Raw genomic sequence first — 72,089 nt, forward strand, 5'->3', positions numbered from 1 at the left:
TCACTAAGCATCCTAAGCTTCCTTTCATCAATTACTCACCCTAGGTTCTCACTAATCCACGAATTAGGTAACTATTCTAAGGGATGCCAAGTCTAGCCAAATCCTTTCTCTCCAAACTAAATAACGCTCAAATTAGAACAAACTATAACCAGTAACTTGAACTCGATACTTCAATACTAATAGTCTCATCCTCTACCTGGAGCAAGTGAAATCACATCACTGTGTCTACCCAGGGAGCTCAAATTATCTCATTTAATAGCCATTATCATTATTCAATTATATCATCAACTCATCTCATCAAGAACAGCCCTCAACGTCAACCGACACCAGCATGAGGGACCTCTCAGTTGTGCAAACACAAGCAATCTAGACAAGTAAAACACAATTAAGGTACAAGTAGAGCAAGTAGCATTTACTCAAGTAACATAGCATATATGTACAATTTAGCAATCTAAAACAAATAGGCAAACCCAAACAAGACAAACATATGCAAATGATCTATGCCTGCCCTATGACCGATGATATCATCTGTCGGTTACAAAGCCAACCCGACATGTCCTGGTAGCTAACCATTGGACAGTCCTTACGAGCGTGCATCCCCAAGCTCAAAATCATAATCAATCAAAATAAAATATCCATGGGGGAGAGCTCATCCGGAAAGGTTTAAGTGTCCGGCCACATCTTACAACGCAGGGTCAACAGAATCTCAGATCTCAACCTGGAGCAAGTGGAGCCAACCCACTGCATCTACCCAAGGAAATCCGAAACTCAGATAGTTTTACAAATCTTAAATCAACCTTGATTGGGAGAAAGTGGGGGCTAACCACTGCATCTACCCCAGGAGTTTCAAACCAAACCCGGAATAAGTGGAATCACTCCACTGCATCTACCCAGGCAGGTATATCTCACCACGTCCCGGAGCAAGTGGAATCAATGCCACTACATCTACCCAAACAGGTATATCTCACCACGTCCCAGAGCAAGTGGATCAATACCACTGCATCTGTCCAGGCAGGTATATGACAATTAGGATCATATTTAATATCAATCACTTAATCGTTATCATTCTCAATGACAATCTCATAATCATCATCATCCTCTTTATCAGTCTCATAATCATCATCACTCTCATTAACAATCTCATCATCATCATCACTCTCGCTAACAATCTCATAATCATCATCATTCTCATTAACAATCTCATCATCGTCATTACTCTCGCTAACAATCTCATAATCATCATTTTCACGATTCATCATTAATTCTCCCCTTACTTCATCCCCAAGTTATCACCTTTCTTAGCTTCTTCTCATTACTAGGCATACTATTCTAATTCAGGACTAAAAGAATGAAACTAGGGACTTAGAGGTTTAAAATTCAGTTTTAAAAAAACAAAACTCATATTTGCCAAAAAATAGGCCGACTCGTACACATGGGTCACGCGTACGCGTGGGCGTGAAAAATCCTTATTCGCGTAGGTTGTGACGCATACGCGTCATCCATGTTAACGCGCAGAAATCAGAGAGGGAAGTGACGCGTGCGCGTCAGTCCTGCGTACGCGTGGAGACGTTTTGTGCTCCGTGCACAAAACCTACATGGTACCATCACAACTCTCTGGTTTCTGTACCATGCAGCAGCAGCAATACAGTGACGCGTGCGCGTCGACTAAGCGCACGCGTGGGAAGGAAAAAATCATGGGTGACACGTGCGCGTCAGCCACGCGTGCGCATGAGCGTACGTTTTATAAAAAATTTGACTAAGTTTGAAAAGCTGCAGAATTTCATTTTTAAACCCCAAACTTTCGACGTGCATAACTTTTTCGTTTCAAATCATTTTTCATCCGTTCTTTGAACGGTGTAAACTTCACAGACCCAATTGTATTTCTAAAACGTTTGACACAAATCGGGGGTCTGAAAATCAAGTTATGCTTCGTCAAAATTGGCCAAAATTACTATTTTTACAAGAACTAACAAACCTCAATTTTCAAAACATACTCTTTTCAAACCTCTTCTAATTCAACCAAAACTTTACCAATTCAACCTTAATTAGTATTAGCATAATTTTAGAAAAAAGCTCTAACTTCTCTCTATAATTCTTAGAATTTCTCATAAAGTTCTCTCTAGTTTTAGTTTCTAATATTATTAAATTTTTGTTTTATTTACATTTTCTTATTCCACTATCTTAGCTTAATAGAATTCTTTTGTTAGTTTCTTGTTTATATCATTTAGTTTATGAATTCTTGCTGAATTTATTTTTTCATGCATGAATTTAATGTTCTATATTTTATTGTTGCTTACTTAAGTTAATATTATTGAATTCTTGTAGTGGGTAGTTGTAACTTTTATTAATTTTTACAATTTATGATGCTTCATATTTATGTACACCAAGTTTTGATGAAATAATTTAGAAACTTAAGTGATTAATAATAATATCCAAGTTGATTAATAATTTAGAGATGTTAATTAATCTTGTTTCTACAATCACTAATCTTTGAATAAATTCAATTAGCAAGTTGGCTAGGACATGTGGATTAAGACTAATTAAGTCTAATTGACTTTTCTCAATTCATAGAGGTTAACGAATTAAATTTGCTCTTTGTAATTATCATATTGTAGTTAGTAACAAGAATAGTGATCCTTAACCCTCAACCCTTACTATGATCTTTTTAGAACTTGAATTTACTCTCTTTTCTAAATTAACTGTCTTAATTACTCTTAGTTTAATTTCTTTTGCCTTTTAGATATTGCATTTCTCCTTAATTTCTTGCTATTTCAATTTACGTTAATTGTGGTCAAACCTCTAATTTTTTCATAGCCAATGATCATGCACTACATTATGATTCCATGGGAGAGCCACCCATAATTAATTTTACTCTTAAAAATTTTTACTCATCATAAAATATTTGTAAAATGACTAGAATCACCTTACTTTATTGTATATGTATCATTTTTTTCTCTAAAAGTTTATGTACTAGTCATTTTACAAACATTTTATGATAAGTAAAAATTTTTAAGAGTAAAATTATAAAAAAATAAATTTATTTAGAATAAAATTAATGTGATTAAGTGTAATTTACTTAGATGTGATTGAAAAATAATTGAATAACTATATACCATAAAAAATTAATATTATTAAAGGATAAAATTAAAATTTATTTCTATGTATCGTTTTTGTCCCCAACGTGTTCGTCCTATTTAAATCCCTAACGTTTCAAAATCGTCTCAATTTTGTCCCGCCGTCAATTCTGTTAACAGATTCCTAACGGTGGGACAACATTGTGTCAATTTTGAAACGTTAGGAACTTAAATAGAACGATTCAAACATTAGGGATAACTTTAAAACTTAGCCTAAATGTTGGGGATAAAAAGGATACTTTTTCTAAAAACAAATATCATACATGAGTGCCTTAAGGGCTCAGTTTGTACACCATAGAGAATACAAGTCATAGCAAATAGATCAGACCTCGATACATACCGTCCAAAAGCTAGTACATATTAAGCTAATATACATAGTCAGGGACGGATGTATGTATATGAGTGTGGGGGCAATTGCCCCCACTATGATTTGAAATTTTTTTTAATAGTATATGATAATAATATTTATTTATCCCCACTAAATTATTAAATTTGACCCCACAATAATTTTTTACTCAATTTTTTGTACTTTATAGTCAATTTAAAAATTTCATATTAGATGTCATTAGAATGATCAATTCTCAATTTAAATGAAATTTGTGTTTTTTCTTATAAATCAACTCGAAAGAGTGTTATTTATCTTTTTTTTTTATATTAGTTTCAATTTTTTTCTATAACAACTACATTAATTGAAAGAACTTTTTCAACTATGAATCTCAATAAGAATTGACTTCTAATTGTATAAGTAAATTTCTAAATAAGTATTTACTTATATATATGTAAAAGAAATACTACACATCCAAGTCTTTTTATGAACTAAGTCTAACCAAGTTAAACAATAAAACTTAAAATAATATTAGTCATAACTGATTTTTGTTGTCTTAGACAAATTTGATTGGACTTGGTTAACAAAAAAATATGAATATGTAGCATTATCCTATATAAAAAGACAAATATTTATAAGGGTAAAGTATATTTTTTGTCCCCGAAATTTGGCAAAAGTTTTAAAAATACCCCTAAGTTTTATTTTGTTTCAATTTTGTCTCAAAAGTTTTCGATTTGCATCAAATATACCCTTGGAGGCTAAATTTTCAAAAAATTTAAGACCAATATAACAATAATGCATGAAAATTATACTTGATTTGCTTGTGTTGAGGGGTTGTTCTTATGAAATTGTTGTTAAATCGATCTTAAATTTTTTGAAAAATTAGCCGTCAAGGGTATATTTGATGCAAATCGAAAATTTTTGGGACAAAATTGAAACAAAATAAAATTTAGGGATATTTTAAAATTTTTGTCAAATTTTAAGGACAAAAAATATACTTTACCCTATTTATCAATTATTATTTTAGTGTTTTAATTTGTAAAATTAGATATTATAAAAACTAATCATGTTATATTTACATAAAAAATAACTACCTGTATATATATATATATTAAAATAAAAAATACATTAAAAATAAATTAAACAATACATATATTTATATACCAATATATAATGATTATTAAATAATTTGATAACTAATTTTTATGTACACATAATATTTTTATTATAAAAATTATTATTATTATTATTATTATTATTATTATTATTATTATATTTGCCCCCACTATCAAAATTTTCTAGATCCGTCACTGTACATAGTAAATATTCTTACTATATAGTGATATATTGGCAATGGCTGCAAAAAAATCTCCTTTGTAAGTTTCTTACACTTTTCAACTTGTATTAGGTGGCTATTCTAATTCAATTTGACGATGTGCAAAGACTCTCCTAGCACCTGTATTCAACCTAGCAAATTTGAATTTTATTCAAGTTGCTTTTCTAAATGTATTTTTCTTGCTTTCTAGATTTTTGGTGTGTAATACATGAAGGCGGTTACCAACATCAACTTGTGCGAGTTGATTTATTAATTACTCGCATCTATATTGTTTTAACACATTTGGAGAATAATGTTTGGAGTATGAGCATAAACATAATTACAGAATGGACACAAGAATTAAATCGCTGCAAAAATCAATAAAACTAGTTAATACTTAAAAAACATCAACATTTTCACCAACAGTTGCCATTATACAAAACTTTTAAGATGCTAGAACTCCAATTTAGTCATGCAGCAAGAACGGATTCACTCATATAGTTGTGAGGCCAAAGGCCCATTAAAATTTGAAAATATTTAAGCACTACATAAAAATTGTGTATAATTGCCCTTATTGTATTATTAAATGTGACCTCACTACTCTCCCTCTTATTTTATTAGAAAATTATATGGTACAGATCTAAATCTGTACAGATTTAAAGATTTGCTTACTTAAACCACACTTTCTAAAGCCACACTTTTCACTTAAAACTGTAACTCTTTACAAAGAAAAGCGTCACCTAATGGAAAAAAAGTAAATTAGAAGATTTAAGAGAAGAAATAATTAAGTTATCAAAATTAATAGATCAAAAATTAATGATTTTAACTAATGTTAACTGTAATGACACCGAATTCTTAAAATCAATACAAAATGATTTTTCTCAAAATCTTTATTTTACTATAAGCTTTATTGAAGGACTTCAAAAACCTGAAAAAACTTATTTTTCACACGGAATTTCTAAGAAATGTTATCATGGAAATGATTCCCCACATCTTTATCATACGTTTAACCCACAATTAAATTCTATAGTAGATATGCTTGAAGAAATACTAGTATCCATAAAATTTCAGAGAAATAAGGAAAAAGAAAATCCAAAAGAAGAAAAATTTCAAAATATAATCAACATAACAGATTTAAAAGTAAAACCACCATTAAAATTATGAATATCGAAGAAAAATTAGAAGAAGTTACAATGCTTTTTAAACAATTAAAAATGGCTCAAGAAAATAATATTATGGAACAGGGATTTCAGATAGAAGAAGAAATAGTAAATTCTGAAAATATAGAAAATGAAGAACACATCCTAAATTATTCAAGTGACGAAGAACCAGCAATTCCAATACAAGTAAAAAATGAAGCTGGAACATCTAGGGATAATCAATCTCAATTTAAATGGGAAACAGGTTTTGATAATTATGCTTTTAAAAAAGGGTTTATAAATAAAGATTCAAAATATACAAAAATACCATCAAAATACGTTCCTAAAATCCAGGAAATGGAAGGAGAAAGAATGCTCGATTTAGACTGTAAAACGAATGAAAAAGAAATTTTCGAAAACTGGTTGAATTCCTTCTTATTAGAAGCCTTTACTAATCCAAAACTTAATGAATTATCTGGAAGAGACATTTGGAATTACATAGGGTTTCATACTAAAGGAGCTATAAGAGATTATATGACATCAATAGAAAACCAAATAATAGAAGAATTAGCAACAAAAATAACAGCTTATGATAAGATATTATATATAATGATGATTCTATATAAAGAATTTTTTGGAAAAAATATTATAGATCATAAACAAGAAGTCTATAATAAAGAATATCAAGAAGCAAAAAACCATTTAGCTAACATTCACATATATGATCTATGTAATGTGGAGTCTTATATATGTGAATATAGAATACATTATTACAAATTAAAAGAAGAAGATAAAAATCATTATCTTAGTATGTATATAACAAAACTTCCATATCCTGCTAACGAATTTATTATGGGAAGATTTATAAGAGAAGTAAATAGAGGAACAATTGAAAATAATTTTGGTGGAGCAACCTCTGCAATAAGAGAGGAAATAAAAGAACGTTGTATGCAAGAAGCAACTCAAAAAAGATTTGCAAATATAATTAGAATTTGCTGTCAGGATAATGAAGAGATACCTCAAAAATATGGTCTTAATAAAAATTTTCAAAGAAAAAGAAAATATCAATTTAGAAAAAGAAAATACTATCCAAACTGGAGAAAAAAGAGGTATTTTAGAAAAAGAAATAACAATAAAAATAAGAGACAAAAAAGTGATTATTGCCCAAATAAAAAAGAAAATTGTAAGTGTTGGTATTGCCAAGAAGAAGGACACTATGCAAATGAATGTCCGAAAAAGAAAGATAAAAAGGATCTTACTAAACAAATAGAAATTGCTAAGTCTTGTTTCATGGAACCTTTAGAAGAATCTGATGATAACTTAGACTATATTTTTGAATATGTCTCGGAAACAGACTCAGAGACTGAGTAATAATGCTACATTTATTACTATAAAAATAACAGAAAAATTTATAAATGCTTTCATAGATTCTGGAGCAACACAATGCTTTGCTAGCTCAAATATAAAACTTGATTGGAAAAAATTAAAGAAACCATTAAGAGTTAGAATAGCTGACAAATCAATACATAAAATTGACCAAAAAGCAGAGATGGTTGAAATTTTTATTCAAAATTATAGGTTCATTGTTCCATCTATATACATGTTAGATTCTGGAATGGATTTTATCATAGGAAATAACTTTTTAAAGCTATATCATCCATTCATTCAAGAACTAACATATATAGTTTTAAAAGCTCCACACGATTCTTCAATAAATCAAAAATCAAAACGTATAAAAATACCGACTACTACTATAGATAAGATTTTAAAATTTAAAATATTTTCTATATTAGAGACATGTTATTTAAATTTATACTTTCAAATAAATATCCCAAAAAATAATCTTGAAATAAAGATAGAAGAACTTTTGGATGAAATTTGTGCTGAAAATCCTTTAGATATTAAAAATACAAATAACGAATTAGTAAGCATTAAATTAAAAGATCCAACAAAAGAGATAAATGTTCCAAATAAAATCCCTTATTCCGCAAGAGATAGAGAAGAGTTTTCATTAGAATGTAGAGATCTTTTGGAAAAAGGAATTATAAGATTAAGTAAAAGTCCTCATGCTGCTCCAGCCTTTTATGTCGAAAACAATAATGAAATTAAAAGGGGAAAACGAAGAATGGTTATTAACTATAAGAAGATGAATGAAGCAACTATTGGTGATGCTCATAAACTTCCAAGAAAAGATTCTATTTTAGAAAAAATCAAAGGAGCAACTTGGTTTTCATCTCTTGATGCAAAATCAGGATATTGGCAACTTCGTTTAGACGAAGAAACAAAGAAACTAACTACTTTTACTTGTCCAACAAAAGAATCAACAAGTGTGTTGCTCTATGAATGGAATGTATTGCCATTCGGATTAAAACAAGCTCCAGGTATTTATCAAAGATTTATGGAAGAAAATCTAAAAGAGTTAAATGAATTTGTTTTAGTGTACATTGATGATATACTAATTTTTACAAAACAGGATAGAGAAGATCATCTTCAAAAATTATTAATAGTTTTAGAAAGATGTAAAGAAAAAGGATTAGTTCTTAGCAAAAAGAAAGCAAGAATAGCAAAACAAGAAATAGAGTTTCTTGGATTAATTCTATCCACTCAAGGAAAGCTAAAACTTCAGCCAAATGTCCTAGAAAAGGTAAATTTATTTCCTAATAAAATAGAAGATAGAAAACAATTACAAAGATTTTTAGGGTGTATAAATTATATTTCTGATCAAGGATTCTTAAAGAATATAACAGAATACACTAAAAGCTTATTTCCAAAAATAAGTACTAAAAAAGAATGGAAATGGGATGAAAAAGATAGTATGCAAATTCAAAAGATTAAAGAATTATGTGAAAAACTTCCAGAACTTTATATTCCAGAAGAAAATGACTACTTAATAGTAGAAACAGATGCTTCAGACATAACCTGGTCAGGATGTCTAAAAGCTAAGAAAGCTATAAAAAGTTTGGAGCAAGGAAAAGAATCACTAGATTCTAAAAATTCCCCAAAGGAACTACTTTGCAGGTATATTTCAGGAACTTTTACTCCAACAGAACAGAGATATACCACTCATGAAAAGGAAACTCTAGCAGCAATTAAATCTCTTAAGAAATGGAAAATTGATTTACTACCCAGAGAATTTACATTAAGGACAGATTCAAGCTACCTAACAGGTTTCATACGATATAATTTAAAAGTTGATTATAATCATGGACGATTGGTAAGATGGCAATTATTTTTGTTACAATATCCAATAAAAATTGAATATATTAAGGGTGACAAAAATGTTATTGCAGATACATTAACAAGAGAATGGAGTTCGTCTTCAACGCATTAGATCAAGAAATTCAGAAATACGAACAAGAACTCGAAAAATGCAAGCATTGTCAGCAAATAAGGACACAGATCCAATCCCTCAAGAAGGCCATCGAGGCAATGAGATCAACATAACAACCAAAACCATCAGAGCTCAGCCAGCTAAGCGTGGTGGACAAATCAGGTGAAGAAAAATTTCCAGAAAATAAAACAATTGCTGAAATTATCAAAAAATCCACCCAAGATAAAAAATATTATGTAATTTATAATGGCCCCATGAAAGGAGTATATGATGCCTGGGAAAAAGCAGCACCATTTACACATCAATCAAGGATAATTCATAAAGGAGGGTTTTTAACACTGGAAGAAGCAAAGGAATCTTTCAGGGAATATGAAGCTCTTCATCCAGAGCAAACCCTAAAAAGAGCAGATAAAGCTCCAATTCAAACCCAGAGAACAGGGATAATAAGAAACATTCCTACAAGGGCTGAAATCAAAGAAAAGAAAAGGGTCTGTAGATCAAATCTCAGAGAAACCCTTAACATAGTTCTGAACTGGACTGAAGAAAGAAGAGCAATTTTGGGATATTATCCTATTGCCAAAGAACAGCTAACAAAGCTGGTTATATTTCCAGATGCATCCCCATCGGACACCTATCAGTTTTTCCAGTATGATTAATTGATACAATTTTAATTTTTAATGATCTAAAAATTATTAGTGAGTTTCCTGCAGGATTCGTTGATGCAGTGAAGAGATTTAAAAATATGATTGATAACGTAAATCCAAGGGATATATCCCTAAAATTTACGAACAGTCAACCTATTTTTAATGAAGAAGAAGAATGCTTGGTTCCAGCACACCAAGTAATATTCATGTCCGTCTTCCCAGGAAATTTTCAACCAATTGATCAAGTTCAAGATCTAACAATCTACAGTCATGAAGGAAGGCTAGCCAGCACACTAGCAAGGGTCTTCGAAAGAACTCAAAAGATAACAAGGGAATCTCACACAAGAATTAATTATAAAAGCAGAAATACTTTGCTTGTGTCTAGTAAAAGGAATGAAATTGAAGAAAGAGAGATGAGACTCTTAGTGGAATTTGAATCAGCATTCTACAACTTATCTGGACTCTTAGAAAAGCTCCCTGAAGGGATAAAGAGGAATCTCTGCTATTTGATAAAAGACAGAGAAGACCACAAGTGCCAGCTATGCGTCTCAGAACTATCTGAAGAAAGCAATAATAAAACGGAATCAACCCACATGATAAAGGAAGAAGACAACGCATCTGAAGGTCACATAATGAAAGAGGAAGACAGCACATCTGAAGCATCTCTCAACATTATTGCATAGTGACGTAAGCGCTTAGGTCATAGAGCACCAACAATGTAGCTGGTGCAAGATAATAAACAATGACGTAAGCAATGACGTCATAAGAAGGGTAAGGATGGGAATTGTCCATCAGACCCAACCATTATAAATAGGTTGCTTAGGCAATTGTAGAAAGCATCAGAAAATAGAAAGCAGGAGGCAAAGAGTACTCAAATGCTAGGAGAGCAAGGAGGAAGCTGCCGAGGCGATTCTATGGTCTGAAGAAGAATTCCCATTAGGGAAAAATAGTTCTAAACTCCCCTCTGGAGTTAGTATTTACAATCTCCCCTCTGGAGATAAAAACACCTTATGTAAAATATATTAAATAAAGGAAGTTTTTCTCCAGAAAGGTACATATTCATTCTAGTCTTTCAATTATGAATTATTTAGAAAGTTTAGAATTAACAGAAGAATCTGATTATTATAGATTAACTGCTTTATTAGATAATGAAAAACAGGCTGTTTTAAAAACAGAATTAAATCTCAAATCAAATGAAAATTTTAATAAACAAAACCTTTTAAAAGAAGTTTTTAATAGAAAAAATATAATATACTATGGAAAAATTCAACTTGAAGCCCCTATAAAGATAAAATCCGCCAATGGAGAACTTGAAATAGCTTTGATAAATGATGAAGAAATAAGTAAACAGATTGAGAAAATTAAGGATCAACAAAAAAGATCTAAAATTGGATGGATTCATATTAGTACTATACAAGTCTTAATCAAATCTACATATATGAAAGGAATTAATTCACCAATAAGCCTAGCAATCTGTGACAAAAGAATTACTGATGACCCAATAGATCAAATAATTGGAATTGTTCATGGAAACTTGGCAAACGTAAATGTTAAATTTAATGCCCATCTGGGATATGCTATACCTTTATCAACTGAAAATCTTGGAAGATCTATAAGTCTGGCTTATAAATTTCACAGAAAGAATCTAATGGAACAAGATGATGAACCATTTTCAATTACATATGCAATAAATTATGCTTTAACAAATAGCCATCATAGTATAATATTTAAAAACAGAGAAAGAATTTATGTCGATGAATTATTTCAGAAAATTGTAAAAACAGAAATACCAAAATATAAAGCTATTGAAAACCCAGTTCTATTATTAAAAGAACCGTCAGGAAAATTAGTTTCATCGAATTTTCAAATAAGAGAATCTAAAATTAATAGCCCTTTAAATCTATCTAAGTTGAAGATTAAAGAAGAAAATTCTGAAATAAAAGAATTAACAAAAAAGGTCGAAAAATTAAATGAAACCCTAAACACTAAATTATGACAATAAATAAAGAAGAAATATATGTAACTTATCAAGACAAGAAACAATAGCTCTTTGAAAGAGAAAATCGTTTGAATTATTTACAGTTTTCTGAAATAAATCAAAGAGCATTTGAAACTCTAAAAATAATCTATGACAAGTTAAAAAGAGAAGTTGAAGAGCTAGAAAAATTAATAGAATCTCTAGAAAATAGTAATGAATCAATAATAGAGTTTGCAGAAATTTTAAAATAAATAATGAAGCATAAGAAGATTGAAAAACCAGAAAATAAAATAAAAAGAAAAAGAGCAGAAAAATTAAAAAGTAAAATAAAAGAGTATAAAAGGGAATTAAATGACTTTCAGATCGAAATTGATGACCTTATAATAAAAAGGATAGAAATAAGAATAAATATAAACAAGTTGGAATTAAACTTAAAAAATTTATAAATGCCTGAAAAACCATATTATGACTTAAAAGAATTAAAGCTGTTGAAAGAAAAAATGGAAAATGAAGTTGAAAAATTAAGAAGGTATTTAGAAACAACAGAAAGTGTAGAAATAAAAGAAGTTTTTGAGGATTTAAGAAATTATATTAAAGAAAAAGACAAACAGATAAAAGATTTTATATATAATAATCCATGCAAAAAAGAATATTATAAACTAAAACAAGATTGAAAACTATAAAAATGAAATTACATTATACAAGGACTAGTAAAAAAATGGTATCATATTTTAAAAATGATTGCAAAATTGGTATCAGAGCCAAGTTAACGATTAAGGGTAACACTTTTTCTTTAAGCAACACTTTTAGTGGCACGCTTTTGAGCCACAAAAAGACAAAAATCTGTACACCCACATCTGTACACTATAAGGCCCCTATTTTATTTCATGTTGCATATTTAGTCATCACAGTATAATTTTCTAAACCCGTCGCTTGTGCACCTGCATAATAATAATAATAATAATAATAATAATAATAATAATAATAATAATAATAATTTATTCAGCACATCAAACAGTAGCTTATTTATATCCAAGCTAAGCAGGTAGAAAAATTCATGACAATCTTTTCGAGTAGTATTTTATAAAGTAGCATCCAACTCAGAGACAAGCAACACCCAAGCCGTTTTATATTGCCCAATTTGGAACGCATAAGCTGAATTCTCATATTTACCGGCCCACCTGTTTGGAATACACACAAGGGAATTTGGTTTAACTTAATAATAATATTACTAATAATAAATAAATAAATAAAATTTTGATTTAACAATACTTGATTATTTAACTAAGAGTAAAGTACCAAATTTATCTACAAAAGATAATTTTCTCAACCAAATTACTTATAAAAAAAGGTGAATTTTATGTTGCCTATGACTTGGTGTCTAACTTTTGCCTAACTTATTTTTTATAGTAAATTTTGAATATTTAATAATTATTTACTTTTACACTTTTAAAATTAAATATTGATTTTTAACCCTTTTTGATAAATTAGGTAAACACTTTTAGGCACCATAACAATCACCATAAAAAAATAGTTAAATTACTTCAGTGGTCTTTATAGTATTTCCAAATTTATAATTAAGTCCCTATATTTTAAAAATTTTCAATTGGATCCTTACACTAGTTTTAATTTTGTAATTATATCATTCTTAATAGTAGACGTTACAAAAACATGTTTATCTATCCTATGTTAGTAGCGAATATATCTTGGCATATTCCATTAAGTTAAATGTTTTTAGGACGATAAGGATAATTACAAATTTAAAAGTAGTGTAGAGACTTAATTAAAAACTTTTAAGGGGTAGTGACTTAATTACAACCAATACCCCACCCTTCCACAAAAAAGACTTAATTTGTTCATGGGCAAGTTTAGATTTCTGTCTTTCATGGTAAATTTATTAGCATCATAAATTCATAATCATTCGTACTTTAGTTCTTAATCAATCAATCAATCGAAATTCAAGTAGAAACCATACCTGCACGCCTCACTTTCTGGAATCTGCAACTCCAAATTCTTTTCAAATGGTTGGAAAACCAAGTCCAACTTTCCATCATCTACTTTGTCTAGCGACGGAGGATCCCACTGATCATGAAAAAAGAACAATGATTCCTTTTATTTTTCATCTTTTAAATTGAAAACAAGTTTATAGACACGATCCTTCATAATTAGAGAAAAGAGAAAAGAAAAGAGAAAAAAGCACATTTAAAAACAAATCCCTTGTAATGATAGACTTAATAGCAAGTCTTGTAATTTACACAGCATTCAAGACTTGTTCTGTAAATCATACCATGTCCATGGTTTTCTCGGACATGATTTCCATTTCTTAACTTGATTTTGATGCACATGTAAATGTGTATTTGCCATCCAAACATGGGCAGTAGTTCCTAGTAAAGTAAAGGATTTCACCAGGATCAATAAAATGCAAAACAATTTCCATTTTTAATGTTATGCAGCATCCAATGGTAAAACTCCTTTTACTTTAGAGGATCCAAATTCGTGTTTTTGAAGCAATTTTTTGTTTGTCACAAGAAATGTTCTTTGATGTGGGTTGAATATAGTTAAGGTAGCTAGTTTAGGATAAGACTATTTAAGATTAGAAGAATTTAATAAAATGTGGAAAAGAAGTCATTAATCTTGGGGCATGCATATTTAGAACAAAAGAGAAAAAGAGAAAGAATACCTTTGGAGCATTATCCTTATCAACTGTGAGAGCTCTAATACCCTTCTCATCAAAAGACACAAAATTTTGCCTCAGATTTTAGTACAGATGACATCAAAATGTAAAACTGAGCAGCCTCTTTTGTGTCTAAAATTTGTTCTGAAATTCAATAAGCATACTACAATTACCTCATACATATCCTCGGATATTGTACTTCGTAGTATATTCATTGTTAATCTAAATTCCTTTTTTAGACATTCAGACAGTGTTTCATTCCTTCCGTCGCGAACCTGCACATATATTCAAGATGCTGCTTGACTGCATATCGAGCAACACGAAAATCTCCAAGTAGCATGTAGAACTTATTTTATTGATTCATTCACATAACGTCCAAAGGCTAGGGATTATTTCTGTTTTTTGTCCTCATTAATCTCATTTAAATTCCAAAAGGAAGTAATTCGGAAAACTAGCATAAAAAACATTGTAGCTTTTAAATACAAAGAAAAACTTAAAATATTCTTCTGCTTCATTAAGCATGAATTTTATATGCCCAAAAAATAATGAAATGAATGGAGTTCTAGAATCCAGTCTCAGATCATGGGAAATATATATAACGAAGTCCTTACCGATCTTAGTACTATTTTCAATGCGGTCGGTGATGTTCTTTTCATTCCTTTCAAAACTGTAGCTATCCATCCATTTCCTTCTTTGTTTGCTTCGGCTTCCTTTAGATAAAAAGCATACAGTCATACGTAGCTGAAAGAGAACATGAACACGAAATAAGAAAATAATGTGTAAGGAACTTGTAAGAAACTTACCAAAGATTTTATAATTTCTTCAATGGAATTTTTAGAGAAGCATTCATCAATTACTGACTGCCTGAAAATCTCCAAATACTGTCATTAATACAGTGCAATTTTCGGTTAATCAGAAAAGAAATTTGGATATCAATGATGAAATAGTGATTACTTGTTTAAGATACTGTCTTCATCAGGTTTGACTTCTGAAGAAAATTCTTCAATCACTGATCTTACAGCATTCTCATCACCGGAATTTAGGCTAATCAGTCGCTTCTCAAGTTCCACAATTTTCTGGTCCATATAAAATGTTATTATTATTTATCAAATTAACCCTCGAAGTCCATTTTATATCTACTGATTAGAAAATAGTATCTGACAATGTTCATCTTTGAATACCAAATCAGGCCTCAATTAAGCTGTAGCAAACGATAAATTAAAAACAAAATACTTAAGTTGTAGGAATGCAGATCCTTATAAAGCACTTTTTCGGGAAACATACGCCTGTATTTCACCCTACCCCACTTTGTTCTCTCTCATTTATATCCTTGGATCAATGTCCTCTGATCAGGTAAGGGAAAGTGGAAATAAAATAATTCAAGTTTCTGAAGTTTTGGCATAGTGTTGGAATGTGTTCAACTACAACACAAACTATTGGTTTACCAATTCCAAAGAAAATAGAATTATCAATGTCATTTACAAAAGTAAGCCAGAATTCCGAAGAGTTACAGGCACAACTATTATTGCAGTGTCTATACTAAAGAACCAATTTCTGTGCACATATTATTAACTTAAAGAGATAGGGACTGACTCCATGTGATTTTCCTACATTAACTAGCTTGTGCCCTTGGGCTTTCCAACAATTAATTGTGAATATATTTACAGTAGCATTTTCATGCAATAAAAATTATGCCGATTCCAGCTACAGGAAAAAGATAGTTAAAGTACTACAATTGATCATGAAAGATTATCACACTCATAAATCTGATTATAAAATAATTAAAACTAACTTGTAACCATGAAAGATTGCCTCCCTTAGACAAATCTAACCAATTGTTAACTGCTCAGTAATATGCCGTTAGTGAATGATCCCACATATACGGTTAACGATTGGTTAAATTGTCTAAAGGAAGCAAAATATAACCGATTGTTAATTCACCTTTTATAGTGAGTTTCGGTACTTTATTCGGAGATTATCGAACCTCAGAGGAGACAAAATGAGTTGCCAATCCTGCTGCAACTAATTCCTTCCCATTCAACCGTGCTCCAGTGAGTGCCAAGAATTCACCTGCAAATTTTATTGTGCATTATCATCTCTACAATTTTGTTTGTGACCTACTAACATGTTTCACTCTTCTTTTCTTTAATATCATTTAACAGGAAAAAAAAAGAAAAAAGAAATGGCTGTTGTAATATAAGATTAAAAATATGGAGGAACAAGTGTTCTTGGGGTGTTCTGTTTTACACTTACTTTATATATTTTTCCCAAAGTAATTCCCAATCTAATCCTAGATAGAAAACACAAGGCATAAAATAGTCGCTTAAGATTTAAGAGGGACAATTTCATCCCTTACCACTTGCCGGAAAACAAGTTCATCTCTCGGAATTAACAAATATAGACATATTAGTCCTTCCATATATGGAATGAGGGGTGAATTTCGCCATTTTAAAATCCCATTGGTTAAATACAAGGAAGAGAAGGAATTCTTATGTAAATGTGGTTACCTAAATGACCCGGTAAGCAAGAATGGCTGTAAGAGAATCCACAATCAGTATGAAATCCAAAACTTGCTTCAGGAGTGGCAAAAACCTGTCAAAGCATTTGTTTTTCACACACCACAAAATCAACCAATAACACTTTCTAAACAAATTTAATATGAAATTATGCAGAAACTAATCTCTAATAAGATTGTTTAAGTAGTTTTGTACACATGATAATATACATTTTTCGTTCGTTTCTGAAAGAATTAATCAAAACCAAGCAAGTGCTAAATACCCACAGTTTTTTCAGTAACAACTGAGAACTTCATAGGGACCATCAAAGCTGCACCTCCACCCATTGAAATTCCATGAACAAGAGCAACCTGTTATAGGAATAACAACATTGTAGACATGGTAATATCACTTTCTGAAGCATATTGGTAAAGAAGAAACTGCAATTAATTAAGATCCTAAACAGAACCTGGGTTTTCTTGTAGGTCTCAATGTGATGGCAAAGCCAATAATATCTATAGACCACTTCAAGGCATGAATCCTCTGTCCAAAATGAGAATTTATGATCATGGAAAACACTCCCTTTTGTTATAATTAAGCACATTGATTATCATTTTGTTCTAAAAAAAAAAAGATCTTTTTTCGAGTTATCTTTTTTTAAAAGATCTTATAGAAAAGTAAAAGTAATTTTATGTTTGGGTATCTCGTGCAAAAAATTCTTTTTATCTATCAATTATGTTTGGGTATAACAATATAAAAGTAATTTTTTGTTTATTTATTATATGAAAAACATCTTTTTTTTAAGAGAAAAAGATCTTTAAACAAAAGATGTAAATTACAGCTTTTCAAAAAAAATTTTTTTTTTATTTATTTATTTTTGAAACAAAGGAAGCTCAACACAATAAAGTGGAGCATACAAAACCAGAAAATAAAAGAAGTCTGCCTACACAAGAGATATCAATTCCCTTGGCATCCCCAGTAATGCCATTAACACCCACATGGATCACTGGAAGTCCATTCTTGGTAGCTCAAAACCATCCTGCGTTGTATTTCCTCAACACCTGCATCTTTATTCTTGAAAATTCTATCGTTCCGTTCCCACCAGATGTTCCAGATCACTACAAAAAACCCAGTCAGCCACTTCCTCTGCTCTTGTTTTCTACTGTGCATTCCAGTCCAACTTTCAAACAGCCCTTTCATGGTACCAGGAACAGCCCAAGCTGTACGAAAATACCTCAACCAAGTGCACCACACCTGCCATGTAACCTCACATAGAAGAAATAAATGCTGCATAGATTCTATCTCCTTTTTACACAGAACACAAACATTATCACTATTAGGAATAACACCCAATCTGCTCAACCGCTCCTTGGTGTTAACTCTACCAACTAGCACAAACCATCCAAATAGCTCCACTCTCGGAGGTACCACGCTTATCCAAATTGCACTGGTGAAACTATAGCTTGTGATCTCATCCATCAGAGATTCTGATTGAATGACCTGCAAAAAGGAACTAGTAGAAAATACACCCTTCTTATCAAACTTCCACACAATATTATCCTCCTGATCCGTTGATGGCTTAATTGGCCTTAATGTAACAACCCTGATTTTCGAGTACATGAGATCTTTTCTGAAAGTACGGATTTCTCCGGAAGATCAGTAAAGGGATCACCTCTGCTATATCATCAAGTATCTCAATCCTCATTATTATTATGTCATCCTTAAGCTAGAACCTCCTTTGAGACAAGCTCGATAAAGCAATCGCGAAGAACCTAGTTTTTGAACCGTATCGGTTGGCAGTTTTGATTCTGATTTTCGTAAATAGTCTCTGTTTGACGAACCGAACTCGATTCATGAGAGGAGAGAGATAATAGTATAATATTATCATTATATTAGTATTAGAAAATTCTTGAATGACATCATAAGGTTACCTGGTCTATTTTTGTTAAAAACAGAAAATCGGTTTAACCGGATTTACGGTTTACTGGTGCAGCTTAGCACCAGCACTCTCTGATGAATTTAGCAATGCTAAGGCCTCATTATACATGTTCTATTCTCATAATAAATATGCTACTAGTGTCATTTATGCTAGTAGCTCAGAAAATAATTTTTAGAGATGTTTTTACGAGTGTTCCGGTACACCTAGTTTTAGTAGTTGTACACAAGAGATATTTTAATATTATTTTAATCCACCTCCAAGCCAACCAATCACAACTCACCTTACACCCCCAAGACCTCCAAGGCTGTCTCATTTCATCATTTTGGCCGAAAATAACAAGAGAGAAAAGAGAGAAACTTTCATGAACACTTAATCTTCAAAGCTTGATTTCTTCTGAACTAAAACTCAAATCAAAATTCCGATTTCACCAAAATGATCCTCTCTTCTTCCTCTACATAACCATGTAACTTATCAAGGATGGAAATAAGGTGAGATGGCTGTCTCCCTCCCATTTCAATTCGGTTTTCAAGGAAAACCATGCAAAACATGTGTTTTCTTGGTTCTTCTTTAGGAATCATGCTTAACTTGACTTGAGGGCCAAGAAACATGAATTTCCAGCAAGTCTAAGGTGAGATATCTCTTCCTAACATACTGAGTGAGATTTGGTCAGTTGAGAGTTTTTGGATTTAAAGTTGTTCTTGATGTGATTTCAGAGGAAAAAGTGCTTAAGGACCACCTGAAAGTTTAACCGAATTAGGAGCAGCAAAACCAGGTAGGGATTGACGAATTTAATCTTGATTGATTGTGTTTGAGTTGTGTGATTATGATATGGTTTGGCTGTGCTTGAAATTGATTGTTTGTATGAGTAATTCTTGTTGAAATTTTGGTGAAAATTTGATAAAATTTGATGAAATTCAAGCTATGAATGTGTGTTCTTGTGGCTGCTGGAAAACGAAACCCTAGAACTTAAATTGAGGTTCAATTTGTGTTAAAATCATGTAGAAAAGATGGGGTTTTAGTGGCTGGAAATTTATTTTGAATTATGGTAAAAATCGGTTGCTGAAAAGACTGAAAAACGGGTAAAAACAAAGAAAGAATCTGAAGAATTTACGAAGAACACGAAGAACACTAGAAGAACAATGAAGAACACCTTTTTGATCCATAAAAGGGCAAGGAAGTAAATATTTTGGTGTTTGCAGGGTTATTTTGTAATTTCCAAAAGTTAGGGTGGTAAAAGTAGAAATATTAAAAGTTACGGGTGGTAAAAAATAAATTTTAAAGGTTAAAGGTTAAAGTAAAGTTAATTTTCAAAAATTTAATAATAAAATAATAAATAAAAATAATAAAATAATACGGAAAAGGCAGTTTTCTGTAAAAGCTTTAGAAAGACAACTTTAAGCGCAGAATCTCATAATTACCTTCATAAAACACTTAGGGAGTGGTAAGAACATATTAGTGAGGCAAAGATAAAAGAAAGATAAAAAGTTAAAGAAAAGATAAAAACTAAAGAGAAGTCTGTAAGCTTTTAATAACAGAAAAACAGACAGAAATTAGTGAATGAACTAGGGCAACATAGTTAGTCCTTGAGTTGCGACTAGGGTTAGGTATTATATGAAAAGTTAAACTGTTTCAGTATAAACTTAATGAACCTATACTTGGGACAGGCGAACTATTCATACCGAAATTTGCATAAACTTTAAATACAAACGTTAAGTAGAGAAATCAGAGCAGAATAGAGAAACACAGAAAACAGAGAAACCAGAGTAAAGTAAAGAGATAAAGAGAAAAAGAGTAATATAGATACAGATGAAAAGAGTAATCAGAGAAGAAAAAAGAGATACAGAGAACAGAGTAATTAAAACAGAGTAAAGAGATACAGAGAAAAGAGAAACCAGAACAGAGTAAAGAGATATAAAGAGAAGAGCAATATAATAAAGAGCTATATATATATATATATATATATTAGTTGCTTAATGCAACCCAGAGCTATATTTATATATATATATATATATATATATATATATATATATATATATATATATATATATATATATATATATATATTTGTTGCTTGATGCAACCCAGAGCTATATTTATATATATATATTAGTTGCTTAATGCAACACAGAGCCTCTGTAGGGAAACTAAGTTACCTACAGCCATTTTCCGCTTCCCCAGAGCAGAGCAGAGTATATATATATTTTCCTGCAATAAGCAGAGGCTGTCTCAAATGAGCGGCTATTATTATATGCGCATTTATTTAGGAACGGAAAATCGTATCCGAAAAATCGGGATTACTCGTGACCGGGTGAATGTCGGGATTGCGGGTAGCTAACCGACACATGAGCTCATGGCTTGCGCTAGGGCTAGACATGCATCATTCTTGTCTGCGTATCATTCTCTGTTGCATTCCTTTCTATGTGTGATCTACTTCTTTATGTTTGTCTGCTTGTATGCTATTTATGTGTTTTATTTTCTTGTATTCTTTTGTTTGTGTTCTGCTTTCTGTTGTCTCTACTTTTTCTTTCTATCTTTATCTTCTGTTTACTGCTTTGCTATATTATGTTATTCGTCTACTAATCGACCCCAAATTAATGAACTTAACTAATAACCCCGGCCCTACTAAGAACTCCCCAGTTCTTACCCCTTCTCTCTCCCTTCCCCCTTCAGATGGAAGTAAGAGTGCCTTACCGTAGTTCGTTGATGATGGTTCTGCAAAGAGGATTATGCTCTAGATAGTCTTCTGAGTCTAGGGTGAATATCGTTCTCTGATTATATGTATATACTGCGAGACCAGCCAATGTCTGCACCCTGTTTGTATGCGCACTTTAACCTAAATCCTGTGTACGAGATTCCTATTGTGTGGCTACTTCATGAGGTACCAGAGAGACGTCATGTGGAAAAGTCTGATCATACAGAGGAGTAGCAGATATGTTCTATCTTTTGATAACGTTCCACCTAACTTGAGTTTTGAAGACCTAGAACGTACTTTCCCTCGCTTTAGTAGTTTAGAGGGACTAGGTGAGTATAGAGTCTAGGCTAACCTAGGTGCCAGCTTAGGGACCTTTTGAAAAGGTCAGGACCTGGGATGTTGTATGTATATACATGTATATAGATATTATTTAGCTATATCTAGGGGTGTTCTAACTAACAGTCTATATTCTAATAAAGGCTGAATCACCGAATGTTGTCAACTACTTGTGATGTATTTATGTGTGGTTGTTTATAACTATTTTATCTGTTATTATTTGTGAATTGATTATAAATGATTCTGTCCATTAATCCAAACGTTTTCAAAAAAAAAATATTACACCTCGCAAGTTGACTACGCTTTTAACAACGAATCAGGCTCATATGATAAATAATAGATAATAATTAGGAAGACAAATTGGTAGCGCTCAATTTCCGGTATGATCTAGACATATTGAAAATTAGGTCGTTACAATTTGGTATCAGAGCAGTTCGTTCCCAGTAGAGCCTGGGGAGTGGACTGACTATGCTTCATTGCATACTCTGTTGTGTGTCTCATGCGTATAGGATATCCTAGTGATATATGTTGCATGATTGTTTCTGTGTTTTTATTTTGGGAATGTTCACACTTGACTTGAAGTGTTAAGACTGATCACCTTAACAATTATTGTTTGGTGTAAACAGGACCACAATGGGTTCACGGAGACGAGGCGTATGAGAAGGAATTCCTAATGTTAACTACGAGAGGGAATTGGAAACGTTTATGGCTACCATGAACAACGCGGTTGAAGTAGTGCGGGAAGCTGCGGTAACAGCGGCTAGGGCTGTTGAACGTCTTGGAGTGAGAAATGGGAATGATGAGAATAACTTAGGGCATCCTGAAAGACCTATGACCCTTGCGATATTTCTGAAGGTTAATCCGCTTAAGTTCAAGGGTACACTCGTTACGACTGACACTGATAATTGGTTTCAAGGTATTGAACGATCACTGAGAGTGCAACATGTTCCGAAAGGACAATACATGGAGTTTGCTACTTATATGCTCGAGGGAGAAGCTGAGTACTGGTGGCAGGGGATACAACGACTGCTACAACAGAATGAAAATGACATTCCTTGGGATATCTTTAGGGACGAATTTTATAAAAATTATTTTCTGGGAGCAGCACGAGATGCTAAGGAGATGGAGCTTATGCAGTTGAAACAAGGGGATATGACTATTGCTGAGTATGCCCGTAAGTTCGATGACTTGTGTCGTTTCTCCAAGATTTGTCAAGGGAACCCAGAAGACTTTGAAGAATGGAAGTGTTTAAAGTTTGAAGGAGGACTCCGAGAAGAACTGATGAATTCTGTTGTTTCGCTAGAGATATGAAATTTTGCTGAACTGGTGAATAAAAGTAAACTAGTGGAAGAATGTTCAAAGAAGGTGGCGATAGCTCGAGCAAGATGTAGGGAGGATTCACAAAGAGACTTTGTTCAAAATTTAGCCCCTCAAGGTCGCAACTTTAAAGCCATTGGTCAATTCCAGTGTTGGAATGGAAACCACCGAGATGTCAGCCTTTTAACTCGCAATAATGGTAGTGACAATAACCGTGACATTGAACAAGGACATGAGAGTCAACCTCACCAAGCTCAAAGTGGTGTAGTATGCCTAACTTGTGGAAAGCATCATGGTAGTAGGCTTTGCCGGTTCAGAACAGGTTTATGTTACTACTGTAATAAGGAAGGACATCGGGCAAGAGACTGTCGAAAAAGAATGGTAGATGAGTCCGCTGGCAATACTATAAAGTTTGGATTTATCGCTCGAGGTAAAGTAAGGCAAGGCAATGGTAAACGAGCCCATCAGGCTTACATAAACCCTACATGTAAGCAATGCGGAAAAGAGCATAGTAACAGGTCTTGCCAGTTTGGATCACCTAACTGCTACACTTGTCGAGAACTTGGACACGTTGCCAAGGATTGTCCGAAGGGATTTACTCGAAATCCAGTCAGAACCCAACAACAAGGACGAGTGTTTGTTATCACTATTGACGATGTTGTGCAATCGGATGCCCTCATTCAAGGTCAGGTTATGTCAAGAATCGATTTCTAACTGTACTGTATGATTCGGGTGCATCGCATTCTTTATTTCTCTAACTATTGCTTACGAGTTAGGATTATATTTCTTTAAATTGAATTTTTACTTGATTGTCCATACACCTGCATCCCAAAATGCTTTGACCAGTTTAGTGTGCCTGCAAGTACCATTCGCGATTAGGAACAGGACTTTTATACACGATCTAATCTATTTGCCACTATATGGTTTAGAAGTTATTTTAGGATTAGATTGGTTATCTAAGTATCATGTTTTCCTTGATTATTTTAAAAGAACTGCTGTTATTCCATCTGATAGTCTATGTACTAAACCATTTCTATCCCACACCTTATATCTGAATTCTGTAAGAGTTACCTTAGGCGGGAGTGATTGTGAGGGGTACGTTCTGTTAGTGGCTAGCTCGAATGATAGTGAATTAAGCTTAGAAGAAATCTGAATGATGAAGGAATTTCCTGATGTTTTCTTGGACGACATACCTGAGTCTCCTCCTCAGCAAGAGATAGAATTTAGCATTGATCTAGTACCTGGAGCCGGACCGATTTCCATAGCACTGTACTGGATGTCACCATTGCTTGCAGAGCTGAAGAAGCTGTGAGATAGGATCGTAGTGGCCTATGGAGGTACAAGAAAAGAATTTGTGTGCCTAACTCTGGAGAATTGCGATAAAAGATTCTTGTTGAAGCTCACCAAAGTAGATTTTCTATGCATCCTGGAGTGACAAAGATGTATCGAGATTTGAAACAAATGTTCTGGTGGCCGGGCTTAAAGAAAGAAGTAGCTGATTATGTCTCAAAATGTTTAACCTGCCTGAAGATGAAGGTGGAACATCAGAAGCTGTCAGGAACCCTGCAACCCTTAGAGATACCACAATGGAAATGGGAGCAGATTTCTATGGATTTTGTCACCGGATTTCCAAGGACCTCAACTGGACACGATGCCATCTGGGTAATTGTGGACAGGTTGACAAAGTCAGCGCACTTCCTTCCGATTCGAGTTGACTATACTTTAGAAAGGCTGGAATGAATATATATATTCAAGGAATCGTACGACTACATGGGATACCTTCATAAATTGTCTCAGATCAAGTTTCGAGGTTTATTACTAGATTTTGGGGAGCTTTTCAAAAAGCGTTGGAAACAGAATTGCACACGAGTATAGCATACAATCCTCAGATAGACGGACAATCAGAGCAGACAATCCAGACGTTAGAAGACATGTTACGATCATGTATGATAGACAACCAAAGCAGCTGGGATAAGTATTTGATTTTGGTCAAATTCGTCTACAATAACAGTTTCCAATAAAGTATCGGGATGGCACCATATGAAGCTCTCTATGGAAGAAGATGTCGACACCATTGTATTGGAATGACGATGGAGAAGCTAGTGTCTTAGGTCCAGACTTAGTGTAAGAAACTACTGAGGAGATAAAGGAGATTTGTCAGAAGATCCAGACAGTACAAAGCCGTCAAAAGAGCTATGCCGATAATAGACGTAGACCCTTAGAGTTTAGTGATGGAAACCGTGTCTTTCTAGAAGTAACCTCGATTACTGGAATAGGTAGAGCCCTTAAGACTAAAAACCTTAACCCACGATACATAGAACCTTTCCAAATACTTAAAAGAGTCAGTCTAGTAGTTTATCAAATAGTCCTTCCTCCTTATTTATCAAACCTTCATGATGTTTTTCATGTCTCGCAACTTAAGAAATATATTCCCGACAAGAGTCACATTTTACAACCAGAGACAGTACAGTTATGAAATGATTTGACATATCAAGCATCACCGGTTCAAATCGTAGAAAGAAGTGATAAGTAGCTAAAAGGCAAGACTGTTCGCTTAGTCAAAGTAGCATGGGAACCAAGAGGAGAGGAAGAGCACACTTGGGAACTGGAAGATAAGATGAAAGCTGATTACCCGCATTTATTCCTAGGTAACTGAAATTTTGAGGGCAAAATTTTCTTTTAGGAGGGTAGAATGTAACAACCCTGATTTTCGAGTACATGAGATCTTTTCTGAAAGTACGGATTTCTCCGGAAGATCAGTAAAGGGAACACCTCTGCTATATCATCAAGTATCTCAATCCTCATTATCATTATGTCATCCTTAAGCTAGAACCTCCTTTGAGACAAGCTCGATAAAGCAATCGCGAAGAACATAGTTTTTGAACCGTATCGGTTGGCAGTTTTGATTCTGATTTTCGTAAATAGTCTCTGTTTGACGAACCGAACTCAATTCATGAGAGGAGAGAGATAATAGTATAATATTATCATTATATTAGTATTAGAAAATGCTTGAATGAAATTATAAGGTTACCTGGTCTATTTTTGTTAAAAACAGAAAATCGGTTTAACCGGATTTACGGTTTACTGGTGCAGCTTAGCACCAGCACTCTCTGATGAATTTAGCAATGCTAAGGCCTCATTATACATGTTATATTCTCATAATAAATATGTTACTAGTGTCATTTATGCTAGTAGCTCAAAAAATAATTTTTAGAGATGTTTTTACGAGTGTTCCGGTACACCTAGTTTTAGTAGTTGTACACAAGAGATATTTTAATATTATTTTAATCCACCTCCAAGCCAACCAATCACAACTCACCTTACACCCCCAAGACCTCCAAGGCTGTCTCATTTCATCATTTTGGCCGAAAATAACAAGAGAGAAAAGAGAGAAACTTTCATGAACACTTAATCTTCAAAGCTTGATTTCTTCTGAACTAAAACTCAAATCAAAACTCCGATTTCACCAAAATGATCCTCTCTTCTTCCTCTACATAACCATGTAACTTATCAAGGATGGAAATAAGGTGAGATGGCTGTCTCCCTCCCATTTCAATTCGGTTTTCAAGGAAAACCATGCAAAACATGTGTTTTCTTGATGTTCTTCCTTAGGAATCATGCTTAACTTGACTTGAGGGCCAAGAAACGTGAATTTCCAGCAAGTCTAAGGTGAGATATCTCTTCCTAACATACTGAGTGAGATTTGGTCAGTTGAGAGTTTTTGGATTTAAAGTTGTTCTTGATGTGATTTCGGAGGAAAAAGTGCTTAAGGACCACCTGAAAGTTTAACCGAATTAGGAGCAGCAAAACCAGGTAGGGATTGACGAATTTAATCTTGATTGATTGTGTTTGAGTTGTGTGATTATGATATGATTTGGCTATGCTTGAAATTGATTGTTTGTATGAGTAATTCTTGTTGAAATTTTGGTGAAAATTTGATGAAATTTGATGAAATTCAAGCTATGAATGTGTGTTCTTGTGGCTGCTGGAAAACGAAACCCTAGAGCTTAAATTGAGGTTCAATTTGTGTTAAAATCATGTAGAAAAGATGGGGTTTTAGTGGCTGGAAATTTATTTTGAATTATGGTAAAAATCGGTTGCTGAAAAGACTGAAAAACGGGTAAAAACAAAGAAAGAATCTGAAGAATTTACGAAGAACACGAAGAACACTTTGAGTGTGGTGAAGAACAATGAAGAACACCTTTTTGATCCATAAAAGGGCAAGGAAGTAAATATTTTGGTGTTTGGGGGGTTATTTTGTAATTTCCAAAAGTTAGGGTGGTAAAAGTAGAAATATTAAAAGTTACGGGTGGTAAAAAATGAATTTTAAAAGTTAAAGGTTAAAGTAAAGTTAATTTTTGAAAATTTAATAATAAAATAATAAATAAAAATAATAAAATAATGAGAAAAAGGCAGTTTTCTGTAAAAGCTTTAGAAAGACAACTTTAAGCGCAGAATCTCATAATTACCTTCATAAAACACTTTGGGAGTGGTAAGAACATATTAGTGAGGCAAAGATAAAAGAAAGATAAAAAGTTGCAGAAAAGATAAAAACTAAAGAAAAGTCTGTAAAGTTTTAATAACAGAAAAACAGACAGAAATTAGTGAACGAACTAGGGCAACATAGTTAGTCCTTGAGTTGCGACTAGGGTTAGGTATTATATGAAAAGTTAAACTATTTCATTATAGACTTAATGAACCTATACTTGGGACTGGCGAACTATTCATACCGAAATTTGCATAAACTTTATATACATACGTTAAGCAGAGAAATCAGAGCAGAGTAGAGAAACTCAGAAAACAGAGAAACCAGAGTAAAGTAAAGAGATAAAGAGAAAAAGAGTAATATAGATACAGATGAAAAGAGTAATCAGAGAAGAAAAAAGAGATACAGAGAACAGAGTAATTAAAACAGAGTAAAGAGATACAGAGAAAAGAGAAACCAAAACAGAGTAAAGAGATATAAAGAGAAGAGTAATATAATAAAGAGCTATATATATATATATATTAGTTGCTTGATGTAACCCAGAGCTATATTTATATATATATTAGTTGCTTGATGCAACCCAGAGCTATATATATATATATATTAGTTGCTTAATGCAACCCAGAGCCTCTGTAGGGAAACTAAGTTACCTACAGCCATTTTCCGCTTCCCCAGAGCAGAGCAGAGTATATATATATTTTCCTGCAGTAAGCAGAGGCTGTCTCAAATGAGCGGCTATTATTATATGCGCATTTATTTAGGAACGGAAAATCATATCCGGAAAATCGGGATTACTCGTGACCTGGTAAATGTCGGGATTGCGGGCAGCTAACCGACACATGAGCTCATGGCCTGCGCTAGGTCTAGACATGCATCATTCTTGTCTGCGCATCATTCTCTGTTGCATTCCTTTCTGTGTGTGATCTACTTCTTTATGTTTGTCTGCTTGTATGCTATTTGTGTTTTATTTTCTTGTATTCTTTTGTTTGTGTTCTGCTTTCTGTTGTCTCTACTTTCTCTTTCTATCTTTATCTTCTGTTTACTGCATTGCTATGTTATGTTATTCGTCTACTAATCGACCCCAAATTAATGAACTTAACTAATAACCCCGGCCCTACTAAGAACTCCCCAGTTCTTACCCCTTCTCTCTCCCTTCCCCCTTCAGATGGAAGTAAGAGTACCTTACCGTAGTTCGTTGATGATGGTTCTGCAAAGGGGATTCTGCTCTAGATAGTCTTCTGAGTCTAGGGTGAATCTCGTTCTCTGATTATATGTATATATTGCGAGACCAGCCAACATCTGCACCCTGTTCGTCTGCGCACTTTAACCTAAATCCTGTGTACGAGATTCCTATTGTGTGGTTACTTCATGAGGTACCAGAGAGACGTCCTGTGGAAAAGTCTGATCATGCAGAGGAGTAGCAGATGATGTTCTATCTTTTGATAACGTTCTACCTAACTTGAGTTTTGAAGACCTAGAACGTACTTTCCCTCGCTTTAGTAGTTTAGAGGGACTAGGTGAGTATAGAGTCTAGGCTAACCTAGGTGCCAGCTTAGGGACCTCTTGAACAGGTCAGGACCTGGGATGTTGTATGTATATACATGTATATACATATTATTTAGCTATATCTAGGGGTGTTCTAACTAACAGTCTATATTCTAATAAAGGCTGAATCACCGAATGTTGTCAATTACTTGTGATGTATTTATGTGTGGTTGTTTATAACTGTTTTATCTATTATTATTTGTGAATTGATTATAAATGATTCTGTCCATTAATCCAAACGTTTTCAAAAAAAAATATTACACCTCGCAAGTTAACTACGCTTTTAACAACGAATCAGGATCATATGATAAATAATAGATAATAATTAGGAAGACAAATTGGTAGCGCTCAGTTTCCAGTATGATCTAGACATATTGAAAATTGGGTCGTTACACTTAACATCTCATGAAGTTGATGGACTAGTTCCAACTCCCATTGGAACAACTTCATCCTCCATTGAAAGTTCAAAATTCACTCTAACCCATCTCAAAACCCACAATCCCGTATCACATCACCTTGTTGGTTTGAAATGGAGAAGAGTCTTGGAAAGCTCGCGTTCAGAGGACCGCCTTGAATCCAGTTATCTTCCCAAAACAGGGTACTACTTCCATTCCCTACCTCCATTGCCAGGCCGCTAACCATTTTTTGTCGTACTCGATGTTCTTTCATATTCAATTGGCATATGTCTTTCCAGGGCCCTCCATTTACCGGTAGGGGCTGGTATGCTAGCATCGCATTTGGGTTCAAATTATAACATGAACAAACAATCTTCTTCCACAACGGGAAATCCTCCTTTGAAAACCGTCACCACCATTTAAACAGGAGCGCTGTGTTTCTAAGCACTGCATCCCTAACTCCCAAACCCCCAACATTTTTTGGTGCCTGAACCAGCTCCCACTTAACTAGGGGTATACCATAATTTCCATCCTCCTTACACCACAAAAAATGCCTCTGTAATGCAATCAGCTTATCAGCGACCGCCTTCGGCATCTTGTACAGACTAAGGTAGTACATTGGTAGGCTATTCAGCACTGATTTAATTAGGACAAGCTTACCTGCCTTGTTGAGAACCTTCGATTTCCATAAGCTAATCTTCTCTTCCACCTTATCTATGATCGGTTTCTAAGTCTTCACCAGGCGCGGGTTGGCTCCTAAAGAAATCCCAAGGTATCTAACAGGTAAGACAGCTTGCTTGCACCCCAGTATACCACATGCCTGATCAACCCATCCTTGCTCGCAGTTCACCGAGATCAAATTCGACTTATCAAAGTAGATACTCGAACCAGACATCAGCTCAAAACACCTCAACAACCTCTTATAATTTACAATCGTTTCTGTCTCTGGAGGACAGAACAGAATGGTATCATCTGCGAACTGGAGATGTGACAATTCAATATGATCTCCCCCTACCAGGGGCGGAGCAATGCGTCCGTTCCTAACAACTTCCCCCAACATTCGATGTAAAACATCGACCACAAGCACAAACAGAAGTGGCGAAAGAGGATCCCCTTGCCTCAGGCCGCTCTCCATATTGAACGGCTTAGATAGGGACCCGTTAATGAGGATTGACATAGTGGCTGTGCTGACACACTCCGTTACCCAATTCCTCCATCTTTGGCCAAAACCCATCTTCTATAACACAAGATCAACAAAGCTCCATCTGACTTTATCATAAGCTTTTTGAAAATCCAGCTTGATTATTGCCGCTTTCTTTCGTCGCGTCTTTAGCCAATGAGCCGTCTCACAGGCTATGAGCGCACCGTCATGAATTTTTCTGCCTTTGACGAATGCAGTCTGAGTCTCTCCTACCAGTCCCAGCATAACTGAGCTCATCTTTCTTACCAAGACCTTCGAAATTACCTTATACACACACCCCACCATACTAATTGGCTGAAAGTCTTTGATCTCCTTAGCACCCACAAATTTTGGGGCTAGTGTCACCCACGTGACATTCACATCCGTTGGTAACTTGGCACTTTGGAAGAACCCTATGACTACTGCAGTGAACTCCTGGCCAATGTCCTCCCAGCATTTCTTGATAAAGTTCAAATTGTATCTATTACTACCGGGCGCCTTAAACGAGTCACAGTCCCACACTGCCTCTCTAATCTCCTCCACAGTCGGTAAGGCCTCCAAAGCCTCAGCCTCCTTTCTACCAATCTGCTTTATCAACCCATCCCTAACACCAATCCTCGGAGTAGAGGCCTGCCTTTATAAATCCTTATAGAACCCCCTAATTGCAATTTTTATTCTTGCCTGATTCCTCACTAGCCGTCCATGAATCATCAGTGCATCAATTCTGTTACTCCATCTTCTAGCTGAAGCAATGTTAATGAAATACCTGGTATTCTTATCCATGTTTGTAGCATGTTTGGACCGAGACATCTGCTTCCAATGAATTTCCTTCCTAGTGTACCACTTTTCACAAAAGCCCACCAACGCCTTCCTTCTAACCTTCGTCGTACCATCATAGACTTCGTCACTAACCATAATATCAAGCTTCTTGATTTCATCTTCAAACTTCATTAGTCTCTAATCCATGTCACTAAAGTTATCCTTGTGCCATTTCCTCAATGGTGCAGTTAACGCCTTCAGTTTAGATGGGAACGGAACATCGCCTAAGCTTTGCCATTCAGTTTTCACCATCCTCAGAAAACCCTCGTGCGTAAACCAGAAATCCAGACTTCGGAAAGGACGAGGGTTTTTTATTTTTCTAGTACTTTTACTACTAGAAATTTGCCAAACACGCTAAAAAATAAAAAAGATCTTTTTTATTGAAAAAAGATCTTTTTTTATCAAAATAATGGCGCCCAAACAAGCACTAAATTAAGGAAATGATTAGGAACATCTTGATTTTAGACCAATTTGGATGATGCACATAAATTACCCTTTTTAAAAGAGTGCAATTGCTATTACTTTGTTTCATCATATTGCTCTAAAACTTTATAGAAAATGATGTACATACTCTTTTTCTTGCCATCATAGAATACTCTCAAATCACCTCCGGCACAAAAAGCCCTACCAGCACCCTGGAAAAAAAAGTGTGCAGAACGAAGCATACATAAGTGCCAATTAAACCAACATAATTACTTATTAGTCATTTTAATTATTCTAAAAAAATGAGATAAAAAATTGTCAGTTCTCTTTTTAGTTAATAACATCTATTTTTTTCCCTAAAGCAGAAATACAAAGATGAAGAGACATAAACCTAGATATTTTTTGTCCCCACTTTTAGGGTGTGTTTAGAACCAAATATTTTTGGAACTGATTTTTAATTTGATTTCCAACAAATTGAATTAGAAATGAATTATTGTGTTTGGAATTGATTATATAAAATAGAAATTGATTTGATTTGAGAGTTATATAATGATTTGATTTTACATTTTCATCCTTTATTTCCATACAAATTTTTATCACTACCAAGAACCACCGCTTACTACCGTTAGACCTCTACCACCTTTTCTCTTCTCCAAACCCTTCTCTTTTGTATTAATATACAAAAGGTAAAATTGATTTTTTATATTAATATGTTAGAGGGTCATCAGAATTTATTATTTTTTGCTTCAGTTGAAATTTAATATTTAAAAGTATAGGATAAAATAAGTTGTTGGATTACTAAACTAAAGAAGTTAAACTAAAGAAATTGAATTGATAATTAAGAGATCGCAAAAAACAGTAAATTCTAATGGCCCCCAAGCATTTCTCATTTTTTTAGGCTCTATAATAAAAGGACTCAATCAGAAAGCGAATTCATAACAAATAACGATTTTGTGCCAACAAATTCAGAAGATTATAAAGTAAATAACAACCTTTATGATGATTAGTTCTGCTTTGTCATCTATCTCCCACTTTTCCAAGTATGATGCCAGCAGAGAAATCTGAGATGAAATGAGACAGTAGCAATTAATTAAATGCTGAAAAATAACTTAGCCAAAATACTAAAAAAGTTAACAGGAGTGACCTACCAGTTCAGGTGAGATAGCATTCAATTGCTTAGGTCGGTTCAAAGTGATCAACCTTACATGATCTATCTCTTCTCCAATAACAACCTTAACACCAAAACCAGAAAAACCCTTTCGTTATTTACCAGTTACCACCATATGCTGTGTCAAGTGCCAAATAATCGCATGCATTCACATCACTAATTTTAATCTGTAATCTTAAAAAAGTATACGAGTAATGCTACATAATCAACAAAATTTATTATTTTTTTTGCCAACATTTGGCCAAATTAAAATATTTTTTGACTGATTTGACTAAATTTTTATCAAACAACTCTTAGTTATCAATTTTACGTAAAATTAATTACACCTTAATTTTCACCTTTATTTTATACTAAATTCTATGCCCTAGCATAAAAATAAAGTGTTGGCTAATATTGATAAAAAGTGTTGGTGCGCAAATATTTTTCATTTTGATAACCAATTTTACAATCAATTCTTGAGAGAAAACAGAATGAAAACTGTAGATAACGAAGAAACAAATGGGCAAATTGGAGACATTATTTTAGACTGGCTTGGCTGTTCATCTGGCGATGAAGCTGTAGGTGCCATTTACAGTGGGAAACGAGGTTGATGCAAATTCTGTACAATTAAACTACAAATAAGAGGTTATCTGATGAACTAATTTAAGAGCATAAAGGAAAGTGAAAATGATTTGAGTGCGAATATAATATGCCAAGAATTGTTGATTTAAACTGTAAGATTATGACGAAAAATATTTACCAGGACAAAATGCAAATGGAGAACTGAACCTCCAAGATAATAAGATGTGTCCACTTTTGATCCATAGAAATTGGGGTAGGAAACTTTCGGTGTCAACATACAGTCAACCAAATTGAGTGTCACAATCTAGAGTCAAATTTTCAACAACCCACTCTATTGACTTTGAAAATTTGAATTATTATGATAATCAAATATTATTAAAAATATTAATTAGAAAGTTATTATTTGTTTCTAATTGTTTGGTTAATGTGTTTGTTAGTGTGTAGATTTTGATTATTGGGCCAAAGACATTTTAAGCCAACTTGTTATTTAAAGTTAATTAAACTTTGTGCTAAATTATACTATGTGGCTGAATTGCTTAAGAGATAACAAAGCTAATTGGGCCAAGAAATATATGCATAGCCCAAAACAATTTTCTCCTTGGTCCGAATTGGAAGAAGAGAGCAGGATTCCAAGCAAGCTACGGTTACCCACTTTCTTTAGATAGTGGAATTCAAATCTCAATTCAATTGAATGCATGCATTGGTTATTGGAACTCAAATTCCAATTTGGTTAAATGCACACATACGTAACCGAAACTCACAATTCAATATCATTTAATTATGCATTGAAAAATTTGTCTCTTCTCTCTCTTCGCTCTCTTTCCATTCGGTCACTTCAATCAGAAAAGAAGAAAATACAAGTTATTAGAAAAGGTAACAGTGAAGCTATGGAAGAAGAAAAGGCTAGGTTGATGATGGCTTTTGAAAAAGGAAGATCCGAAGTAAGGCATGGCTAGATCTTTGCCATTGGAGGCAAGATTTTGATGAAAAGCTTCAAGATTTTCCTTGTAAAAATTAGAAGCAATCTGCCTCTGTCAGAGAAGAAGATCTCAATTGTAAAAACTCATTTCTATTTTTGTTCATCAAAGAAAAAAGATAGCTTCTGGAGCTACAAGATAGGAAGAAGCAAAAATGGAAAGCGTAGAGCTGTCAAGGATCAGAAGTTCATCAAGGGTCAGAGTTCTTTCTTGGAGCCAAAGTCAAGATCAAGGGCTCAGAGTGAAGGAACTTGATGAGAAAGGTTGAGAGAGGTACATGCATGTTGGTTTTATTTTGGCTTTTCCTCTCTCTTCTCTCTGTCCGAACCGGCTGTTTGTTAGAGAAGATGTTGCTGGCTTGGTTGAACCGGTTTTAACTTTGGAAGCTTCCCCTTCTATAATAAGGGTGAACGACCAAGAATTGAGATCAAGGAGAGAAAGTAAAAGCACAGAGTTCTCATAGCTTCCCAAACTTCCTGAGTTCTTCTCCTTCAAAGATGTTCATTTTGTTTTCTTTTTTTGAGTATTGTCTGTCTGAGTCTCATGGTAAAAGGCAAACATGGTGAGGTTTGTAAGAAAAAGCCAGTGAGAGAAAAAAGGTAGTGAGCAATATTAGAGAAAAAGTCATAGATGTCTCAGAGTTTCTTTGTACATCTGCATGTTGTGTTTCATGATCCTGTGGGGATTCCCTTGCAAGTTGGGTTAGCACTTTACGGTTGAAAGCTTGGTAGGAGTCCAAATCAAGTTCAGATTTGGGGATAGAATATGGATTTGTCCCAGATAGGATTGGGTAGATCCTAGGGAAGAATTGGTGTTTGTAATTTGATGATTATAGTGAAATTTCGTCACTGTTGTAATGGAGACTGGATGTAGGCTACATTGCACTTAGTAGTTGAACCAGGATACATCTGGGTGTGATTCTCTTTTTCTCTTCTACTCTTATTCTGTTTCTGTTGTGTTGGAGACAAAAATGAAAAATATCTCCTAACACGTTACGAGACAAAAAGAAAATGTCTCTTGACTTGTTATGAGACAAAAGCAGAAATATCTCCTGAAGTTTCTTTGAAAAAAAATAGAAATTAATATTCAGCAAAAAGGGGCTAAGATTCAACCCCCTTTCTCTTAGCCACTGATTACCATCACACTCTTTTGAAGATTTTGTTAAATTTTTATATAGGTAAACCTACTCGGTACTCCTACCATATCCACCGGAGAGATGAATAAAATAATAAATTGAAAAATTAATTATTATTAAATTTATAATTTATAGAATAAATATTTATGTTTGACCTCAACAATTTATCCAAATAGAAATACCAATTGAATTCCAACCACATGTGAAAATAGTCATAGCGGATCCTGCCATGGGTTGAAAGACGGTGGAATGATGACATATTATTTTTTCAGCCACGTGGATATTATTAAAGTATAATTGGGATAAATCGATTCCACCTCCGCTCTCCGAATTCAAAAATGAAGTCTTGCTTGGGTTTGCATTTTCATAAAATCTCCTATTCTTTTTCATCATTTATGCTTTACTTTAATCCAAAAAAATTCTTTATCTTCATTCCCTCCAAAATATATTCGACGTTGACGACTTACGAGTTAAGGTTTGAAATTGTAAGTTTCTAGGGACAATGAGTGTATTACGTTTTAGGAGCGGATATAATTAGTGACATTGTTGTCTAGTTCCTTTTTTCTCTCAAATTTTATTTAGTATGAGTGAAGAACATTAAATAGACATATTTTCAAATAGGTTTCTATGATGATAATTTTTACATGCGAAGAAATCAAATTCTTTAAAATTTAGGATTTTGTAATATTTCTTTGCAAATTAAGATACGTGTAGAGTTTAAATTTGTTTAGCAAAGCATATTTTATCAGGAAAATCACATTTTTTATATTTTTTATCAATGTTTTTATTATTTTTAAATGGATTTCAAAAAATAAAAATTATTTATCTATTTTTTATAAATTATTTTACATAATATTTTATTTTAAAAATTTAGTAAAATTTGAGTATCAACGAGTATAATCCAAATAAGACGTAAGTCTAGTTTAGAAATATTAGGGTGTTACTTAAAATGGTATGCGAACTTTATCGATCGGATTTATCCTGACGGTAATAGCAAAAAAAATTGACCACTCTAAAGACAGTAATTAGAGTCGGATCCATAAAATTCGTTGGTAATCAGTTATCGGCGATATTTATACTGTCGAATGTTTTTAAGAATTCCGCTAGTAAATTCGACAGTTTCAGCATTTTTTGGTAGTATAGATATATAATAAAGTAAAGACTTTTTGGAACTCAATGACACTAATGTACTCTTGTCAAATCTGGAATTATCTAAATCTTTCTTACAAGTGTATTTATTACTCTCTTTTTTTTTTTGTCATTGACTCCTCTCTCTCACTATTCTCTTTCTTTATGTCAAAACTCTCTTTTTCAGTTAGAAATTGACTCTTTTCACTCAAGTACTCACTTTTTTTTTTACTTTCGTCTTTTCTCAAATTCTTCTATTTTCTCTTTTATTTTTCAAATTGCTCACACTCCAATAGCCCCTTTAATAACTTTTTTATTTTTGGTTCCTCCAAGTACCTATCTCGAGTTAGAGCATACTCAACAAATTCTTTTATTATTGACTTTGAAGAAAAATTAGAGATAGGATTAAAAGAATTCTTCTTCTGATGATCTATGTGATTCTTCTTGAAATTCGTAACTTTAAATTTTATCTCATTATCAAACTTTGCTCCTTAAATCTTATAGAATTAGCATCTGAAGAGAGCCAAGTTTTTTTTTGGTGACTTAAAGAAGATAGCCAAGTTGCCATAAGTTGATGCTGCTTCTCCACCTTAATGATCAAATTGACTAAATACTTCATTGTTGCATAATAGTTAAATTCGACCTCATCTATAATTTTTTGATTTAATCAAATTAAATATGAGAAAATCTCTACACACAAGTGTTTTGCGTTTACAAGCTTTACAAGTCTGAAGAGAACGAAACCCACTAAACGCGCTGCTTATGTGACGTGCCTCTTTAATAGACTTTTAAATCAATTCAAATCAATTAACGTGCAAATATATAACTTCCATTTTTAAAAGATTTCGTTTCTTTTTTCGAGTTTCTTGCCAAATTTGTTGGATCTCCTTCGTGCGTTCTCTCTTTGCTTCGTTTTTTTTCGATTTTCATAGTTTCTGAAATCAAGCTTTGAAATCGTTTTGAAAATAATGGAACTCCAGAAATACACCCAAACGATTACATAAATTCACCCAAATGATTACAAAAATACACCCAACCAGTTACAGAAATACACCCAAACAGTTATAGAAAGGATTACAGAAATACACCCAAACGGTTACAGAAATACACCAAAGAATTACAGAAATACACCCAAAACAGGGGGAGACAGTATATTTCTTCTTGAAATCTTTTAATGTTTTGCTGGTTAAGGATGAAGCACATGACAGAGACAATCTAGAAGAAAAACCTAGAAGAACAGTAAAACAGTACCTTGAATAATGTTTCTTCATTTTTTCTGGTAATTTTTTATGGAAATTTGTATCTTTTCTTCTTGATTTCTTCTACTCTTCACGAGGAGTTGGAACATTTCTATAGAATTGTAGTTTGTTTCGAATGTCCTTTGAATTTTGATGGTTTGCATTTTGATTGAGGAAGAAAAGGAAGAGTGAACGTGTTGTGGAAGGGTGATTAAGGCGCGTGCGTTGGACGCTTGATTCTAAAAGAGTGGTGCACGTGTTTTTTTCTTGAACTTGGAGCAACTTGTATAGCTTGTAAGCCAAAAAGGCTTGTATGTCTAGTAGGCCTAATTAAATATTACCTCATAAGAATTTTAGGACTCTTTTTCAATATTAGTCTTACTCATCAAATACAGCAACTACTCTATTGGATAACTTTAAACAAGTGGTACTGACGAACAGGATTTTTGCCAGTAAAGAATGTCATAAAAACAGTCGCGTTGTAGATATAGTCTCTAAACCAACAAAAATCCCTTTCGTACAAACGTTTTGGTTGTCACAAGTAACAAACCCCTTAAAATTGATAACCGAGTATTTAACCTCGGGTCGTCTTATCAAGGAACTGCAGGGAAGTATGTTCTTATTATTAGTTATGAAAATTGTAAATTTGGGGTTTCAAGAATGAGGAACGAGTAATTTAATGACAAATAAATTAAATGACAATTAAAATAAATAAATAACTGTAAAGCAAACTTTTGGCAAGGTATGAGAAATTGGAGGTCCTATCCTAGCTATCTTTATCAATGATGATGATGGTTGAATCTTAATTCCACTTTGTTAACCTTTACCAAGATAAAGGAAGGTCAAGGGATTAATTGGTTTGATCTTCGAATCCTATTTATTTTCTAAGAAAAGATTGGGATTATGGAAGTTCAATTCAATTAACAAAGATAACAATTATCAATCAAGTTTGAGTTTGATAACTCCTGAATTACTGATTTCTTAACCAAGAACAAAAGGGAAAAAATAAATCTACTTGGAATAAAGATGTCTTTAGAGTAAAAGCAACAATAGCATAAATAAAAGAAATCAATATTAAACTGAAATACCTCAATTAACATTAATAAAAGAGTAATCTGTAACATGAAAGGATTCATAAAATCGCTTGTAAAAGTAAATAAAAGGAATATTGAACCTGATCAAAAGAGATAATCTTGAAAGTGAATAAAAATCCTAATCCTAAATCCTAATCCTAAAGAGAGAGGAGAGAGCCTCTCTCAAAACTAAATCTAAATCATGGAAAGTGAAAATTGGCGAGCTCTCCCTGAATGGATGCATTCCCCCACTTCATAACCTCTGGTCTATGCCTTCTGGACTTGGATTTGGGCCAAAAAGGGCTCCAGAAATCGCTGGGAGCGTTTTCTGCAATTTCTGGTGTGTGGCCTCTGTCACGCGTCCGCGTGGGTCACGCGGTCGCTTCGTTCGGAGCTTTTCCTTGCCACGCGGTCGCGTCAGTCATGCGACCGCGTCATATTCATTCTGCTTAAGGCGCACGGTCGCATTAGTCATGCGGCCGCGTCGCTGTTGATTCGCGCTTGGCACGCAATCGCGTCGTCCATGCGATCGCGTGGATGCCAGTTTCTTCAGAACTCCGTTTTGCACTTTCCTTCCATTTTTGTATGTTTCCTTTCCATCCTTTAAGTCATCCCTGCCTTAGAGGATCTGAAACTACTCAACACACTAATCACGGCATCGAATGGAAATAAAGGTAATTAAAATAATTAATTTTAAAGCATAGAAAACATGTTTTTCACATACATAACATAATAAGGAAGGAGAAGTAAAACCATGCAATTAATATGAATAAGTGGGTGAAGGATTGAATAAATCACTCAAACTAAGCACAAAATATATCATAAAATATGGGTTTATCAACCTCCCCACACTTAAACAATAGCATGTCCTCATGCTAAATCCAAGGTAAAGAGTAAGGTAAGATTAAAGTGGTGGAATGTTATGCAATGCAACCTATTCTAAATGCAACTACCTAAATGATTCATGCAATTCTAATTTATTCACTCATATATAAAGCTTACATGTAGTTAAATTAATTCACATTCTCAAGGAATCATATATATGCATAGCCAACCCTTAAATAATAAAGCACTTTTGCAAATGAGATGGAAAAGAAAAATATTTCACAAACTTGCAAAATAATCAGTAAATTAAGCATAGATATATGTTGATGAGTTATTGAACTCTCACTAGATTTTGTGTTTACTCTCTAGTCACTCAGTGTTTATTGGGTTAATCACTCTATTCTTCTTTTTATTCTTACTTTCTATAACTTTGTTCTTCATCTAACCAATCAACAATTATAGAATATAGACATATCAAAAATCATGAGGTCTTTAATCAAGGTTGTAATGGGGCCAAAGTAAAGGTAAGGATATATGTATAAGGCTAAGTGAGCTAATAACTGAATCCTCAATTAGACTAAGATCTCACCTAACATACATACTTAGTAAAACAAAGCTACTTTACCTATTTTCCCATCTTTTCCCACTTTTGATGTTACATGCTCATGTTTCAATTTTTATTTGTTTATCCCATGTGCATTGCTTTTATTTTTATATTTGGGGAATTCTTTTGTATCCCCTTATTCATATGCTTGAAAAATAAATAACTCTCCTTTTTTTGAATGCACATGGTAATTCTTTCAATTTGATTTCTCATGAGCATGCTTCCCAAAAAGTTCTCATTTTGATTTATTTTTGTTCTTTTCAACTCTGCTACCTTTTGTTTTTATCATCCATGTTCCCAATAGGTTTTCCACATTTTAAACTATACAAGATTTTCTATCTTAAGTTAACCAAGGATTCAACTTGGGATTTTTATTTGTTTTTCTGCTTAAGGCTAGTAATGTGGTTTATAGAAAAAAAAAGGGATTTAAAGGCTCAAGGGGGCTAACAAAGGTAATGTAAAAGGTAGGCTATTTTTGGGACAAGTAGGTTAAAATCAAATAATGGCCTCAATCACTTTCTTGGTATGTATCTATATTCTATAACTGGACATATAGATTAAAACAAAGTAAAGAACATCAGAATAAAAAAGAAGCGAAACACACAGGGATGAAGTTATGGTTTGAATGCAACCATACAATTAATGCTCAAGACTCACAGGCTGTGTGTTCTCTAACTCAAACATCATATATCATTTATATATGTTATGCAGGTTTAGTTAAAAATTCCCATTATTCTCATAAAAAAATTATTTTGGGTGGCCTTTAAGGTTTTAATGTTTCTCCTTGATGAAATGTTGTTAACTAACTAACATGTAATGCTATATATACAAGGTGTGTGGATTGTTTTAAATCTGTTAAAGTCTCTAGTTTACTTTCTTTCTATATTTTCAATTTAAACTAAGCTATCATATGCTAAAAGGGTAAACTATACTAATTAATCCACAATTTCTATAACTACTAAGTTAGAATTGCAAGCTAAACTAAATAACTAAAATATGAATTAAAAATGCAGAATGCAGGAATAGAGTAAAAATACATAAAAGTAGCAATGTATAAATACTCAAAAAATAAAAATAAAAATAGAGAGAAAAATACAGAAAAATATCCAAAATAAAAGAAAAAGAGTCTGTAGTGGTTCACCAAGATAATACGCCAGAGATGGCGACCTCCCCACACTTAAAATGAAGCATCATCCCTGATGCTCACTCAAGCAGGGTGTGAAGGGGTGTCATCACTGGAAGGGATGGTAGCTGGGGTCTTTGTGGTGGTGACTGGCTGAGGGTCTGACTGCTGCGGAGGAGGGGCTATCTGAATGGGGATCTTGGGGTCTACAGCCTGAATATATTGCTCAGCCACCTACTGTGATGCGGCCTGCTCTGTGCTTGCCTGCTCTGTCTCTCCCTGGGGATGGGTCTCAGCCTCGGGCGCATCCGCCTCCTCCTCAGATGCCTCAGATGGTGTGTCAGGCTCGGAGGGGATGTCGCCGGATCGTATCATCAGCTTCAGGTGCTCATAGCGTCGCTTGTTGCGACGCTCCATCTGGTCAAGTCGTCGAAACAAGTGGTGCACTAGATGATAGATGGGCTCTGGGGCAGGTGGAGGTGCAGTGGTGGTGGCAGGTGTGGCTGTGGAGGAAGAGGGGCCGGTAGAAGGTGTGGTTGTCTCAGCAGTGGCAGTCAGGAATGGAGGTCTGTAGCCCAAGGCCAGAAAGTTCCTGCTGTGCAGGATAATCTTCTTGCATTCCGCAGCAGGTGGCCTCTCATCAGCATCCTCCCATGGCACGTCAGCTCGACGGCCCAGCTGTGTAACCAGATAGGGAAAGGGAAGAGTGCCTCGGACGTCGACCCTGGCCATATAGTGCCGGATAAAGCGTGGCAGGTATAGGTCCTTACCCTCCATCACACACCAAAGGAGGGTGATCATAGCGGCTGGTATCTCAGTCTCGTGAGTACTCGGCATAATGTAGTTGCTGAATATATGACGCCATAGCCAAGCCTCATCGTTCAGGTAAATCCGCTTGATCACCTTGGGCATGGTGGTGTTCTGACCCATGATCCAAGGAACTGTCGGGTCAAGGGCGATCCTCGCCTTTACTGCATCCCAGTCAAATCGCATATAGCGCATATCCTCCTCAGCTTTTTGATAACCATCTGTCTGATCAGTCTTAGGCAGAAGTTTCAGAACATCTTCTATCGCCTCCTCAGTAACCAGAATCTGCTTTCCTCTGAGGTTCACTGCATCTAGGGAAGTTTTGAAGTAATTGCAGTAGAATTCCCGGACCCAAGATGCATTGACCTCAGTCAGAGGTCTCTCTAGGAAGAACCAGCCTCTTTGTTTGATTTGGTCAGAGGTGTACTGCTGGAGTTCTTCTGGGATCTTCAGAGTTCTCTCCAGGTATAGGTTCCTGGAGGTTGCAAACACCGGATACTTGAGCTCACAGTATCGGTTTGTAAATTTTATTGGATCAGTGGCAGGAAGCAATTGGTCAGCCTTCTCCTGCGGGGTGAAGTTTTTCTCCCGCCAGGAGGCATCATGCATGAGATCTATGATAGAAAAAGATGGTTCTCATCTTTTACGTTTGCCAGTGGTAGCCTTTCCTTTTCCCTTTCTCTGGGAATCTGACATCCTGAAAAAACAGAAAACCAGGATATAATAAAAATAGGAAAACAAATAGGCAAATAGTCAAAAGAAACACAAAGTGGCAAAGGAGAATTAGAATGAGGTAAATGAGTTAAGTGAATGTGCATTAAGGATTGTATAGGAGTGAAAAGTTTGAAAGGAAGAATTCACAATCCAAAATGTAATAGAAGGCATGATAAGTAGGAAAAATTATCAGTATGCCATGGTTAGAAAGTTAAAAGAAAGTGAAAAACCAGAAAAGAGATTTTAAAAGGTGAGTTTGGTTAGAATTGAAAAAGAGTGTCAGAAAATTAGAATTAGTGAGTTAGTGAAAAATGGGTTAAGGTAAGTGGCATAAGGATAAGTTTTATAAGTAACAAGCATTCATAATTAGAAGCGATAAGTAACTCAAAACCAAACAAGGAAATCTAGTGGATGATGATTCAGATAGATATAGAAATAACAAAAAAAAAAAATAGAATCAAACATCAAAATTGCAATTTAGAACCAGGAGATAAAAGAAAATAAGAATGCGTGTGATGGGAAGCAGAAGCTGGTGAATTAAAAATTTATTAAAATAGTTACGTTGCAAGTATAGTTCTTAACTCACCGAAAATCTGCCTATCAATTTAGAAATATGTCACAGAGAGTTTAAATTAAAATTATTGGGAGTTTTAAGTCCCAGGTCGTCTCCCAACGAGTTGCAGAAAAGTGTGCTGTTTTATTAATCAGATGTTCCAAGAAGTTGAGCTAAGTAAATTGGAATTTAAATTGAGGAATTTTAAATAATATAAATAAAAGCCTTGACTGGGAATTGATTAGTTAGAATCTCTATCATTGATGGAGTGATGTTTAAGATTGATTTATAATTAACGGTTACTCTGTTTGGTTATCCTTTACTAGGTAAGGGAAAGTCAAACAAGTTGGAATGCCAGATCTGTTCACGAGTTGCAACCCACTTAGTTCAAAGGGATTGGCGTTGGTGACAGGATAGCAATCCAACATTTAACCTAACTACAAATTTTTCCTTCAATCCTTCCAACTCAAGAGTTCCTTTTAATCAACTCCCCATCAAGTAATGAAACTACTCACGCATTGTAAATAAAGAATCCATAGCATATGAAAGGGAATTAAAAGAAGACATGATTATTGGAGTTGAAATTGAATTAAAAAGAAATAATCCTTGCATTAATTAATCATAAAAGTATCTGAATGACAAAATTGAACATAACAAAGAACATGGAAGAATAAAACCAAGTTAAGAGAACAAACTAGAATGATGAAGTCTTGATGAGGAAATAACTCTTCTCAATGTTCCAATGCTAAGACCAATTGAAAATCAAAATTCTAAAAACTAGAGAGAAAAACCTAAGAGAGTGAAAAACTAGATCTAAAACTACTGAATGAATGTGTGGGTTGTTTCTGCATATTCTCTGACTCTAGTCTGTTGTTCCGGGCCAAAAACTGGGCCGAAATAAGGTCCAAAATTGCCCCCATCGAATTCTGCAGATTATGCAGATCGCGCATGTCATGCGATCACGTCATCCATGCGGACGCGTCGCTTGCGCTTTTTCCTCTCCACGCGTTCGCGTCGTCCACGCTACCGCGTCGCTTGCGCTTTCCAATCCGCGCGGCCGCGCAAGCCATGCGACCGCGTCACTTCTCGCTGGTTATCTCCTCAAATTCTTGTGTTCCTTCCATTTTTGCTAGCTTCCTCTCCAATCTCCATCTCATTCATGCCCTATAAAGCCTGAAACACTTGACACACAGATCACGGCATCGAATGGAATAAAGGAGAATTAAAATTAAATAATTAAAGTCTCTAGGAAGCAATTTTCAAACATGTACTGAATTTAGGAAGGAAATCTAAATGCATGCTAAATTGATGAATAAGTGGATAAGGATCATGACAAAACCACACAATTAAACACAATATAAACTATAAAATAGTGGTTTATCAACCTCCCCACACTTAAACATTAGCATGTCCTCATGCTAAATTGAAGGAGACAAGAAAATGAGTATGAACATGTAGAAACTCATGAAATGCAATGCAAACCTATATACATATAAATAAATGCAACTATATGATTCTTGTCCACTTGATCAAAAGTAAATAAGCTCTTCAAAACAGTTACAAATCAAATTCCACTAATTCTATCATTATACAGTAAAATGGATAAAATCGCAAGAAGATAGCTCATGAAAGCAGGGAACATGAAAATTCAAGTATTGAACCCTCACTGATAATGTATGTACGCTCTAATCTCTAGTGTATAGGGTAATCACTCTATTCTTCTCTAGTCATGTTTTCTAACTTTTGTTTTTCTCTTAACCAATCAACAACAGTTAATATACCAATGCAAACATCATGAGGTCTTTTCAGGGTTGTAATGGGGCCAAGGTGCAGGTATGGGTATATATATATGGCTAAGTGAGCTTTATAAATTGAATCTTTAATTAACCTAAGCTCTCACCTAATATACATATATTCTATATACTTTTAATTTCATGCTTAGCTACCCATAATTCCCTTTTTCAACCCATACTCATGTTTCAACTTTGTGTTTTAATTCCATCATATGTGCATTGATCTTTGAATTCTGAATTTAACATTGGGTAATTTTGTCCCCTTATTTATTTGTTTATCATTTTTTTTAAATTGAATTGAAATAAATAAAGCTTATCAACGCACATAGATTTTTGATTCTTATAGTTTCACATGAATAGGTATCCAAATTCCCTTTAAATTTTCATGACACATCCCCTTAACAACTTTTGTTCCCACAATTTCCCATACTTAACTAGCACACACAATTCTATCTTAAGCTAACCAAAGATTCAATTTGGGATATGCAATTTGTTTTTCAGCTTAAGGTTAGTAATGTGGTAAAATATAGAACAAATGGGGTTTTAAAGGCTCAAAGTGGTTAACAAGGGTAATTGAAAAGGGTAGGCTTGATTTGGATAAGTGAGTTTAAACAAATAATGGCCTCAATCATGTGCAAGTATGTAAATATAATAAATATTGGACATATAAGATAAAACAAAATATAGATTACAATCATAGAGGAGTAAACACACAAGAATAAAATAATTATGGTTAAATGATGTAATCATACATAAAGGCTCAAATCTTTCACAGGTTGTGTGTTCTTTAGCTCAAACATCATGTTCTAAATACAACTCAAGCAGATTTATCATAAAAATTTTGAAAAATTAGTGAAATTTTATTCCAAAGATAGATTTTTAAAAGAAACTTATTGTCTTTTCAATCAAGTAGAACATGCATGCAACTATTCTAACCTATGCAATTTATTCTATTCTATAAAGGAAAGAAAAATCTAACTAAAATATCCTAATTATTGGTGCCAGAGAAGAGAATTTACCTCCGAAAGTCAGGTACTGACCGACCTCCCCACACTTAAGGCTTTGCACCGTCCTCGGTGCCATCTGTCAGAAACAGGGGTGGGCTGGTGGCAGTATCTCCATCATCGGGACCGTCATGGCCCCCTGTGCTAGTAAAGGAAGTGGAGTCTGGGGTGTCTGAGTCTCTGAAGCGTCCCTTGAGTAGCTCCTTGAGGTGTTTGAATCGGCGCTCGTTACGGCACTCTCTCATCTTTGCTTTCTATTCTTGCGATCCAACCGTTCGATTATCTGCTGGAGCAATTTCTCAGTTGTAGATGCTTGTGGTGTTGAAGAAGGATTATCTTCAACTGGAGCAGTAGGAAGGCTTGTAGTGGCTGCTGTAAGTCTGAGGTATTTCCCGTTAGGGACATATTGATCATCCCGTGGAAGCATGGCTTTGGTGTCCCCAGCTCTGTAGGAGACTCCGGCTGCTGAGACAAGATCTGAGACCAAGGCAGGAAAAGGTAAGTTGCCCACAATTTGTACGTGTTCCATAGCATTCCGGATATGTCTTGAGAGATTCAGAGGTTGGTCTGTAAGGATGCACCATAGTAGAACAGCCATGTCTGCAGTGAAAGAGGACTCATGAGTGCTCGAAAAGACGTAATGGGACATGATCTGTGCCCATACGCGAGCCTCCAAGGTAAGTGCTAAAGCCAAGATTCCCTTAGGGCGGGTAAGGTGGTATCCGTAGATCCAACAGCTACCAGGTAATGCGATGACTCCGAGAACGGAGTTCCAGTCGAATTGGTATCTCTAGCGCTGAAGGACGGCTTCTTGAAAAGCGTCCATTCCTGCTAGAATAGGGGGAAGACTCAGAGCTTGCTGAATGGCCTCTTCTGTGATGGGGACTTGCTTCTGCCGGACATAAACAGACTGCAGGGTCGGCATGTAGAAGTTGGAGTAGAACTCAACTACCCAAGAAAGATTGACCTGCCTTGGCTGTTTCCGTAGGAAACCCCATTGTCTTCGCTCAATTTACGGCTCAACAAAGGTGGCAATATTGGACAGGAGGATAAGAAGGTATTCATTGTTATAGATCCTTTCTGCCAGGATAGGAAACATCTGCTCACAGTAGCGATTGGAAAATCGCGCAGCGTCCTTTGCTGGAAAGGCTTTCTCCTTTTCGTCAACCTTTATTATCCTCTTGACTCATTTTATTGAGGGCTTGACTGCGGTTGAAGAAGGCTCTGCCACTAATGCTCTTTTAGTTCCTCTTCTTGCTGGTGGTCTGGAAGTTGCTTTCTCCTTTCCTTTCTTGGTGGCCATCCTGAAAGAAGGGAAGAGAAAGAAAATTAAATTTAAAGAGAGATACAGCAAGGAAGGAAACGGAAAAGAGGGTGAATGATGCACAGTAAAATGTAGATGACATTAACACGTGCTCTCGAGTACATATGAAAAGCCATCAATGGGAAATAGCTAGTGCATAAAAAGACAAGTGAATACAAGGTGTTTATTGGCATGCTGGCAAAGGGCATGAGTAGCATAGACCAAGCATTACTTTCTAACAAACCATCACGTTTGTATTGACAATTGAATTCAATTAATAAAATAAGAAGGAGAATTTGTGAAAAGCAAGCATTGAATAGTAGAGTAAAGTAATGTAGAAAAGTGCATAGTGCTATATAGGCTTTTTCACAAACACATGGCATGCATGTTAAACAAGATATAAAAAGTATGAAATTGAACATGCAAGCAATCCCTTAAAAATAATAATAATTGTCAAATAAATTGTAACAAGTCACAAGCATATAATGAGGGATAATGACTCAAAAAATTTCTAACACCATGTAAAAAGGGAAAAGAAGAATAAAGAAAATAGGAATAGTTAAAAGAAGAAGAAAAGAAAAAGAAAATACATGTAGAACAATAAAAAAATGATAGAATAAGAAAGAAGGAAGAAGAAGGTAAAACCTTGTTAATGGAGGAGAGAGAGAGAGAGAGAGTGAGAGGTGAGATAGAAAGGGGAAGGGAGAAGGAAGAAAGAAGGAGGGAAAAGAAAAATTAGGATTTGGAGGAAAGAAAGATAAGATAATTTGGCAGTTTAGGTTGAGCTGTGCGGCGCATGCGACGCGGCCGCGTGGGGCACGCGTTCACGTGGGTGCGCGTCAGGTAAGAAGACGCGATCGCGTCAGTCACGCGGTCGCGTGACCCGTGTTGCGCTGCTGGCGCGAGTGCAGCCTCGTTCCAGCACAACTCTCTGTTCAATTTATTTTAATAGCCAAAATTGGGTGACGCAATCGCGTGGGTTATGCGATCGCGTGAGTGTGCGTCCGAAAATAATTGACGCGGCTGCGTCGGCAACGCGGTCGCGTGACAAGGATTGTGCTTCCAGCACCAATCCAGCACCACTCTCGCACAATATAGCATTGTGCACCCTTTTACGTCGAAAATGCAGGGCACGCGGCCGCGTGGGGCACGCGGTCGCGTGGGAGGCCATGATTTCCATGCGACGCGGTCGCGTGGGGTAATTTGTGCCATTGGCACGACTCCAGCGCTGCTATTGCGTAACTTTCTATTCATTTTTATTTTTCTTTACTCCCCCTACCACGCGGACGCGTCGCTGATGCGATCGCGTCGCGCGGCGAAATTTTTTTTTTTTTTTAAAGAAATATAAGGACATGTCGATGTAAAAGCATGAAAGTATTAATGAAGCGAAGAGTTATTGAAGAAAAGAACGATCATACCGCGGTGGGTTGTCTCCCACCAAGCACTTGGCTTTAACGTCCGTAAGTTGGACGCTCCACTAGCTCAATCTGCTGCTATGTGGGGATCTTCCAAGTGGAGGATCTCAAGCTCCTTGATTTTCTGCACCTTCTCACCATGGTATAGCTTCAGGCGGTGTCCATTAACCTTAATAAGTTCAGAGCTTAAAGGATGGCTTAGGTGATAAACTCCGTACGGTTCAGCCTTCTCTACTCTGTATGGACCTTCCCATTTTGATCTTAACTTACCGGACATTAGCCTTAGTCGAGATTTGTAAAGGAGGACGAAATCTCCAGGTTGAAATTCTTTCTTCTTGATGTTTTGATCATGCACAACTTTCATCCTTTCCTTGCAAATTCTGGAATTCTCATAAGCTTCTAGGCGAAGGTTCTCCAGTTCCTGCAGTTGCAACTTCCTTTCAGCTCCGGCCTTCTCAATTTCCATGTTGCACTCTTTAACTGCCCAGAAGGCTCTGTGTTCGATTTCAACTGGAAGATGGCAAGCTTTTCCATAAACTAAGCGAAAGGGACTCATCCCAATGGGTGTCTTGTATGCTGTTCTATATGCCCACAGTGCATCTTGTAGTCTGGTGCTCCAGTCTTTTCTATGAGGCTTTACTATCTTCTGCAAGATACGCTTAATTTCTCTGTTTGACACCTCGACTTGCCCATTAGTTTGGGGATGGTAAGCTGTTGCAACTTTATGGATTATCCCATGCTTCTTCATCAATCCTGTTAGTCTCCTGTTACAAAAATGGGTGCCTTGATCGCTCACGATCGCTCGTGGTGATCCAAAGCGGCATATAATATGGTTTCTCACAAAGGAAACAACAGTGTTAGCATCATCAGTGCGGGTAGGAATTGCTTCCACCTATTTGGAAACATAATCCACAGCTAACAATATATAAAAATATCCACTAGAATTTGGAAATGGACCCATGAAGTCAATGCCCCAAACATCAAAAATTTCACAGAAAAGCATATATTGTTGAGGCATCTCATCCCTCTTGGATATGTTACCGAATTTCTGTCATGGGTGACAAGATTTACAAAACTCAGCAGCATCTCTAAAGAGAGTAGGCCACCAGAATCCACAGTCTAAGATCTTTCTAGCTGTTCGTTGAGGGCCAAAATGTCCTCCACTCTCAGATGAGTGACAGGCCTCTAAAATGGACTGGAATTCTGATTGAGGCACACAACATCTAATTATCTGGTCAGCACCACATCTCCATAAATATGGGTCATCCCATATATAATATTTAGACTCACTTTTCAGCTTGTCTCTTTGATATTTAGAAAAATGTGGAGGAAATGTGCGGCTAACTAAATAATTAGCAATAGGTGCATACCAAGGGACTACCTCAGATACTGCTTGGAGGTTGTCAAAAGGAAAATTATCATCTATAGGAGTAGAATCATCCTTAATATGTTCAAGACGACTCAAGTGGTTTGCTACTAAATTTTGATTACCACTCCTATCCTTTATTTCTAAATCAAATTCTTGTAACAGCAGTATCCAACGTATAAGTCTTGGTTTGAATTCTTTTTTAGCTAATAGATACTTTAGAGCTGCATGGTCCGAATACACTACTACTCTAGTACCAAGTAAATAAGCCCGGAATTTATCCAGAGCGAAAACAATAGCAAGTAGCTCTTTCTCAGTAGTAGTATAATTGGACTGGGCAGTGTCTAAAGTCTTAGACGCATAGGCGATAACAAAAGGATCCTTACCTTCACGCTGAGCCAGCGCTGCTCCTACTGCATGGTTGGAAGCATCGCACATGATTTCAAACGGCTGGCTCCAGTCGGGTCCTCTCACAATTGGGGCTTGAGTTAGGGCAGTCTTCAGCTTATCAAATGCTTGTTTGCAATCGTCACTGAACTCGAACTCAATGTCCTTCTGCAGTAATCTGGATAAGGGAAGTGCCACCTTACTAAAGTCCTTAATAAATCTCCTATAGAAACCTGCATGGCCAAGGAACGAACGGACTTCCCTCACAAAAGAGGGGTAAGGTAAACTAGAAATAACATTCACCTTTGCTGGGTCTACAGAAATGCCATTATTAGATACCACATGTCCTAATACAATCTCTTGCTTTACCATAAAGTGGCATTTTTCAAAATTCAATACAAGGTTTGTATTAACACATCTATCTAATACTCTAGATAATCCATCTAAGAAAAGGTTAAAAGAATCACCATAAACGCTAAAATCGTCCATAAAAACTTCCATACAGTCCTCAATAAGATCAGAGAAAAGACTCATCATGCACCTTTGGAAGGTGGCTAGTGCATTGCACAAGCCAAAGGGCATTCTCTTATAAGCATAAGTCCCAAAAGGACATGTAAAAGTAGTCTTTTCCTGATCCTCAGGAGCTATATGAATCTGGAAATAACCTGTGTAACCATCTAGAAAGCAATAATGTGATTTACCTGACAGGCGATCCAGCATTTGATCAATGAATGGAAGTGGGTAGTGATCCTTACGAGTAGCTTGGTTGAGACGCCTGTAATCAATGCAGACTCTCCAAGCATTCTGAACTCTAGTTGCTATGAGCTCTCCATGCTCATTCTTCATGGTAGTGACTCCAGACTTCTTGGGCACCACTTGTACTGGGCTTACCCATTCACTGTCTGAAATGGGATATATGATGCCGGCCTCCAATAGTCTGGTCACTTCCTTTTTGACAACTTCCAAGATGGTGGGATTCAATCTTCTTTGTGGTTGACGGACAGGTCTTGCTCCCTCTTCTAAAAATATTCTGTGCTCGCATACTTGAGGGTTAATTCCCACTATGTCTGCCAAACTCCACCCAATTGCCTTCTTATGCTTCCTCAGCACATCAAGTAACTGCTCTTCTTGTTGAGAAGTCAGTTCCCTTGCAATAATAACCGGAAGCTTCTGCTCATCCTCAAGATAAGCATATTTGAGATGTGGGGGGAGAGGTTTCAATTCTAACTTTTGATCATGGGCAGGCTCTGGATTATCTGGGGCTTGTGAAAATGGTGAAGTGCCCTCACTGTCAGTTAAGAGGGTCCCCACACTTGGACCTTGTCCAGTGTGCCTCTCTTCAAACTCTTCTTTTTGAACTTCAGCCACACTTTTGTCTATGACATCACACTGGAAGATAGAACGATCTTCTGGGGGGTTGTCAATGACTCCATTCAGATTGAAGATTACTATGCGGCCATCTATTTCAAAGGAGTATGTTCCTGAAAAAGCATCCAATTTGAATTTTGATGTCTTCAAGAATGGTCTTCCAAGTAGGATTGATGATGGCTTATCTGAATCATTATGGGGCATCTCCAAGATATAAAAATCAGTGGGAAATGTGATTCCTTTAATGTTCACCAAAACATCTTCAGCAACTCCAGCTACTGTAATAATGCTTTCATCTGCTAACACAAAACGAGCTGCCGACCTTTTTAAGGGAGGGAGCCTTAAAACATCATATATAGACAAAGGCATTATACTGACACATGCTCCTAAATCACACATGCAATCATAAATTACTACACCACCAATAGTACAACTAACTATGCAAGGACCTGGATCACTACATTTTTCAGGTAATCCTCCCATTAAAGCAGATATAGAACTACCTAAAGGAATAGTTTCTAATTCATTAATTTTGTCTTTATGGATACATAAGTCTTTTAGAAACTTTGCATATTTAGGTACCTGCTGAATAACATCAAAAAGGGGGACAGTTACCTCAACCTTTTTGAATATTTCTACCATTTTAGGATCAGGTTCCAGCTGCTTCCTGGGCTTCCTTGCAAGTTGTGAAAATGGAATGGGAGTAGTGTTTTCTGTGGTGCCTGCGCCTTTTTGTGCTTCTTCCTGTGGTTGAGCTATCTCTTCTTCAGCTATGTCCTGTATATCCTCTTCCTCTTCAACATCTTCGATTTCTACCACCTCTTCAGCTGAGGCGTATTCTGGTGAGCTTGGTTCCTCCTGATTCCTCTCCTGCAGTGCGGTTCCGGACCTCAGGGTGATGGCATTAATGCCTCCCTTTGGATTGGGTAACGGTTGAGAGGGGATTCCAGTGGTGCTTGAAGGTTGGTTGCTGGAATTTTGTGTTGAACCAAGCTGTGTCATAAAAGCTTGCAGAGTAGAGGTGAGACCATTCAGACTGGTGTTAATAGTGTTCACGATGGTACTTTCCATGGCCAGTTGTCTTTTCTCAAAAGCTTGTAATAAATCTTCATTAGAAGATACAGAAGAATGAGTAAATTGAGAGGTTTGCTGCTGATTGTTCGGTGGTCCTTGGTTTTGCCTCAGGTGAGGTGCTCGGTAAGGTTGATAAGGTTGATTTTGCTGCCTGTTGTTGTTATTATTCCACCTCTGATTTTCCTGATTATCTCTGCCTCCCCTATTATTGTTGTCCCTTTAATTCTGGTTTGAATTGTCCTGCCATCCATGGTTATTATTTCCACTTTGATTGTACCCTTGGTTGGGGCGGTCATAGAAGTTGTAAGTGGATCCCACCATGTTGTCTTCTTGTTGGAGCTGCGGGCATTCATCAGTATAATGGCTGTAATCAGCACAAATTCCGCAAATTCTTTGTGGAACTAGTTGTTGGTTTTGCTGCGGTTGAGTTTGCTGAGCTTGTTGATTCAACTGTATTTGCTTCAGCAGGTTGGTCATCTCACAGATGCTTTGATTTAGAGCAGCAGTCTCTATGCCAGAAGATACTTCTGCAATGGCTTTTGAACGGCCTTGCTTCTGTCTGTGGTTCCGAGTAGATTTAGCTAAATCAATGATCAATTGCCAAGCTTCATTAGTGGTCTTGTACTTCTTCATAGACCCATTGCTGGCACTTTCCAATGTGGTCTTATCTTGGGGCCTCATACCTTGTGTGATTTAGCTGAGTAGCATGATCTTGTCAATCATGTGGTGGGGGCATGCTTCCAGAAGATTATTGAAGCGCTCCCAGTATTCGAAGAGAGTCTCATTGTCATCCTGAACAATTGTAGAGATATCCTTCCTCAGTCTATCAGTAACTTCAGATGGGAAGAATTTCTCCAGAAACTCTTTTCTGAGTGTATCCCAGTTGGATACATTTGCTATAGGTTGAGTGTAGTACCACTCTCTTGCTTTTCCCTCAAGAGAGAACGGAAAAGCTTTCAGGAGAATTGAAGTTTCATCAGTGCCATCACGCCTGACAGTAGAACAGGCTGCCTGGAAATCTCTCAAGTGCTTGATAGGCTCTTGAGCAGGTAGGCCATGAAACTTGGGCATCAAATTTAACAGTGCGGTCTTTATTTCAAAATCTGTAGCTACCGCTGGATGATGCGCTTGAAACGGTTGCATTGTAAAATAAGGAGCTCCTTCCTCCTGAATGGTAACTCTTCTAGCTGCCATGTTTTCTGCATGTAAAACAACCGAATCAGTAGAACGGGGGCTGGTTTCTTCCTCAAATTCACTTTCAGATCCGCCCTCAAAGCGGGCTAACCTACGCTGTTCTCGCCTTATTCGTGAAATTGTTCTTTTAATTTCAGGATCGAATATTAGCAAGCGCGGATCAGGAAGTGAACGTGTCATTTGACGGAAGAAACATGCAGCTCATAGTAACAAAATTAAATAAAATGCAAATAAATAAATTCTAATTAATAAAATTAGCACTCTATTGCAACTCCCCGGCAACGGCGCCAAAAATTGATGGGAAGCAGAAGCTGGTGAATTAAAAATTTATTAAAATAGTTACGTTACAAGTATAGTTCTTAACTCACCGAAAATCTGCCTATCAATTTAGAAATATGTCACAGAGAGTTTAAATTAAAATTACTGGGAGTTTTAAGTCCCAGGTCGTCTCCCAACGAGTTGCAGAAAAGTGTGCTGTTTTATTAATCAGATGTTCCAAGAAGTTGAGCTAAGTAAATTGGAATTTAAATTGAGGAATTTTAAATAATATAAATAAAAGCCTTGACTGGGAATTGATTAGTTAGAATCTCTATCATTGATGGAGTGATGTTTAAGATTGATTTATAATTAACGGTTACTCTGTTTGGTTATCCTTTACTAGGTAAGGGAAAGACAAACAAGTTGGAATGCCAGATCTGTTCACGAGTTGCAACCCACTTAGTTCAAAGGGATTGGTGTTGGTGACAGGATAGCAATCCAACATTTAACCCAACTACAAATTTTTCCTTCAATCCTTCCAACTCAAGAGTTCCTTTTAATCAACTCCCCATCAAGTAATGAAACTACTCACGCAATGTAAATAAAGAATCCATAGCATATGAAAGGGAATTAAAAGAAGACATGATTATTGGAGTTGAAATTGAATTAAAAAGAAATAATCCTTGCATTAATTAATCATAAAAGTATCTGAATGATAAAATTAAACATAACAAAGAACATGGAAGAATAAAACCAAGTTAAGAGAACAAACTAGAATGATGAAGTCTTGATGAGGAAATAACTCTTCTCAATGTTCCAATGCTAAGACCAATTGAAAATCAAAATTCTAAAAACTAGAGAGAAAAACCTAAGAGAGTGAAAAACTATATCTAAAACTGCTGAATGAATGTGTGTGTTATTTCTGTATATTCTCTGACTCTAGTCTGCTGTTCCGGGCCAAAAACTGGGCCGAAATAAGGTCCAAAATTGCCCCCATCGAATTCTGCAGATTATGCAGATCGCGCATGTCACGTGATCGCGTCATCCATGCGGACGCGTCGCTTGTGCTTTTTCCTCTCCACACGTTCGCGTCGTCCACGCTACCGCGTCGCTTGCGCTTTCCAATCCGCGCGGCCGCGCAAGCCATGCGACCGCGTCACTGTGATATGCGCTCCTTCGCGCGGTCGCGTGAGCCATGCGACCGCGTCACTTCTCGCTGGTTATCTCCTCAAATTCTTGTGTTCCTTCCATTTTTGCTAGCTTCCTCTCCAATCTCCATCTCATTCATGCCCTATAAAGCCTGAAACACTTGACACACAGATCATGGTATCGAATGGAATAAAGGAGAATTAAAATTAAATAATTAAAGTCTCTAGGAAGTAATTTTCAAACATGTACTGAATTTAGGAAGGAAATCTAAATGCATGCTAAATTGATGAATAAGTGGGTAAGGATCATGACAAAACCACACAATTAAACACAATATAAACTATAAAATAGTGGTTTATCAGCGTGCCTAAGCATTCATGAATTGGTTTGGTGAAATATAAGGAAAGCATAGTTGAGAAAGCCAAAACCAAGACATGAAGGGAAATATTTTACAGAAATTTGGGGAGCATTCCGGCTAAAATTGGACTGTCCCGGAGAATAAACAGCAATCAAATAGTTCATATGAATTAAAATTAAAGCTTGCAGTTACATATAAGGAATATAATCATGAAAAATCAATGTAAAGAGCAGCAATATACAGGAGAGTACAGCATATGAACTAACATTACAGCAGCAGCAGGGTTGCGAAAACATAAAGCAATAAACATGAACAGCGCAAATAAACAGACCTAAATCCACTAACCACATCCCAGGCTACCTAACAACCTAAAATCTACTACAGCATGCATATCTAACTAGCCTAGACAGAAACATAAACAAAAAAATATGAACTAACTACGGATAGATAAAAGGGTGACGTTTTGCAGAACCTGGAAGGCCGTAGAATGAGATTGGGCAGAAAGGTGGCTGGCGGTGGTGGTGATGGTGTTTGGCGCGGTGGCTGGCGGTGGTGGGGATGGTGGTGTAGCTATTCGGGGCAGGGAAAAAGGGGTAATGGGGGATAGGGGGGATAGGGGAAGGGGTGGTGGTGCTGGTGGATGGGGGGGCGCGGCTGGGACGGGTGGCGGCGGTGGGTGGTGATGCGCGGAGGAGCAGTGGCGGAGAGGGGGGAAGGAGGAAAAAAGAAGGAGAAAGAAGGGGAGGGAGGAAGGGGGGAAAGGTGGCGGCGGCGTCTGGGAGGTCGGCGGCCTCTGGGGGTGGTCGTGGTGGTGACTGGGTGGTGGTGGTTGGGTTGGAGAAGAGAGATGGGAGGGGAGGGGGTTCAGGGGGGCGCGATAATAGGGTTTTGAATGACCTGGGGGGTTATAAATTTGAATCCACGCGGCCGCATGGGGAATGCGGTCGCGTGGCTGGTGCGAAATGGGGGGTGACGCGATCGCCTGGGTCGTGCGATCGCATGGAAGGAATAAAAGGGGGTAGGACACGATCGCCTGGGGCATGCGATCGTGTCGCTGGAATTTGTGCTAAACGCATGAATCCAGCGTCGTTCCAGCCCAACTCTCTGTCTCCTTTTGGGATTTGTGCAATCCATGCGACGCGATCGCGTTGCTCATGCGGTCGCGTGGGATTGATTGTGTGCAAGTGACGCGATCGCATGGGGCATGCGATCGGGTGGGCCATTTTGTGCTAGACGTACAATGGCCGCACGATTCCAGCCCAACTTTCTGGACGTTGGATTCTTACGCCGATTTCCATATCACGCGGCCACGTGGGTGACGCGATCGCGTGGGTAGTGTTTTTCACAATATGACGCGATCGCATGAGTGATGCGGTGACGTCGCGCACCCGTTTTTTTGGAATGCAGAATGCAGTATGCAGAATGCAATGCTTAATGTGAATGCTATGCATGATTCCAGGTTCAATAAAATAAAAATAAAATTCAAAAACAAACAAAACTAAACAAAATTAAAATTGCAAAAGGAATGATCATACCATGGTGGGTTGTCTCCCACCTAGCACTTTTAGTTAAAGTCCTTAAGTTGGACATTGGAAGAGCTTCCTGCTATGGCGGCTTATGCTTAAATTCATCAAGAAATCTCCACCAATGCTTGGAATGCCAATAGCCTCCGGAGTCATAGGCATGTAAAGCTTCTGAGCAGCTTCAAATAGAGTCTCAGGCTCCCGGGGTGATGAATCTCAGAATAGAATCTAGGATCCCAAACTTTGGTTCTAAATCCGCCTTCGTTTTGATCTATATTTTTCCATCCGGGCGGTTTAGAAAGTAGATTCTCACCATAGCGACCAAATATTTTCCGAGATCTATTCAATTGAGCATGACACCAATCCGTGCACTTCGAATTGAAGTGTGGAACCTTATTGAACCTTGTACACCAGCTCTGAGTACGAGCCATTTCCCTCTTACTCTTAAAGCCGCAGAGGGCTCTAAGCTGGCCATCTGTTTCAAGTAAACCATATTCAAGTGAATAAGTAAAGTTAAAGGTTAAGGATTGTACCCACTTGAAGCTTGTATTAGGCGGTAATGGCCTTGGGGTAGGTGTTTTTGGTGGTTCTGTAAGTTCTTCTCCCTTGTGCTCTTCTGTGAATTCCTCCACTTCTTCGCAAGATTCTTCAAATGCATCTGTATCCTGGTCAAAGTCTTCTATGTCTTCCTCATCACTTGAGTCATAGATTGGAGGTTGAGAAAAATCTACCTCTGCATCTTCTTCGTATTCACTTGGGAAAGATTCTTCGATCTCAGAGAATTCACTTGCGGATGCAAGTTCATTACTAAGAGAGCTTGACTTGTGACTATCATCATCAAGGGAATTTGTGTCCTGGGTTATTCTGTCTAGTTCTTCATAAACGACTTGCCTTGGGGATTGTGCAATATCCTCCTTAGCATCAACTATAACGTCCTTGACAGAGTTCTCCTCAACTCTGGATTCCCATGGAGGTTCAGCGTCTCCTAGATCTTCAACCAACTCTTCTTCTTGTACAATGACAGCTTCTTCTACTTGTTCTAGTACGAATTCATACTCTGTCTTGTCCACTGGAGTTTCTAGTGTCTCCTTCATGCTACGCTCTTCATTAGATTGTCCACATGGGGATGTGGTTGGTCCTTGAATGTTCGCGCGTCTAGAAGCTAATTGAATTACTGCTTGCTCCAGTTGTCGAATGGTTGTTTGAAGTTTATTTACTGTTGCCTTGAGGCGAACCTCTGATTCTCTGGGTGATGGATTTGGACATGATACATAGGGAAGTGGTGGTGCTTCGGGGTGATTGGATTGGAACTGGGGTAGGAAAGGATCATACGGTGGCGAATGGTGAAGAGAAGCTTGTGAGTGTGGTGGTTCGAGGTTATGTTGAGAAGATGGTCTATAGGCACGGGGTGGGACTTGTTGGTAGTCACAAGGTTGTCCACCATATCTTTCAGCTGGGCATGCATTGTAGAATGGTCGTTGTCCATGATATCTTGGAGGGTGTTGATGCCTAAAAGGTTGATTAGATCCTCTTGGCTCCATCCATCCTTGATTGGTCTGACCTTGATGCATATTCCTGCTGTAACTTTTATTTCCTTCAACAAAGTTAGAACCAAACTCAAAGCGAGAGGGGTGAGAATTCAAAGTAGCAAATAAAATTAAAAAGGAAAAACAGAAATAAATAAACAAGCAAAAGAAAAATATTTACAATAACCAATAATAAGGCACACGTTAGCAGTTCCCCGGCAACGGCGCCATTTTGACGAACAGGATTTTTTCCAGTAAAGAATGTCATAAAAACAGTCGCGTTGTAAATATAGTCTCTAAACCAACAAAAATCCCTTTCGTACAAACGTTTTGGTTGTCACAAGTAACAAACCCCTTAAAATTGATAACCGAGTATTTAACCTCGGGTCGTCTTCTCAAGGAACTGCAGGGAAGTATGTTCTTATTATTGGTTATGGAAATTGTAAATTTGGGGTTTCAAGAATGAGGAACGAGTAATTTAATGACAAATAAATTAAATGACAATTAAAATAAATAAATAACTGTAAAGCAAACTTTTGGCAAGGTATGAGAAATTGGAGGTCCTATCCTAGCTATCCTTATCAATGATGATGATGGTTGAATCTTAATTCCACTTTGTTAACCTTTACCAAGATAAAGGAAGGTCAAGGGATTAATTGGTTTGATCTTCGAATCCTATTTATTTCCTAAGAAAAGATTGGGATTATGGAAGTTCAATTCAATTAACAAAGATAACAATTATCAATCAAGTTTGAGTTTGATAACTCCTGAATTACTGATTTCTTAACCAAGAACAAAAGGGAAAAAATAAATCTACTTGGAATAAAGATGTCTTCAGAGTAAAAGCAACAATAGCATAAATAAAAGAAATCAATATTAAACTGAAATACCTCAATTAACATTAATAAAAGAGTAATCTGTAACATGAAAGGATTCATAAAATCGCTTGTAAAAGTAAATAAAAGGAATATTGAACCTGGTCAAAAGAGATAATCTTGAAAGTGAATAAAAATCCTAATCTTAAATCCTAATCCTAAAGAGAGAGGAGAGAGCCTCTCTCAAAACTAAATCTAAATCATGGAAAGTGAAAATTGGTGAGCTCTCCCTGAATGGATGCATTCCCCCACTTCATAACCTCTGGTCTATGCCTTCTGGACTTAGATTTGGGCCAAAAAGGGCTTCAGAAATCGCTGGGAGCATTTTCTGCAATTTCTGGTGTGTGGCCTCTGTCACGCGTCCGCGTGGGTCACGCGGTCGCGTCGTTCGGAGCTTTTCCTTGCCACGCGGTCGCGTCAGTCATGCGACCGCGTCATATTCATTCTGCTTAAGGTGCACGGTCGCGTTAGTCATGCGGCCGCGTCACTGTTGATTCGCGCTTGGCACGCGATTGCGTTGTCCATGCGATCGCGTAGATGCCAGTTTCTTCAGAACTCCGTTTTGCACTTTCCTTCCATTTTTGTATGTTTCCTTTCCATCCTTTAAGTCATCCCTGCCTTAGAGGATCTGAAACTACTCAACACACTAATCACGGCATCGAATGGAAATAAAGGTAATTAAAATAATTAATTTTAAAGCATAGAAAATATGTTTTTCACATACATCACATAATAAGGAAGGAGAAGTAAAACCATGCAATTAATATGAATAAGTGGGTGAAGGATTGAATAAATCACTCAAACTAAGCACAAAATATATCATAAAATATGGGTTTATCAGGTACTTTAAAAATCAAAGATAAAAGAGAGACTAAACTAAGATAATCTTAATAATAAAAACTTTTAATTTGACACTAATTCTCAAAATAATTTGAAACAAATCTAAAATTTTGGATACTTAAAAATTAAAATCAACAACTTTGTTAATTGTATGGCATTTTCTTTCTTTTTTTTTTTGGATTTTTTGATTTTTTTTAATTTGACTTTAAAAAAATCTAGAAATAAAAGATGAAACAAAAAACCTAAACGAAAATCTTAGAGCAGATGGATAAATAAAAATTTTATCTACAATTTATAACTATACCAACAACAACAACAACAACAACAACAACAAAGCCTTGTCCCACTAAGTGGGGTCGGCTACATGAATCAAACGATGCCATTGTGCTCTGTCATGTATCATGTCTACAGAGAGACCGTTTACATGTAGATCTCGTTTGACCACCTCATGGATGGTCTTCTTAGGTCTTCCTCTACCTTTCGCCCTTTGTCCATCTTCCATCTCATCCACCCTCCTGACTGAATGTTCTATCGGTCTTCTTCTCACATGTCCAAACCACCTGAGACGCGATTCAACCATCTTTTCCACAATGGGTGCTACTCCAACTCTCTCCCTTATATCTTCATTCCTTATTTTATCCAATCGCGTATGACCACTCATCCATCTCAACATCTTCATCTCTGCCACACTCAGCTTATGTTCGTGCTCCCCTTTAGCCGCCCAACACTCCATACCATACAGCATAGCCGGTCTTATAGCGGTGCAATAGAATTTACCTTTAAGTTTTAAAGGCACTTTTTTGTCGCATATAAAACCAGATGCACTCCGCCATTTTGACCAACCTGCTTGGATCCTATGATTTACATCCTGTTCAATCTCTCCATTATCCTGTATGATGCACCCAAGATACTTAAAACTTTTAACTTTTCATAGGATGCTTTCTCCAATCTTTACCTCTATATTGGGGTTTTCCCTTCTCAGACTGAACTTATATTCCATATATTCCATCTTGCTACGGCTTATGCGCAGACCATACACTTCTAGAGCTTCTCTCCATAACTCCAACTTCTTATTTAGGTCTTCCCTTGACTCTCCCATAAGGACGATATCATCGGCAAAAAGCATGCACCATGGCACAGGCTCTTGGATGTGCTCTGTGAGTACTCCCAAGACTAATGTGAAAAGGTATGGACTTAAGGATGATCCCTGGTGTAATCCTATACCAATAGGAAATTCCTCTGTCACACCACCTTGAGTCTTCACACTAGTTGTGGCCCCATCATACATGTCTTTAATTGCCCGAATATATGCGATCCTTACTCTCCTCTTTTCTAAAACCTTCCATAAGACCTCCCTTGGTACCCTATCATATGCTTTTTCCAAATCAATAAACACCATATGTAGATCCCTTTTATTACTACGATACCTCTCCATCATCCTTCTTAATAGGTATATCGCTTCAGTGGTAGATCTGCCTGGCATAAATCCAAATTGGTTATCTGTTACTTGTGTCTCTTTTCTCAACCTCCGTTCTATCACCCTTTCCCATAACTTCATAGTATGACTCATAAGCTTAATCCCTCTATAGTTTCCGCAACTTTGTATATTCCCCTTATTCTTGTAGATAGGTACCAATGTGCTCTTTCTCCACCCATCAGGCATCTTCTTTGACCTTAAAATCTCATTAAAAAGCATGGTTAACCAGTTGATGCCTTTTTCTCCAAGACCCTTCCAAACCTCAATCGGAATATTATCAGGTCCTACTGCCCTGCCATTTTTCATCTGCTTTAGAGCCTCTTTTACCTCGAAGTCTCGAATCCTTCGATAGTAGTCAAAGTTTTGATCTTCTTCCCTTGTGCATAATCGACCAAGGCTCGGAAGAGTCTTCTGTCTCTCATTAAATAACTCGTAGAAGTAGCTCTTCCACCTTTCATTAATCTTCTCCTCTTGAGCCAATACCTCTCCATCCTTATCCTTTATGCACTTAACCTGATCCAAATCTCTCGTTCTTCTTTCCCGGCTCTTTGCGATTCTATATATACCTTTTTCTCCTTCTTTCGTGCCCAAAGACTGGTAGAGACCCTCATATGCTCTTGTTCTTGCTTCACTTACAGGCACTTTTGTCTCTTTCTTAGCCGCCTTATATTTTTCCCAATTATCTGCATTGTGGCATAAAGACCACTCTTTAAAGCATTCCCTTTTTATCTTTATCTTTTCTTGTATACTCTCATTCCACCACCAGGACTCCTTGTCTCTTGGTCCTATTCCTTTAGATTCACCAAAACTTTCTTTTGCTGTTCTTCTAATAACTTCTGCCATCTCCCTCCACATTTCTTCCGCGCTTCCATTCCCATCCCACTTTGCCTCTTCTCCTACCCGTCTTAGGAAGCTTCTTTATTCCTCACCTTTCATCCGCCACCACCTCGTCCTTGGGTTCTTCGTATGATGTCTTTTCCTCAACTTTTGCTCAATGCGAAAATCCATGACGAGCACCCAATGTTGTGTTGTCAAACTCTCTCCCGGGATAATTTTACAGTTAATGCAAAATTTTCGGTCGACTCTCCTCAACAAGAAGAAGTCGATTTGAGAGCTTGTCATGCCACTCTTATAGGTTATAAGATGTTCGTCTCTCTTTTTAAAACATGTATTTGCGATGAGAAGATCAAAGGTTGAGGAAAAGTCCAAAATAATTTTACCCTCGGCATTGATCACCCCGAAACCATGGCCTCCGTGAATACTCCCATATCCAGTCACTTTTCTCCCAACATGGACATTTAAATCTCCTCCTAAGAAAATCTTATCTCCCAAAGGTATGCCTTGAACCAAACTCTCTAGATCCTCCCAAAACCTTATCTTGTGTTGTTCGTCCGAACCCACTTGCGGTGCATAGGCGCTAATCACATGGAAAGCACCTCCCTCCACCACAAGTTTGATAGAGATGATCCGATCTCCCACCCTCTTAACATCCACTACGTCCTTCTTCCACTGCTTATCCACAATTATTCCAACCCCATTCCTATTCTTCACCTTTCCTGTATACCAAAGTTTGAAACCAGAAGTATCCAACTCCCTAGCCTTTGCACCAACCCATTTCGTTTCTTGTAGGCACATAATGTTAATCTTCCTCCTTGTCATGGTGTCCACCACCTCCATGGACTTTCCTGTTAGAGTGCCTATGTTCCATGTCCCAAATCTCAACTTTCTGTCGCTTCGACCTTTACCTTTTACTTTGTGAACTAGCTTATTTACCCTCGTTCGTTCACGAAAACGCGAGAACCCTTGCTCATTTAACACTACATCCGGGCACCGATGCAGCGGCTCTTGCTTTGACACCGTACTCGAGCCATACGACGTGTTGCTTCCGGGCAACGACCTAGCTTTAGCGCAATAATGTCTTTGATTCATGTCATGGGGGTTCGGCTATATTTTTATGTTGGTTGCCGAAGACCTAACACAACCCTCCTCCTTTATCCGGGCTTGGGACCGGCTATGTACCGCAAGTGTAACATAGGCGGAGTTAATTTATAATTATACCAAAAGATTAAAAAAAAATGAGTAACAAAAGATACAACAAAAACAATAAAAAAGATAAGATTTTTTTTATTAGACTTCTAGAAAATCTGTTCTTAGTAATCTAAGACGTTGAAAGAATTTTTCTATTAGACTTTTAAAAAAATATGTTCTTGACAACCTAAATCAAAGAGATAAAACTAAAAGAAGTGACACTAATAATTATTCTAGATTAAATTTTTTAATTTTTTCATGCAACAAGTAAAGTAAATCACTCACCTCATTTAATACACATAAAAAAATACATAAAATAACTAAAAAATTTTATTCATAAAAAATTTATGAAATATTTTACAAGCTTGCTTAATTAAATTTCTAATTGATAATTTTATTTTATTTTTAACAAATTTTTTTAAAATATGATAGTCATCAACTATTATAGTATAAATAGTATAGCATAACGATAATAATTGTGATATTAATAAACATAATAATTACGTTACGCTCTAGCTAAGTGATTATGATTTCAAAAGTATTAAAAACAACAATATATAAAACATCCCAACTCTTCAAAATAAATAATATTTTGTTATAAAATAACTAAATAAGGAAGATAAAGTAAAGAAATATAAATGAAAGACTCTAGTATTAATATTCACTAATATTAATATCATCCTACCATAATAACTATGATTTATATATTAATACTATATTTGTAATATGAAGAGAAAGAAAAGCTTCGTAGAGAGAGAAGAAATGCTTTTTATTGATGTGTACATATCATGTACTGAGGTTGTCTATTTATACATGCAAGGAGGCTATTATTTTCAACTATCATTAAATGTAAGGACTTTGATAATGTAGCCATTCAGCATGGAAAAGATGATATGCTCATGGTCATCCATTTTCATCCTTATCGTAACACTCCCCCTTTGATGACCATTAAGGATTATTGCCTCGTTAAAACCTTACTAAAGAAAAACCCAGTGGGAAAAAAACCTTAGTGAAGGAAAAAGAGTACAATACCCTTTAGTGATAGGGACTGCCTCATTAAAAACCTTGTCAAGAAAAACCCAATAGGAAAAAAACCTGACCAAGGGAAAAAGAGTACAGTCTCCCCCTCTTGTCGACATCAGTTGATGTCTCGAAATCGGCGCATCCCAATCTCATGTACCAATCTTTCAAAAGAGGATTTTGGGAGCGACTTTGTAAATAAATCTGCCAGATTATCACTTGAGCGGATCTGTTGGATATCAATTATCCCTTGATTTTGAAGATCATGAGTGAAGAAGAATTTGGGAGAAATATACTTTGTTCTATCACCTTTGATGTAGCCGCCTTTAAGTTGAGCAATGCATGCTGTATTATCTTCAAATAGGACAGTTGGAGCTATCTTATGATCAATCAGTCCACATGATGACAGAATATATTGAATCAGACTCCTTAGCCAAAAACACTCGCGGCTAGCTTCATGATTCGCCAGTATTTCAGCATGATTAGAGGAGGTTGCTGCTATCGTCTGTTTCGTGGACCTCCATGATATAGCTGTACCACCATATGTGAATAGGTATCCTGTTTGAGACCTCCCTTTATATGGATCAGACAGGTATCCGGCATCTGCATAGCCAACTAGTTGTGACTTGGATCCATAGGGATAAAACAATCCCATATCAACCGTTCCATGAAGATATCGAAAAATTTGTTTGATTCCACTCCAATGTCTTCTGGTTGGAGAGGAACTATACCTTGCTAGTAAATTCACCGCGAATGATATGTCAGGTCGCGTATTATTAGCAAGATACATTAGCGCTCCAATGGCACTAAGATATGGTACTTCAGGACCAAGGATATCTTCATTTTCTTCTTTAGGACGGAATTGATCATTTTTCACATCCAAAGATCTTACGATCATTGGAGTACTTAATGGATGTGACTTATCCATATAAAATCTCTTCAAGATCTTCTCTGTGTATGTTGCTTGATGAATAAAGATCCCACTTTTTATATGCTCGATCTGTAGGCCGAGACAAAACTTAGTCTTTCCAAGATCTTTCATCTCAAACTCTTCTTTTAGAGTTTTTATAATTGTTGGAATCTCTTCAGGAGTCCCAATGATATTTAAATCATCAACGTACACAGCAATTATAATGAACCCAGATGTAGTTTTCTTTATGAAAACACATGGGCAGATATCATCATTCTTGAATCCGTTTTTGGCCAGATACTCAGTAAGACGATTATACCACATTCGTCCAGATTGCTTTAGACCATATAAAGATCTTTGCAATTTGACTGAGTATAACCCTTGCGAATATTCATTGGATGGTTTAAATATCTTTAGTCCTTCAGGGATTTTCATATAGATATCACGATCTAATGAGCCGTATAAATAGGCTGTTACCACATCCATCAAATGCATATGCAGTTTATGATATGCAGATAAACTGACCAAATAACGCAATGTTATCGCATCCACTACGGGGGAATACGTTTCTTCATAATCTATACCGGGCCTTTGTGAAAAACCTTGTGCCACAAGTCGGGCTTTGTAGCGCACAACTTCATTTTTCTCATTTCGTTTTTTCACAAATACCCATTTGTATCCAACAGGTTTTACATCTTCTGGTGTACGGACTACAGGTCCAAAGACTTCACGTTTTGCAAGTGAGTCTAATTCAGCCTTCATGGCTGCTTCTCATTTTGGCCAATCATTTCTTTGTCGACATTCTTCAACTGATCTTGGCTCAAGATCCTTACTTTCATGCATGATATTCAATGCCACATTATATGCAAATATTTCATTGACAATTGTCTTATTTCGGTCCCATTTCTCTCCTGTAAAGACATAATTTATCGAGATCTCGTCATTTTCACAAATTTCAGGTACCTGAACGTCTTCTGGCGTTATATCAGAATTTTGGACAACTGCCGGTGTCTTTACTATGTCTTTTTCAATAGGAATCGTATTTACCTCTTTTCTCTTTCGAGGATTTTTATCTTTGGAACCGACAGGCCTGCCACGCTTCTGGCGTTTATTTGCTTCCGTGGCTATTTGTCCTACTGGGACATCAATTCGAATTGGGGCATTTTCCTCCCTGCCACGCTTCTGGCGTGAATTTGCTTCAGTGGCTACTTGTCCTACTGGGACGTCAATTCGAATTGAGGCATTTTCCGCTGGTATGTAAGATTTGGTTACCCTCTTTGTATCGGAAAATGCATCAGGCAATTCATTTGCTATTCTTTGCAAATGTATAATCTTTTGAACTTCTAGTTCACATTGCCTTGATCGAGGATCTAAATGCATCAACGATGATGCATTCCAATTAAGTTCCTTTTCAGGAAGCTTATTCTCTCTCCCTAATGTTGGAAATTTTGATTCATCAAAATGACAATCCGCAAACCGGGCTTTAAACACATCACCAGTTTGTATCTCAAGATACCTCACTATAGAGGGAGAATCATATCCAACATATATCCCCAATTTTCTTTGGGGTCCCATTTTGGTGCGATTAGGTGGTGCAATGGGAACATATATCGCACACCAAAATATTCTTAAATGGGAGACATTTGGCTGCTGGCCAAAAGCTAATTGCATAGGAGAGAACCGATGGTAACTCGTTGGCCTCAAACGAATAAGTGATGCGGCATGTAAAATAGCATGCCCCCAAACCGAGGTTGTGAGATTTGTTCTCATAAGCAAGGGTCTAGCAATTAATTGGAGGCGTTTAATAAGCGATTCTGCTAACCCATTTTGTGTGTGAACATAAGCTACTGGATGTTCAACACTTATTCCATTAGCCATACAATAAGCATCAAAAGCTTGGGAAGTAAATTCATCAGCATTATAAAGGCGAATTGCTTTGATTGGATTTTCTGGAAATTGTGCTTTTAATCGAATAATTTGAGCTAGTAATCTCGCAAACGCCAGGTTGCGAGAAGATAATAAGCACACATGTGACCATCTCGAAGATGCGTCTATCAGAACCATAAAATATCTAAAAGATCCACATGGTGGATGAATAGGTCCACATATATCACCTTGAATCCTTTCTAGGAATTTAGGAGACTCAAATCCAATCTTTACTGGTGATGGCTTTAAAATTAACTTCCCTTGAGAACATGCAGCACAACAAAATTCACTAGTTTTAAGAATCTTCTGGTTCTTTAGTGAATGTCCATGATAGTTTTCAATAATTCTCCTCATCATGGTTGTTCCCGAATGACCCAATCTATCATGCCAAGTTATGAATTCATTTGGACTAGTAAACTTCTGGTTTACAATGGCATGTGATTCAATTGCACTAATCTTAGTATAATACAACCCAGATGAAAGTGAGGGTAATTTTTCTAATATAACTTTCTTATTTGAATCATGAGTTGTGATACATAAATACTCATGATTTCCCTCATTCATTGTCTCAACATGATATCCATTTCGGCGAATATCTTTGAAACTCAACAAGTTCCTCAGGGACTTGGTAGATAATAGTGCATTATTTATTATAAATTTTGTTCCTCCAGGAAACAAAATTATAGCTCTTCCGGAGTCTTCTATCACATTGCCTGAGCCAATAATAGTATTAACATATTAATCTTTTGGCACAAGATGGGTAAAATATATATCACTTTTAAGAATAGTGTGCGAACTTGCACTATCTGCAAGGCAAATATCTTCAGAATATGTCCTTGCCATTTTTCTTCAAAAACAAATGATAATTATAAAATGAGTAGAAGTACATACAGAGTCAAATTATTCACATGAATACTTAATAAACACATACACATATCAAACTATTCCATCATTGATCAAATATCCAATATTACCTTCAGAATCCTTAAAGAAATTAGATACATCATAATGAGTAGTGAAATTTTCATCATTTGAAACAAAATTTGTTTCATTTTCTTTATCATCCTTTTTCAAGGATATTTGATAAAAATCAACTAGGTGCCTTGGGGTACGACAGGTACGTGACCAATGGCCCTTTCCACCACAACAGAAATATTTATCCTCAATTGATTTACTTTGTCCATTGTTTCTTTATTTATCCCACTTCTGGTGAGATCCTTTCTTATGAACATAATTTCTCTTCCTTCCATAATTTTTCTTGTTATCAAAATCTTGCCATTTACATCTTCTGGAGTTATAATTTGCCGCATTTGCTTCAGGAAATGGGACGGCGCTAACTGGACGCGCTTCATGATTTCTCAAAAGTAACTCATTATTGCATTCAGCAACAAGAAAGTAAAAAAATTAATTCAAAATACTTTTTAATTTCTTTTTCTCGATACTGCTGCTGCAGGAGCACATTCGAGACATGGAAGGTCGAGAAAATTTTCTCTAACATATCGGGCGTGAGGAAGTATCACCGTTTTTTTTTATGATTGTACCTTTCTTCAAGTTCTTTCCACAGATCTACAGGATCTTTTAATGTGGGATATTCATTTTTCAATCATACTTCAAGATGATGACGAAGGAAAATCATAGCTTTGGCTTTATCCTTTTGGGATGTATTATTTTCAGCCTTAATGGTATCTTCAAGATCCATTGAATCAAGATGGATTTTAACATCTAGTACCCATGATAAATAATTGTTTCCAGATATATCAAAAGCATTATATTCAAGATGAAAGAGATTCGACATAATAAAAATTTGTTACCTGGAGTCTTCCTAAAATTTTGTTAGAGTTTCGTGCTGATAACGTGTTATAAAATAACTAAATAAGGAAGATAAAGTAAATGAAATATAAATGAAAGACTCTAGTATTAATATTTACTAATATTAATATCATCCTACCATAATAACTATGATTTATATATTAATACTATATTTGTAATATGAAGAGAAAGAAAAGCTTCGTAGAGAGAGAAGAAATACTTTTTATTGATGTGTACATATCATGTACTGAGGTTGTCTATTTATACATGCAAGGAGGCTATTATTTTCAACTATCATTAAATGTAAGGACTTTGATAATGTAACCATTCAGCATGAAAAAGATGATATGCTCATGGTCATCCATTTTCATCCTTATCGTAACATATTTGATAAAATATCTCAAGACAATTGTCGGAATTGAATTTAATAATATCATAATCTTTTGAGAATAAATTATAGTTCACGTGTATGTAAATAAATAAAAAAATATTATTTATAATTAAAATTAATTATTAAAATTAACTATTAATATATATATATATATATATATATATATATAATTTAATTTATTTTTAATATATATTTATATTTTAATATATATTTTATATTAATAATTAATTTTAGTGATTTATTTTAATATATATATAATATAACAAATTATTATTAGTTGCACCTACCTTCAACTCGTGGCACCTTCAGTCCTTCACAATTGACGGCAACTAGTCAACTACCAGTCCACTACGCAAATAGAACGACAATCTGTCCGTCAGATTGAATGAATGGCAGGCAATATTAGTTTGAATAGAAAAACTTACTATTTTTACTATCGAATCTTTAAAATGCCAATAAAATTATCCATTATAAAATAAAATTAATATTACATTTATAAAAAAGATATATTCAATAAAAATATTCAAATTCTAAATTTTTATTAATTTAAAAAAATTAAATTATCTCTTATCTCTTTTATCATTTTTAAATTTTGAGAACTATCTTCATTTTTTTTTGTCTATTATCAATTTATCATTCATTATTATGATATTATCATAGTCAACATCAATACCATTCTATTATCATCTTACCACCATCATCATTTTTCTGGATTTTAAGATGGTTGAATTTTATACATTACAAAAACAAATTCACACTTCAAATTAAATTTGGATCTCTAAAATTTTTGATTGAATAATACGTAAATTATTAATTATTAAGATCCGATTCAGATTTCAGCTCTGGAAAACTCGAAGTAAGGATTAAAAATGAAAAAAGAAGAGTTGAAGAAGCTAATATGTTTAGAATCTTATGATAAACTAATCTACTTATGAAAATAATTTCTTCTAAATATAATTGAAGATTAAGATCGCAATTTCTCAAAAATATGACGGACTAAATTATCGTTTTATTTTGTTCCA

At 35.7% G+C, this 72,089-nt stretch overlaps 1 protein-coding gene across 1 annotated transcript; it reads right to left on the reverse strand.

Moving 5' to 3' along the window:
* Positions 1–12,815: 12,815 nt before the first annotated feature.
* LOC107608001 (3-hydroxyisobutyryl-CoA hydrolase-like protein 5) lies at positions 12,816–34,173 on the reverse strand. The gene is made up of 15 exons (XM_088494642.1): positions 34,075–34,173; positions 33,316–33,399; positions 33,160–33,228; positions 32,316–32,379; positions 17,505–17,578; positions 17,323–17,406; positions 17,048–17,132; positions 16,525–16,610; positions 15,495–15,616; positions 15,344–15,404; positions 15,152–15,250; positions 14,714–14,815; positions 14,547–14,588; positions 13,842–13,948; positions 12,816–13,047 (listed from the first exon to the last, which is right to left on the reverse strand). Exons 1-15 carry the CDS (start codon positions 34,171–34,173, stop codon positions 12,948–12,950), a joined length of 1,278 nt encoding a protein of 425 aa, XP_088350768.1. The 3' UTR covers positions 12,816–12,947.
* Between the last annotated feature and the right edge of the window lie 37,916 nt (positions 34,174–72,089).

This window comes from Arachis ipaensis, chromosome B7 (genome assembly GCF_059453495.1).
Source record: "Arachis ipaensis isolate K30076 ecotype BB chromosome B7, ASM5945349v1, whole genome shotgun sequence".
Taxonomy (NCBI): domain Eukaryota; kingdom Viridiplantae; phylum Streptophyta; class Magnoliopsida; order Fabales; family Fabaceae; genus Arachis; species Arachis ipaensis.

Excerpts from the sequence above, each read along its gene's own strand:
- LOC107608001 (XM_088494642.1), bottom strand. The coding sequence starts at position 34,173 with ATGTTGACACCGAAAGTTTCCTACCCCAATTTCTATGGATCAAAAGTG. Across the intron at positions 15,617-16,524 it reads CTCATTTTGTCTCCTCTGAG|AAAATTGTGGAACTTGAGAA; the intron begins GTTCGATAATCT and ends TATATGGACCAG. Across the intron at positions 14,589-14,713 it reads TATCCGAGGATATGTATGAG|GGTATTAGAGCTCTCACAGT; the intron begins GTAATTGTAGTA and ends TTTGATGAGAAG.